The 72,089-nt window shown below is 34.9% G+C and overlaps 1 protein-coding gene across 1 annotated transcript; it reads right to left on the reverse strand.

Moving 5' to 3' along the window:
• Positions 1–29,207: 29,207 nt before the first annotated feature.
• Positions 29,208–45,757, reverse strand: LOC132553541 (iroquois-class homeodomain protein IRX-6-like). Its single transcript, XM_060217794.1, has 5 exons — positions 45,704–45,757; positions 43,886–44,137; positions 39,503–39,615; positions 38,971–39,338; positions 29,208–29,851 (listed from the first exon to the last, which is right to left on the reverse strand). The coding sequence occupies exons 1-5, from the start codon at positions 45,755–45,757 to the stop codon at positions 29,208–29,210; spliced, it is 1,431 nt and encodes a 476-aa protein (XP_060073777.1).
• Positions 45,758–72,089: the final 26,332 nt, after the last annotated feature.

Here is a 72,089-nt window from a genome sequence, read left to right on the forward strand (position 1 = left end):
GCTGTATTTGCGAATACTATCTCAATATCCAAATACTTAACGCCTAGCTAATGCTTGCGTTTCATGTCTTATTGTCTGCGTGCATCAAAGAGTATTCAGGAAATTCCCTGGCATTAATATCTAGGTTGGTGACAGTGAACCGGCAAAGACTGACGCAACACCGCGTTCAGTTACTTTTTTTTTACACTGACGTCAATATATCTACTCTACATTTTTTTTACATAATACTTCATAATATACATAATTCTGTTTAGTAAAGTAAAGAACCCATTCATGATATAATTAATAATGTACTCTTTAGATTTGTATTTTTATTTTGATAAAAACAATCACCCATTTGCATTTTTTTTTTATAATTAATTTACCCAAGTGTGTCAGACTATTATGGTAGTGAAAAGTGTCTTCGTAAGCTACAAATGTGATGAAGGATATATAAGTGCACATTTAAGAAAGGTATTATGTTCATAATTTTACGCGCTCCATTGCTTCAGGTACTTTTCTGTTTTATGACATATTACTGCTGTTGCATTTGTCAAAATCAGAAAACTTTTGTTTTTTTCATGAAAATGCGAAATTGAAGACTAATAGTTAGATTTTAGGTTTAAAACGCTTCTTGTGAACATTATCCTTCTAGGTTCGCCGAAACGTGTATGTCAGGTTTTTATTCATTTAAATCAAGTCACGGTGCTGAATATTCAAATGTCAAAATAAAATATTGAAAATTATTAATTTTCTGAGCTAATGACATCTCTTTCGATCAATGTTGGTGTTCCTTAGTTTCCTCATAGGTCTGACAATTTAGGCCTTTGGTATCACCAGTATGATGTGTTGTTTTATTACTTAAATTTACTGCAGCTCAGTCTTAATTTGTGTAGAAATATGATTTTTGTCTTTTGTACAATCTACATAATGTTGCTGATGTGAGTGAACTTAAACAACTCCAACTTTAATCATGTTAGTTATCGACATGCATTTCATTATGTTCGGATTAACTCCGTCCGACGACATCACAGACAATAAAACATAGAAAAGAATTTGAAAATATTCTGAATGGTTCGAAGATCCAGTACAGCATTTCACTATATAAAAGTTTGTTGTAATTCTCATTATATAAAAGTTTGATATAATTTTCATTATATAAAAGTTTAATATGATTCTTATTATACAAATGTTTAACATAATGTTCATTTTATAAATGTTTGATATAATTCTCATTATAGAAATGTTTGATATAATTCTATATTTCTAAAGATTTAAAACATATATCTCTCTCATCAACATTATCTGATCAATGATATGAATCCAGATCAGTAAACAAATTTTGTTTCTGACAAATCTTCGCTGCTGTACATCATAAAGATATGGTAGTAATATGAACGATTCTCCCTTAGCGATAAAACAAGTTTCTTCGACTAAAGCATTAGACAAGAATGGTTGTCCGTAACTTTCATTTTGCCAAGTTGCACGAAATTTAGGTATTAGTGACAATTTAAATCCGGAAAAGTCCTTTTCTTTACGTAGTGTTCATAGTTTTAAATATGACATCATATATAAGTCACTTTGGGCAATAATCATTAATCCGCTCTAATCTAGTTATGATTCTGTTATTTTATTTTTAATATCGTATGATTTTTAGACTCTTCAATTTTGTTCTTTTTCATTTACGTTGACGCTATAAAATACATATCATATTGCTGTACTTGAAATTTTCTTAAAAATATCACATTTTGAAAGTAGATTTGATAAACTCCCATGAATCACGTCTACGTAAAAGTCAACATAAGTCAACGTTCTGTATAGTGAAAGTTGAGTTCTCTTCCTGGCCGGCTCTACGCCAGGTACACATCCTATGACACATTCCGGGGTCAGTCGACAAACAGACATCCAAAGACAGGGGTCATCCTACCTGACCAGTGCATGATAAACGAACATGGCGGCTGCAGCCAGTCCTGGCGCCAGACCTGAGCCGTCTAACGTTGAAAGCTGGCGATACTGGAGATAGTGGTGACCAGATAGCGACATTCGGGACCACGAGGAAGATGCCGATCTTTATGCCTTGCTTTGAGACAAGGAACCACCAACAAAGGGGTTCGCCATTTATGTAATATAAGAAGGACTACACCAATTGAGTTTGATGTTAGTTGTAATGTCAGAGGCGAAGCATGAGGAATTCGTGTACTTTGTCTATAAACATCTCCGAGTATGTGTCGGCTCGGTTTGATGTCTCAACACAGCGCCAAATCACCCTCTCACTTCCGCACAGCCTCGGGGCTTCCCACTACCAAACATCCTGCGAGGTTGCACCTCCAAACGTTTGGGATTCATTCAAGAACACTAATGTAAAGACTTTGAGCAAAGTAGCGATTTCAATCTTTTTAAACCTATCAAGTGGCTATATCTGATAACACGTGTGAACAGTATTTAACTTGTTGAAAACTAACCCACTTGTTGCATTGAATTTTCTAAATTTAAGTTTAAGTATGTACCTGAAACGCTTGATGGTGACGGTGTTCTTATCATTTACTATTTATCCTCAATTTAATATATGAAATTTAAAACAAAACAAAAAAAACAAAAACAAAACAAAAAACAAAAAATACAAAATTTAAAAAAATGGCAGATAGATGTGACCAAAGATGGTTAGATATGTTTTCATGTTAAATATATGAATGTATAGAAATACGATGATAGAAGAAAATAATAATAATAATAATAATTCAACCACAATGACCTGAAGAATTCTTATATTGAATGGTCAGTAATGTTAAACATATATAAATGCTACTCACATGAAAAAGAAGACCAACCTCGTCGATCCCAGGGTGCATATATATTATTTGTTGGAGTAGTACTCAGGGGATATCTTCCAATGCGTATCTACACTGTGATGTTAAATATGGCAACTGCATAATTAAGAAATATGACTGAGTGTTTATTAGTTCACTTATGTTTAAAAAAATTTCAATTTTATCAAAGCTGATGACCAATGTCGGTTTCTACAGTAATAGATAGGTAATTTTTTACAATTGTATATTTTTAAATCACTTGGGATCTGTACTGACTATTATGGTGTCCGTAAAACTGTTTCGTCCTGATATATACTAGTTTACAATCTCGGACTATATTGACTATGAACAGTTTGAAGGCTGCCATTGTTAATCAATCGACAACAAATCAGATATTTCTACCAATGGTCAGTTTTATGCGTGAGAGTACAGCCGCACAGTCCAAATAGACATGATATTGGTCTTATTGTTAAATATAACAGGCGACATTTGCATTGCCTGCAAACTTTCACTTTTCATTTGAGAACGTGACATTGGATTGACAAAGATTTACGTGGTGGGTGCCATCGATGAAGCAGAAGACGCTTTTTCTTCCGCAACACCTGGTCTAATTTTATTTTTATTGTTTGTTCAGATTTTGCGATAGTTTTAATGAATTTGAGTTTTGATTGTGACTTTGTTGACATGTTCCTATTTTGTCGTTTCTCTAGATTAAGTTATATTAGTTATTATAAGCCAAGACTGATAGTTATTAGCAATAAAACTAGAAACATTTACATAGGATCTACCATAATGCAATCATATAACTTTAAAGATATAAAGTAAAACGTATAAATGAAAATTGCTAATTTGATAGTCGTACCCAAAATTGTTTTGTCCTATGTTTTTCCTTTCGATAGCTAGCAACGTCTTTGCGAATTTACATACAAAGTAAATTTATTTGATTCCTTTAAATTTAGAGATAGTAAGATATACATAAATTATGTAGTTGGCATTTTTTCTCCAACCTGGAATAAAATCCAAAATGAAAATTAGCGACATCTTCAAAAGTATAGATATAGAATTAAATGTTTAAGAAACGTATTTCATCACTTCGATAATAAATGCATGCAAAATGGATTCGTGTATTTTGATCAAGGATCTACACATTTACCAGCAGAACTTAACACCCATTCGCTTTAACAATTACACTGACAACAATGCTACGTAAACATCGACCCCAAGTAATAACTGATGTTATAGCATACTAATTGTCAGATAATGGAATTTTACAGTTTTTCACAGTATTACCAGTATTGCTGGTAGCCAAAAGTGTGAAACAGATTCGGATATATATTGAAACTATAGCTTTGACGTATGACAATTACCATTTACGTCACATACCGTGGCTAGAGTGCATCATTGGACATTTAATATGCAAACATGAACTATGCCTCTGAAATAAATTTCATACCACAACTCATATTTAAGGAGAGGAATTCCATACGATTCTACCTGTTGCATAACTCCAATTGAATAACGTTTGTTCCACAAAATGCTTGTGAACTTATATTCTGTGTTTAAGAACTTAAAATTTCAAAGTGGACCATGTTAGAGAATAATATAAAACCATGGACGACAACTGATTCCTGAAGGCCGATTACTACGATATGAGTGTCACCAGTCCATTGTGTGTTCGCGGATCAATTAACCCTTGTGACCTAATGGTTTCAGTTATTGTTATTACACGCTGACGAAGACCTCGATAACGCTCCGTATCTTGTTTATCGTATTTACCTATATTGTAATACAACCATTTACTTGTCTAAATTTGGCGTTAAACCGGCATGTCTCTCATTGTGGTATGCTGTACGAAGGCCATTTCACTGTGTATCGAGAGGCGAATTGATCAACATGCTGATTTATGGGGAAGGCGAGATGGGAAATTGTGTTGCGTTCTATATGGAAGTTTTGTTTTTTGAATCAATGACAAGCCCTGTTATCTGTGCCGCAAACAACCAAACTATAATTGCATGTAGGCCTGTCGCGGCGAGTGCTGTGTTACGACATCAGCGACAACCCATAATAGTCGGATGTTATCGTCCGCCTCTAATTGTTACGGTAATATGACGTTGGCACTTGGCGTTGGACAGCCATTACAGAACCGTTCGGACGGAGATAGTGACGCAGATTAAGGCAAGGACACATGTTAGGACGTGCTTCTGTCGAGTAAACATTAGGCGGGTCATACCGATCCCGTGTGCGCGGTCCTGCACAGCACAGTAAAACCAATGCAGCGTTCCTTACAGGATGATGTAACAATTCCAAGAACATTGAGTTACGGAAGAATATCTGCAGCAATATCCAGGAGTGTGGCCGTGCAAATATGGCTTTTCTGAAAAGGCCAATGTTTGTCAATAGTCAAGAATAACAGGAAAAGCTGCATTCTTTAAATTCTACTGCCAACAATAGTAAGGCGTTTTGTCTTTGTCCCCGCTCTCTTCAGATTGATGTTTGTTACACATTCGATTCAAATACAAGACAATGAATACATTAAGTGTATCTCTTGTTTATATCTAAATATTGTTGATAATACATGAAAAAATTTAACGTTTTCATTTAATAATAATAATACAAATTTGGAACAAGATACAGCGGGCCAAATTATGAAATGAAAACTAAAGTTGTTTCATCCTTCTAGGGCTCGTTGGTGATTATAAGGGCCTATTTTTTTAAACCAAAGAAGAGACTTGGAAACATCTAAGTTGATGGAACGAAATGGCAAAACCTAGATAGAGAGGAGCAAAAGACCCAAAATTAAATATCTATTGTGATTTTTTACATTTAAATAATTCCAATGGAATGTCAATTACATGTGTATGTTCTGATTGAGTACTTAAACTTAAACAGACCACACTCCAATATTATCTCTTTTTTCAGGAACTTTGAAATAGCAAATCGAGCTCTGTACATGTTCCAACATTTTGTTAATTTTTTAATTTAAAGAATGTAGTATTTCATATTAGTATTGCTTGATGGGTGTAAATACAAAGCAGCACTAGATACTGAAATCTAGGTTCGTTACACACTCGCAATTCATGCTGAAATAATTTTACACGTTATTAAAGTTTAATTATGCGGAAAGACAAACCGGGAGGAATAATGTCTTTCATATTTAAAACACACATGCCGTTTGTCAGTCAACTTGTCGGTAGATGGACATATGAAACTGCTGTCGGTTACAAAATCCAGAGGCGACTCGTGTGTGCACCAATCACTCGGAACCGGTCACCTGTTTGCCGAGGAAGGTGGGCTGTGAGTGGCAGAAACAACACAACATGCCATGATGTGTTGGGGTCCGCTTCCACTTGTGTTATTGCTGGTCCCACGTCTGTCAGGAAAGCAACATATAGTATTGCAGTTGAGGAGTAAGTACTTATTCAGCTGTGTAAACTCGGCAGATGTCTTCATTGGAAGTGCCTTAGACAGACGGAAACAAAACATCATTAAAATATAAGAACGTTTGCTTTTCTTTGTATTCGAAGTAAAACATAAACAAATATTTTGATGATTATAAATAACCACATTTGTCTTTCGTCAATTATCAAAAAACAATTTCTGAAAGATTCTGGTACAGTAATTTATGTACATCGGATGATCTTCTCCTTTTTAGATATAACTGGTGAAATACTGTTTTCTTCGTCCTGTCCACAGAACGAGTGGAAATTAAAATGTATTTATTAAGGTTTGATATTTCAGTTTGATAAGAAAATAACGACTAAAGCATCAAAAGAATATAAAGTTCTGTGAAACAAAGACAATGAATGCGAAAGACTTACGCAGAGAGCTCTTGAAAAGTACAAGGAGAAAAAAACCAGGTGTGCCGGAAGAGAAAGTGTATTCTATTCGCAAAGCATGATTACATTTAAATGAAAAATACAGTTGTGGGATCGCACAACGTTACACGAAATCCGATGTTCACACAATGTACACACGACATGTGCAAGATGTGTGCAAGATGTGTGCACGATGTGTGCACGATCGGTAAACTGGACGAAATTTGCAATCGCGTATGGCGTGTGATACCATCATGGTTCATATAAATTTAGAAATGACTGATGAATATGTGTTTGATATGTAAGAGTACAGTAAAGTATATTTCCTAATTAGGTCATAAATATATTAGGTACAGACTGAATAGTTATACACATAGACCACGTGCGTCCATTCTTAGAGAAAGAAACGAGGGCAAAATACGAACAGCGGAAATATTAATTCAGAGATCCTTTAAAACGTACATGGAGAATAAGACTATGTGCTCCAGAATCGTAAGGAATAGTCAATTTGTCGTTAACTCCCGTGTAAACTAGGTTAATTTAGTTCTAATTGATCATCGAAAATGTGTAAAACCAAATGTGCAATATTTCAGTCCTAATTCATACCGCTTTTACCTGCCAAATATGAAGACAATAGGAGTGAAGTGATGTTTGAAAACCAGATTTATTTATGATTAAATAGTGATTAATTGATATTTGATGTAAACATTTTCGGTATTTTTATGCCTCGTTTCTAATTCAGCCATGTTCTCCGAGCCACTTCATCGTCAAGCTTCCTTAAAAAAACATTGGATGAAGTTTATAAACAACAGATAGTAATCAATGAAGAAAATATGAAGAACAAACCAACAGTTTTGTTTCACAAATTTATCAATTACATTCTCTGAAAAGTAAATAATTCATGCAGTATTGTTTCTTTTCCTATTAATCGACATTCCCAATCTGCTTAGAGTTTCCTTAATTATTCGTATTGGATAAAATCTTGTATTGCAAGGTCTTGTATCAAAGGAACCTGTTCAACATATTACGTGTTGATGAGGATGATGTAATCATATTCTCCAGTCATTATTCATTTATATAGCATTATGACATATTTTGTATATATATAAAATATCCTTCACAATGAGCAAACAACAATAAAATACCTGTTTGTCATTCATTGTCAAATGCATTGTTATGACTATAACAGAACTACGCATGAAAAGGGAACAGAATCGCCAGGTATAAAAGCATAACCAATATATATCGATGTATAACACTGAACCATGGAATTCGTAACTACTGGTGAGGCCAGACAAACCATTGGGAAAATAGTCCACCGGTGGACTTGAAACACTGAATTCTTGTTATTTTGTTCCATTTGATATTATCATATTTATTGTGCTCATTATGGTACAGGTATCTGACTTAACAAATGTTTTGAAGTATTACACTACCGCAGTATATAAAATCATCCTGCATGATGTTAACATCAGTATCAATGTTTCTCATTCAGGCGAATATCTAACCAGTGATTATTTACCATGTCTTTAACATATATTCAGAATATGAAAATATAAACGCTGAATATATTTGCCATGGTATTACCCAGTATTATGTGGAGCACATACCATTTATTGTTCTCCGTCACATCTAACCTAGATAATAAGATTTGTCTCTTCTTCGCGTAGGTTATACTTCATTTTCATTTTTGTCCCTTTTCTGTGCTACATCAGCTGATTCAGAAGTTCATATTAACTTTGTAGAGCATATAGCCACTTGCACAGAAGTGACAAACATCACAGAAACCATTAAGTCACAATTAATAGCTCCTTTATCTTGGATTTTACTGAAACGGAACGTAATAGGGATATATTTGAAGCAATGACTATTGAAATTCAAACAATGTACATCCTGAAGACCTAATGATGACAGTCGTGTCATTGATTGGCGACCGACTTGAGAGAATCACTGCCAACTGATATTGTACACCCAGTATACTTCATGGAAATATCCTTTCTGTTGACCCGTAACCAGAAGTAAAGATGGCAACTGACTGATAATGTGCGCCTGCAGTACTCTAAAATTTTGCTCTACAAATTAACTAGTTTGATATTATCCAGTAGCTAAGGACACAATGGCTATTGACCGAAACATGTAGCAAGTTGTATTCAGTGGATTATCGCTATTATTGACTGTACTGTAACTGTACGCCGAAAACTTGCAAAACATCTTTACATTGGTAGCCATCTACTTAATGATACAGAAACAATTAACAAAAGATCGCCGAAAGGCCTTCAGTAAATCGTCGCTGTCAGTGACTAATATTTTAAGACGGAACGACCACTTCTGTCCAGTTCGGCAATATGCTTTTTATGACTTTAAATGACCAGTAGATAAAAAACATATGACCACAAATAAATTTTGTATACAACCAGCTCGCCAAATGTCTTTTCATCAATGTAATTTTAGTGACCAGTAGCTGGGCACCAAAAGTAATGTACTACTGACCATGCAATATCCATGCACGCTCCAGCAAACCCAAAATAGCCCTCGGCTGTAAATGTCATGCTTATTGTCTGGCGAGATGTAAAACGCAATGATTTTTCTAATCACTCTATTCACTTTAAGCTTTATCTAAATTGAATCTTAGTGATTATGTTTTAGAGTCTAGTTAACGAACTGTTTTATTTCACGACCGATCGATCGCCATGTTGTGATGTGTTATCTGTTTTATTGCTGGACTATTATGTCGCTATGCCCAGCACGGCCGCTAGATATATCTCAAGTAATTACCTTTAATTTTGCCTTTACAAACACTCGTTGATGGCGCGGCGGGCGACTCCCTCCAAAGATTACACAATCGCACGTGTTTTCTTGTCCATTTTAAGTTTTGTACCTGCAAGGTAAAAACAAAGTCATATCAGCCCATTTATCTTATTCTCTAAAAATTATCATCACAACGAGGAACGGTGCTCAGCGGTTTGAAACCAACAGTGTATTGATGGGACATGGTTGTGAAAGAAGTGATCCTCTCTTCACTCGGACACGAGTACATGTGTGACGTAATATGAGCGCCAGCCTCTAGCCATACTTTAGTTTCGCGCCAGATAAGCAAAATGAACAATTTCAGATTGGAATCGGTTTCATTTCCAGGAACATTTTAGTAGCTAATGCGTCAAATCTCGAATGAATATACGATAGAATTTCTTATCTTGGAAAAAACGCTTTATTTCCAATGGCTATCGTTGTATGCGATTCCCAAAGTGCCATCATAACTATAAGACTGGCGCGCACACCAATGCACGGCCGTCTGATTGTGTCCCTGCCGACACAATCTCATTGTTACAACAAGTATTTAAGTGATAGATACAAACGTGAATTATGCTGACTTATCTATCAATTTTCTACTTGCAAGTTAGTTTTAAAAAATCTGGAAATCTAAGTTATCTTTTATAGTACATCATGTTTTAGTACGTCGGTAATAATACAGCAGCCATCTTGGAAATAACGAATTCAAAACCGTTATAAAAGAACACATAAGATACGTTTACATGAAAAAATAATGGCCGATTTGATTTTGCTTTTTTAAAAGTGGTGGGGAGGGGGAGGGGGGTTTAGTTTTTTGGGTTTTTTATGATTTATTTTTTTATTTTTGTTTTTCGTTTTTTTAATCTGTTTGAAAGAATGATCATTAGTCATTTCTCATTCTTCAAGCAATAAGTGACTGATTAGTACGTAATATTTGTTAAAAACCGTAATGTGACAGTATCATTTCTATGCTCCTACGCTCAGACACAAAAGTAAAATGGTCCAATTGATGTGAAATATAGTTATATATGTAAAGTCGATTATGACCGAGTATGAATGAAATGATCTCGCGTCATACAACTATCGCAAAAGGGGACAGAACAGAGTTGTCAAATTACAAAAATGACAAGATATATAGATTTGTAGTGTACTACTTTCAAACAACTTACCTTTAATAAAAAAAAATAACTAACGTTTTAAAAACAGAGAAAAATATATCATATTGGGGGGATGTGTATCTCATTCCATCGTTAAATGGTAAAAAGATATTAGTGATAATTAATGTAAAGAGTGTGTTTGTTTTTGTACGAATTCTCTGCTGGAATAATTTCTTAATATGTACACATTGCCTTCAGCAATTGACACTATTGAGCGTATCAAAAGTAGAACATACCCCCCTTAAATCCGTTGTAACCTTTAAAAATTAACTTTTACACTTCACATCTATTCATTCATATCTTCAATATTTTACATATACTAAATTAGATCATTTTTTCAGCTACATAAAAGTAAATTAAGTATTGCAAATATCTAGTTTCGCTTTGTGTTAATGAGCTTTTTGTTAATTCTAATGACAACAGCTTGTGACGACTGGATCAGAGCTGTTACTCTGCATCAATCTGACAATAACTACAGTTTAAGCTTATTATGTTATTCACACAGTGACAGATATGTATCGATCTCTATCAAGATCTTTGTATTTGTTCTATGTATGTGATGTAATTCATGTAGCATTTCTGTCTCGATAAAGGGGCAGGTTGCATCGAAAATTTAATAAATCGCTTGTCCGTACAGTTGCTAATACTTCATTGATCATATAGTGGTGATAATGTGTATTTTAAATGTATCGCTCACAGTTAATACTTTTGCTCCTTTAAGACATTTTTTACGTCATAGAATTCGAATTTTGTTGTTTGAAATGTAAATGATCATTTACAAAAAAAATAAATAAATAAATAAATAAAAAAATAAATAAATAAATAAATAAATAAATAAAAAAATAAAAAATGAAGGATTTAGGATACTTTTATTTGCTAATAAAATCAATGATAGCTATTCAATAGCAATGCTATTGCGTTGTTGTACTTTTGTGATGCCTAATGAAGAAGAAATTAAAACACAAATGTAAAACATTAGAGTGTTTATATTAATGACCAATGTATGCCTAAGTTAAATATTAAATACGCGCCATTAATTTAAGCTAATGTATATTTAACATTTAAATACATTTTGTATACTTCATAGTTTTAAATGCATTTTTATCGTTATGCGTTACTCTTTGTAATGCGTTCACATATGCATAAATGTAAATTTTATATAAGTATTTTCTCGTAACAATATGTATAAATATGTTTCGAATATTAACAGAGGCTGTGATATTTTTAACCGATTATTTTATCAGTTGATGTAGATAATATTTGTATTTTATTTTAAGTTAAAGATCATTTCTGGAAAATTAACGAGAAAAAATATGTATAAATCAAATTATATGTAAGTTGTACCCTATAGCACAAGTACGATTTAATTTGAAAAGGGTGATAAAGATTAAAATTGAGATAATAGATCTATCAGTCTTTATCAATATAGAGTTTCCATGGCAAATGTTGCAAAACCAGTTCTACATCTCTATCACTGTAATGATGAAATAGAAAGCAAATGCAGATCTTCATGTCCACACATGCATTACAATAAAGGGTTATGCCTCTGGGTATCTTTGGGAGTTCAATGTGTAATTGTTTCCTGTTAAGTGAATGTATTGTTGACTAAACGTGTTATTGAATCCGCTCTATTTCTCTTCTTTTGCTGTTTGTTTGCCCTTTTGTTTTATCTACCGTCTATGTTATCATTATTATAATGTCACGTGTAAATGAAACGATGATTTACAAACAAGCAGGCTATTTGTAATGATTTATCAATGCGATAATTATGAAAGAAATAACAATCAATTCAAATTTTGTAATAAATTCTATTAGTCGAATTGAAGAAAAAATAGTTTGTATCTAATAATTTTCAGAAAGACATATCTCTCTTTAAGTAAGTAGATAACGATATTGAGTAATTGAAGACGCTAGTTATTATATACTAGTCAATACAAGGTATTATTCAGCGCGAACTGATCAGGAACGGATTCAGTGCGTTGTGCCAACTAGACCGAGGCGTAATGATAAGTATCGTTGTCATTTAGTCAGAGACGGGCTCTATGGTTTTCTGGGGCCCTCCGGCCAGTGCGGCGGGCCCCGGGACCTCAATGTCGATATTGAGCCCCCGGGCAGAGTCTGTTGACAGCAAGAAATATGGAAATACTCTAGACAAATAATTAGAGCAAATAGCCATGATGTTTTACAGAATACAATCAAGCCGAACTGAGCGTGGCTGACAGGAAACTAATGACCACCATGATACAGCCGCTATTAAGTGGGCAATTTGATGATTTCTACATGACGGTGTTTAACTGTCAGACATTAATGATAAGCGACACATCATTAATATTCACTCCCCCGCCTCGACTATTCCGACACTGTCCTTAGTCCATCCTGTCGCCCTCTGTCGCCAGTAGTAACCGCCCTGTCGTTTTCACTGACCAATCCACCAAAGCTGGTTACATTAAACACTATACAAGATCAATATGTAACATGATACCAGCTGTGGTTCCATATAAATGACATACTTACAAGTGTTTTGCATTATACAGCACATAGGAATACTTTATTCCTTTTAACAGGATTAATCCTGCTCTAAACACACCATAATTGGAATAACGCAATGCCTTCTTTTTTTTTACTATTGTTCTAATCAGATATTTTTCTTTGCTCATTTTGATCCAAAATCAATCTATAAATAACCCCGTTGGTGCTAGTATGCCTATTGAACTTAACTATAGTACATGTTTGTAACAATAATTTCCGATATCATTTATTAGGAGTTTTTAATTTGAAAATACCATTGTTACAGTTGACGTTAATTGTGAGACGTAAATTATACCTTAAGCGAGTATTATTGCTTTTGCATTGATTGATACTTGTCACTGATTTAATGTCTCAACGACCCTGAAATGACATTTAACCTCTCTCAACAGATGACTGTAGCTAGAGAAAAAAAGTATAGTAACAGACACAGGGACGATAGTATCAACAGTACTTACCTGAGACAGAGGAGAGACTTCAGTATAGTAAAATACAATAAGAATTAGGTCATATAAATTTGTCGTGTATCATTACACAACAACAATTTTTTATTTAAGAATATAGAAAACAGTTTTACCATTTATCATAGAAGGTGATTGAATATTACAAATTATGGCTACATTTAAAGTAATAAGATGGCGTTTTCTTATAAATCTACAATGTAAAACTTTAAGCATATACTATAGTACTGAATGTATTATAATCTACCTCCAGACGGTTTTCACGGAGGTTCCTGAAAAAGTACAAGGAGCATAATACCAGGTTTCCGAAAGTTTGAGTGTCTTCTACATTATCGACAACATCTGTTATGCAAACCATGATCAATAACAGATCTGGATACGAATTACAGTTTCAAGAGCACTCTGGCCGCGAATTTCTCAAATAAGACCATTCTTCTGTCACTGCTCCCTCACTTAGCCTTAAAGCGCATAGTAGCTGTTACCTTTCTGCATTGGTGAATATGCTATCCCCACATATTTGTTATCATACAAAGAAAGTGTTTCTCGGATTAAAAATGCTAAAACCTTAAATAATGTTAAGGAAAGTTTTAAATATTGGAATTTTCCAACCTCTATATCTGGTTAGATAGATTATTGTCACATAACCAGTCATAGATATGGGTATTGTGGTGTCCTTGGAATGTACAGCGTGAGAATGACAATAACATATATCTCAAATGTGAGAATGAGCTTGATATATATCTCATATTTGAGATTAAGTTTAAATTATACTTGTATCTCAAATGTGAGAAAGAGTTTAATATATATCTCATATGTGAGAATGAGTTTGCTTTATATTTCAATTTTGAGAATGAGTTTTATATTTCAAGTGTGAGAATGAGACTAATATATATCACAAATGTGAGAAAATTATTTCCTGTGTGTTTAGATGGCTTAAGAAATACGTAATTCGACTTTCTTACTGTACAACATTGATATTTTTTTAATATAAACCCTTATACACGCTCCAGTATGATTTATGTTATCAACTGTAATCAATTACTTTCTGGTTAGTAAAATGAGCTGTTTCATTCAGTACCCTTGGTGCTCACAACTCATTCATGATTCTACCAACAACAAAGCAAATCGAGCACTTTTGTCTTTGGCGACATATTTACCTCATATTACATTCATACTGTTATTATATGGTTGTTTACAATTTTGTTTTTTTAAGATAAAGATACATAATCAGTTTTAAGACAATATAATCCAACATGCTTTTTCATTTTGATAAATATGATAAAAGTGTTTTGCAATTCATAAACTCTGTATTTTCCCCGTGTCATATCACATTTTAGTATTATATACGTTTAATACAATTTCTAATTTTACACTTTTAACTTGTCTCGTTTTTATTGGTTTTATTGATTTCTTGTATTCCAGATATCGTTTTATTATGTTTTACCTACTTTGTTAAAAGTTGTCATTCGTGATGACATGTTATCTTGTTTTCCAACTCTCGTTAGTTAATTTACAAATATGGACACACTCAATCAACTTTGTCATTTACAAATTAGAGACATCAGGCGAGATCTGTAAGATAGCCAGAGTTTTTCCTATCCTGTTGCTGGTCTACCCAGTCCCACATCCGTGCTGAAGTGCCAATGTGAATACATAGCCAAAGGTATGATGCTTCTACACAGGCAATACAGGTGAATATATTAACGTGTACGTATTGATGTTCAGTAATTACCTGGCGCTTTTGTTGCATCTCACTTCACAATCTGATAAACTAATTAATCCTTTGCCATTTTGCTTGTTGGCATCCCTCGCAGAATCACTTTAGCACACCACTTGTATTAATGTAATATGGTTTAGAAATAACATTGATTTACATAAAATCTTTACTATTGTTATTACTGAGATTCCCTTTTCCATGCGGTGTATGAATCAGCGAGGGATAATAATGATAGAAATTTGTATGCATCGTCAAAGCCTGATCCGTAGAGGAAATGAAATTCCGCTCACAAAGGCCCGCCAAAGTGAAAGTGGTGTGACTGTCAGTCTGACATCTATTAAGTGTGATCTAACCGTATGTGGCCGTCTAATGAAACCTGCGGGTCTGTGCGCGTGAGGAAGGTACGTCTATTGTGTAGGACCATTACTAGACCGGGGTGGGTCCACCCGGATAGACCTGGCGGAGATGGACATTGATGTTTCTCTCTTTCTCTCTCTCCAGTCTATGTTTATTAGTTTGTTAATCAATTGTATGTAATCCACACCATTAGGTACATCAGTATTTATATCGATACATTGCGCAGCCAATAACATCTAAATTAGTTACTGAAACTTTGATATATGTATTTTATCTACTCAGTCCTGAATCGATAATGTTGACATATGACAGAAGCAACAACAATAAATAAATAAATAAATAAATAAATAAATAAATAAATAAATAAAGCTAAGAAATTACAGGACGTTGTACAATACTCCGGAATAACGCCTGATATGTTTCTTAAATTAAACAGCATCCAATAACAAATTTGAACTTTGTAAGGTATGGAAATTCATCAACTCTTTCTCTGTTACACTGTGTCTCTCTTGGCACAAAAATTACTTGAATCTGATGTGGTTTGTAGTAGTGTAATCTCCCGAGAGAGCATATTGTAAATTTATCTTCTCCTTGGAAATTTTTGCATCAGGGAATTAAAAACACTGTATTGAAAACAAAACAAAAAACTGCCTTCATGATTCCATCAAATCAGATTTTTAAATTAAACTTTATTCAATTTAATACTAAGTCATACGCAAAAAGTGTAACTCAGCCAATCAAGGTATGTCTAACAATGCAATAGATGAGGCGCCCTAGTAGTGAATTTTTAACATGCAGTTAATGTAAAAATGACGATATATTATTGATTAAGTTCGGTGAAGTAATCACCATCTACCAAAAGGAGACTCCACTTCAAAATAACCCTCGCTGAACACCGGACAATAAACCTAACAAACAAACAAACAAACACAAATCATAATGATGTAAACGATATCCATTGATGCCATTGTCGTGCAGATATGGCGTGAGAGAGGCATGATCTGTGCCGTTGCATGATTCTTAAGAGACGATTTACTTTAAGATTTCTGTGGGAAGGCTTAGGGTTTTGTTCCCTGGTCGATATAACCGGAGTCTTTCAGCATGATATGGTAGAGTAACCGCTGGTTCGCTTATTGTAACTTAACAATGGGACCAAGTGGGGTTTCCTAATGGATGGTATAGGCAGTAAGATTCAGTGTGCTTGCACTATAAACAAGCAACAGTTCCGCATTACCAACAAGAAGGTTTACATGACCAAATAGTAGCCTACATAAACACATGCATTCCTTCACGTAGCAATCACAGGGAGGCCATCTTTAATTACCTTAGATGTTGTTTGGCCGTTAAACAATATAAAGTCTAGGCCAAAAATAAACAGAAAATAACAACATGCCAACATTATCAAAATCAAAACTCAAATATAATCAAACTGAAAGCACAACATGAACAAAAATAATTTCCGCAGACACTCTTGAAAAAAGTACAATGAAAATAGGACCAGGTGTTACGAAAGAGTAAAGCATATTCTGCTTCACCCGCCATAACGGTAACACTTGTTTCCATATTCGAAAGCAGAATATATACCATTACGCTGATTCTCTGCGCATGGCCAATTAAAACACATAGTCACTAACGGTACATATCTAATGAAAATATGCTGATACGATTGTAAAATAAAAGCATTTGATTTTTTCCGGTTTACTAGATTGTCCGTTAAACATTTAAATTGACATAGGTGAAAGCTGTGTTATTATCGGTTCTTTTGAATAAATTCAACCAAATGACTTGTTGTATGGAGGTATTTATACAAATAATGTGTTTCACTTGAACATGTGTTCTCTGAAACAAGAACAGAACTCGTCATTATGTCTCAAGGATCCATTGATGTATGCAACAAATATAACAAGAAAATATTGAAAGATTCTAGTAAAAATAATTTCAGTTAAACTATAAAGAAATAAATACAACATTTAATTATGTAATTTATGTCTTTTGTAGTTAAGTAGAGTGCATGTTAATTATAAGGAATTTTATGTGTTCAAGTTTACCCTTTTCTCATATGAGAACTTGACATAATTTAGTTAAAGCCGCTTCCCATTCCGATACACCTGGTCTTATTCTCCTTGTACTGTTAACGATGTTTCCTTTTAAGTACGGATTGGACAGCTGTCTGGGATATTGTTATATATAGCCTGGGTATTCACATATTAACACTAAGTACTAAATAATTACTACGGCAATTAGCGGGGACATTTTCCTTATTTTAAAGACCCCGACGTTTCCATCTCGTCCGTTGTTAGGCCACAAATGTACATGATAACAAAGATACTGTTTATTAGTTTTGAAATACAAAGGCCACAACACATTAAAAAACAAGCCTATTGCAAGCTGAATGACCATTAAAATATTTTAATTATGGAATCATTTTTTTAATATTGATTATTAGATGTCAATGATATTCACCATACTACAGAAAAAGGTAGGGAATGTTTATTTTTGTATTCACTTGGCTACCAAACAGTCATACCACGGCACTAAATAGATAAAAACGAAGCTGCGAATTGCCTCCTACAAATTCTAAGGATGCAGTGCCGATGTTTTACGGCCGTTGTACAGAATGTTGACTCTAGCTCTGTCATACTTTGAAAAAAGATTTTGAAAACAAATGTCGTATCTTCCAGAACTTACATAATTAAACATACATATAGCAACGAAAAATATCTTTCCAATAGGTTTTCCATATGATAACAAAAGTAATATTTAGTTAACAATGCAGGCTTTGAATATAGGAATTGCTTCTAAAGGTTTGTGTTGTTTATTTATTTATCTATTTATTTATTTTTCTTTTGTCATTTGAATACTATAACATAAAGAAAATTATTAGATATTTTTAAATACGAAGAAGCAGATGAAAGTTTATACAAAGATTTACACGTAGAATCTTGAAAAAGTAAAAGAAAAATAAGACCAAGTGTTCGGGAAGAGTAAGCGTCTTCTGCTTCATAGATGACATCCGCCATGTAAACCTAGATCAACCCAAGTAAGTAATGTCGCGTTCTTACAAGAACAAGGTATGCGACAACGGAACCAAGAGGCAAATTAAAGAGCATCAAACACGTTTAGCTTAATATCACACAAAGAAATAGAATATTTCTCAATGAGATCACTATGACGACCATAAATCTTCACCTGAATGTTAATCAGTCTGCATCTTTTGAGCCCCTATGTTACGAGTGTGTCCGTCAGGTGACGACTTCTTGCACGAATATCGTGATAATGGGAATAGGCCTTTGAATATCGAACCAACTGCGCCATAGAAACACCATAGGTTAGGGATTCATAATTATTTAAAAGTTACATTTTTATATTTGAAATGTTTATTATTAGATATGTAAGATCAAATTTGAACAAATCACATTTAACAGTTTATATCGATATCTGGATATGTATGAACAGTTAAGAAAAGTTTTTTTTAATAGTTTTACAAAATAGATTCTAAACGTAATTATGATGTACCAAGAAAAAACCTAACGTGTTCTATTACATTTCTATTGTTTTTTTTCTGTTTTTTTTTTTTTTTTTTTTTTTTTTTTTTTTTTTTTTTTGTTTTAATTAATCATTAGAAAATATTCATTTCTATACACATTTTATCTATACATGAACCCTGTCTTAATTTTTCTCTGAATAAAAGTTCTCATTTTTCACTTAAATGTATTAGGAACGAAAACAGATCAAGAGCAAATAGACATTTAAAAACTCGTTCTGTAATATCACTTTCTATTCTTGGTACTCTGCCTTGGGGTGTTTGTCGGGATTAACAATCCCGACTTGTTAAAAGCACATTGCGTTGTATTTCACTGGTATTAGTCTGTGACTCGACCGCTGGCCCACGCGCATACGTCCAACTGAAGACAGACATCCAATCTCTTTCGCATAAACAATGTTGCATTTGTGATTGATCTATTAAGTCCAATACAGTAATCTACAGACGATATTAAATTTTAAGCAGGTGATACGCCATTTGTCCTCGAGGCATAGATATTAATACACTACAGTGAATATACACTTTATATATCAAAAATAAATATTTTACTTTTATCGAATCTTTTGGCTTAAAGACAATATTAAATTGTGGGACTCTGTTTCTGTCCCTTTAGACCAACTTGTGTTGTTGTTTCGTGGTAGGTAAACATGACCGGATTGTTATATTCAGTCCGTGCCCTAAGGACCTTCGTAATAAGCTTGTACAACATCGCCACTTACAACTTAAGAAACAGCCCTTTGGCCGGAGCACTTGTCCATATTATGGATACTTTACACATTAAATCCCCAGACCAGGGGTAACTTCAATCTTTTTACTATCCTTTGTTAAAAAGTACACACAATTTACAAGTTTGAAATAAAATCAAAACTCAAGTGATTACCCAGTATTCTATTTATGCCTTAAGACAACAAGAATTTAGTGAGCTTAGCTGGTCTACTAACGCCCTTTACATAGACTGACCACAACGACAACATTTGACCAGCGGATAATAACGATTTAGGGACCACTTAACACCTGTAACGTCGGGGGTCAGCACGTGTTATCTTAAAGGTCGTCTGCTACCTGGCTGCCATGAAAAAAGACAAATTTTATTTGAATGTGATTCTGAAAATAATTTAATAAAAAGCCCTGATTGATAAAACCTACCTTCAGCTCTAGGGCGCCTGTATCAATTTCTTCAAGTCCTTGTTTTTGTTTCTTGTGTTTTGATATTTTGTTGTTGTTATTATTGTTTTGTACAGCCTATATTAGACATACAATAAACAACAATAAAACACCAACATGTCAACATAATCATAATCCAAACTCAATTTTTTTTAAAAAACTAGGGCAAAATATGAACAAAAGAAAGACTTACACGGAGGTTGCTGAAACAGTTCAAGCAGATCAATACAAGACAATGTCTGTAATGTAATAATGATAATTATCACAATATATATATATGTATCTAATCGTGACAACATCTTTTATTAAAACATAGTCACCATGTATGTGTTTTGTTTTTTTTTAAACTGAAATTATACTACAGCTATTGTCTTGGCGGCAACTGGCGAAGGGCTGATTACTACCAGTGTCTATACTGAGTTTTTAGCAAATAGATAAAAATGTGCAGAAACCAATTTTAGCACAGAGCGGTGTGTCGATAGGTTTATGGTTGCTTAACGTAACAGGTGTTTGGCAATAAACATTCGCATACTTACATACAATGTATCACAAGTTTTTTGTTTGTTTGTTTGTTTGTCATTTTCACACTATCAGTATTACAACGATTGTTGTGAATACTAATACTACTATGGCGTTGAAAAGGACCGCTATAATTATCTGTTGTGATATCTACAATAAGGTAACGAGTATATTTATTATGTGTACTTAAAAGATTAAGTAGGCAATTTAAGCTTAGAGAGTACCTACACGTAAAGAGAGCCGGTGTTGTTACCCAGTGCTAGAAGTATATTAATTTCCCCGAGACGCTCTTGATTTCAATGTCCTGTTCAGTCATAAGTGTTGCTTTTTTTTTTTTTTTTTTACATAAATTCAGATATTTTTTATTAATTTTTTATAAGCGGTTGACTTGTACATTTGCATTTTTTATCTTCATTTATATCCATTGTGTAAGCAGATAATATCTGCATGTTTTCTACCAACATGTCATATTATAAAATATTATATTAGATACAATTTTATGGACCGTTTTTAAAGCAACAAATGTTTTTAAAAGATTTCATCAGAAACCAATACAACCGGGTCAAGAATTGAAAAAGGGCAAATGATTCCTGTAAACAAGTTACAGTCAAACTTAATGTTCTATTGAAAACATTCGACATCAGTTTTGGTCCACAAGGGAAAAAATAGAAAACTATGATTCAAGTGATTGTAAACTGTATATTTTTTTGGAATTTTTATTATCGTGTTAGATAGATAAGCTCGCGTGATTTACAATTGCAGGTCAAAAAAATAAATTCGGTGGAATTTAAGTTGAGTTCAGCTACTTAACCATATACAGCATATTGTCCTGTCGTGGTATTACCATATATCTTCGAGTTATCCGTTTGTTTCCTTTGTCTCGACGTTTTCCTAGTTTCTCTTAAAGCGTCGCTTGGTTTACTTGAATGCACTTCAAAAGCTTATTGACTTTTGTCGCATTTCGTGTCAGCTAATTGCATGTTGTATTTGAATTAAGCCATTTCGCATAGATATCAAGGAATCTGTGAACAGTGTTTCGTTGATCTCTTAAGATTTCTATGCATCAAAGATCAGCTAACACGTCCCTTGTAGACTGACGGATGAATAACTCCTTGGAAATACGTCTTCAAGAGCAGTGATCTGTTTCATTTCTATATACAGCGCCACTCATATCTCATTGGTTGTATATATAAACTGGCATTACATAGTATATATATATAAATTCTCAATAACAACATTATGACATAATCGTCATATCGAGATAATTTATCGATATTATAAGTCCAGGAACATTAGATACAGTCCTCAACGCTCTAAGAATATTAATATTTTTCTCTTTCTCCCTTTTCGTTGCTTGGTTCTTTCTTTCTTTCTTTCTTTCTTATTGAATTAATTTCTTCCTCATTTGTTGTGTTTTTCTTAATGCTAAAATAGTTTTAGTTTCCATTGTTTAAGTTTAACATTGCTCATTATTATACTGTAGTTAATGCCAAATTCTTCGTTTTTATTCTTGTAACTCAAAACTATACACTGATTAATAAGGAATACATTTCAACACTAGTGATGTCGATATGTAGAAAAAAAAATCTGTTTTGTTATTTTTTTATTCATTTTTTTATTTATTTGTTTTTTTGGAGGTGTTCATAATTGAATTATCAACGTATCAAGCGCGGAAGTGCTGAATTGTAGTCGGTGCAATGTTTTATGTTATACTGCACTTATCAGCCATATAAACTGAATGTCTTTAAATCTTTGCTAAATGGATCGCACAGAGCCAGCCGCTGGCAACCGTCACGTGGTCACATTAGGAGGCATTGCATGCATTAATAGCTGTGTGTTCTAGAGTCAGATCGACGAGTTCCTCGTTCACACATTTAAAATCAGCGATAAGACATATGCCTAATATGACTCCATATTGATTTATTAGAAATTGAAGATTTTGGATTCTTAATTCATGAAAAATACGCACAGCAACTATCGTGGATTCATCTCTGTTTGGAATCTAATTATCAAATACTTCGGAACCTTATATCTTATCATACAATAACTTCTAACAATATACGATATATCATTTGAAAAAAAAATCCCTCTGTATGTTTGCCTAGTGCTTTTTCATGACATGGTGAAGATATAGGCAAATAACAAAACAAATACCTATTGTGTGTATGGGTAGTAAGTTGCTATGGGGCAAGGCCCGTGTTTCCGGTTGACAGAAGACTCCTGGGCATCTGTGATAGACCGCGCCATTTTGTGGCAATTTTTGTCACCTTTCTAACGAACCATTTAATAGATGCTGGATTGTCTGTCCCATGTTATTCTCGAACAATGGTGGCAGACAATATGTTTGACAAGCTCAAGGAAAACTCAATTTCAAACTGGTCAGCTTCGTTATGTGTAATATCAATGAATAGGCTGTTTTAATTACAACCGTTGCTTGCTGTCGGTACCGAATTTCTTAACTCTGTTGAGTAGGGGATGGTCCTTATCATTCAGTACCCTGTTGAGGATAAGGCGATCGGGATTCGGTTGACGAAGGTCAATTAAGCTTACAACAAGTTTATAAGAATAGGGAAAAAACAACTTTTATTCATTTAAGAAATCATGTGACGATTTGATATTTTTCATTTAGTTCTTTGTCAGAAAATTATGAATAATTTTTCTGGGACCAACCGCATGACAAACTTGACATTTAAAACACTAGGATGACTGACGTGGAACACGCAGTTTTCAAAAAATATACTTTTGGTGTTGTATGAAATATATTAACTCAAGTTTTAAAAAACAAAACTTCTGCACGTTGTGTGCGATACCCACACGGTGTATATGTATGCTTACGTAATATTTACTACATAAATTCAACCTTTTAACACAAATAAGGATTAAGTTCAGTAGAGCTAAACTATAAATATGTAATTGATTTCAAAGTAGAATTTCCTTGATATTTCCATAAATGAAATAAATTTAACATAAAAGGGTTTATGATGAAACCGATTACTTCTGTAACAAAACTTGGAACGAATGCCATTGTTGTCAAAATAAATGACCACGCTGGTCAGCTCTCCCGAACATGAGATAAGAGTTGGAATCATGTTTCAGCTGCTGTACAGATCAGGGTAGATAAGATGACATCTGTGCCCTGCAATATCTGATGGACATAGCTTGTTTAATTAACAAAGGACTGACCGCCACTTAATACAACTTGACCGTTGATTTCGGCCATTCTGCTGACCATAAATCTGGTGACTGGACACGGAACTCCACTTTCGATATCATGATATTAAACAATAGGGACAAAGACTCGACAATGACGGCGATTGACGAGGACACTAAAGAGGCCAACATACACTTATTGTTTACGAATAAATGAGTGACTAGCCACATGTTAACATGACCAGTCCTTGTCATTTATGACAATTGTTATTTCTTAATTTTGACCAACTAGTATAAACACCAGTTCATAAACGGCCATCTTTGATTTTATACATATGTATATATTGTGCATTGATTTTAAATACATTTCTCGATTTTCTCGGTAACGCACGTGCCTTTCACGTAGCTGTCCGGAGTTCGATTCCCGGAATGGATGTGAAAAGGTATGGGGTCACCTGTCTGACCACGTGGGTTTCCCCCGGGTACTCCGGTTTCCTCTCAAACTTAGACCCCTTGCGCGGTTCCATCCGAGCCAACAAGAGTGATTAATATAAGTTGGAAAAACTTGATTCGCAATTGTTGTAAAATAAATAAAGTTGATCATTTAACATTTCTCAGTTTTACTTATATTTTTTCTATAATATATAAATAAAGTTGTAATATATTTATAAACATTAATGTGTATGTATTTTCTAGCAATGAACTAATAGCAACACGTGATATCCGCATGTGTTTCCAATAAAAAATGTGTGAAGTTACTTTCAATTTAGATATACAATACATGTTTATTAAAACCACTTAGATATAATTATGTGTAGTAACTAGAGGTAACTGTATACATTTCACCATTTTGATGTAATACAGTGAGATCTCCATACCGTTTAAATAAAACTGACTGTGAACATTACTTATCTATAAAAAAATAAAATATTATAAATTTTACAACGTTTTTCATGTAACCGACGAGAGAAAATTGGGTTATATTAAGATTTTCAGATTTCCTAAGCCCTTCCCCCTCCCCACTTCCCCTCAACACACACATCCCTCTATCTCCAAAGTACGATTAAAGTCTAATATTTTGTTACATAATAAAAATTAAATAATTTCATATCTGTCTTTCTATATTTGATAACTATATTTATGAAGAATAACCATCATGGTTTGTTAAATATTAAACCAGTTTAAGCGTCTGTTTTTCTGTACGCATGGTTCCTATTTAGCTGTACCGGTACAGCAGTGTGCGATGATTGGGACAGGCATTGATTTGTCTGCTACTTTCTTTACTGTGTATACAGGGACTCGCGATAGGAGCATTCTAATAGACAGGACGATTCCAGTCCGGATAATCTTCCCGATAGCTGCAGAGTGTGAGTGCGGACCTTAGATACGGCTATCGGATTAAGGGGCCTAGCTTTGTAACATAAAATGAAAACATTTTCATCATCGATAGATATATCTGCCTTTGTGTGAAGTATGGACTTGTAAAAATCCTGTATGTAGTGGTGTTGTCCCCGTCTGTTAGGCAAACTGCTCACTTCCCGAGATCCTCGATAAAATAATAGCTTTGAAATCGAGTCTCGCATGCAGAAAGCATGGCTCCAAAATGCGAAGTATGCTGGTACGTCGGAGGTGTGACTTCCCCCCTCCCGGGAGGGATAAGACACGAGGACTCTGTGACCCGGCACAGATTCCGTAGATACCCAACTGACACACGCCTAACTATCACAAATCAGTGCCCATTTGTTCACCTCGATTTTCTAACAGATATATAGATAATAATTAATTCTGTGCTCACATATCTACATTACATTACTTAACATCACTGTAATAACATATTCCAGGATAAACATCACAGAACGCGATGTCTGCACTTTCCTCTATAGCACAACCAATATCAAACATCTCCATCTTTTTATGAATTTGTACTGTTAAAACACATAAGAAAAAACGCACTCGTGGTTTTGAACTACGATGATAAAAGACCTTGTTTTACAAGTTCAGCTTATAATAGTTCAGTATCTCTGTAATTTTTAACAATCAAAATAGTTATATATAGACGGATAGAAGAGCCGAGCTGATTGCGCAGAACGTTATTGAAACGTGCTTTAAAGATATATCACATTTCGTATTTTTGTTTTATATGTAAACGCAATGATTTAATCACGGTTTTTTGTTCTGTACTTACTTGTTTCTTATCTGAAGTGAGTTTTTTACTCGACATTTTCAAAACGTAATTATATATTGTTTAATTTCATTATTTTTGTTTTTATTATTCGATTTTTTAAAATTATAACGATATTTGTGTTGAAAACACTAAAACACCAACGTGTAATATCACCGTGGTTGATATTAAGATACAAAATATTTCTTTTTTATGATTCATATTTCTATATATTATTTATATATATTTATATTTTTATAAATTGATCCAACATTGCTATAAGGAGCATTTAATAGAAATTCATTACACGCAATATATTCAAATTGTCATTTACGTGCACAAACGTATAGATAAATCATAGACTTTCCGGTTAATCTCCGCACTTTAAAATCAAGATATTTCCACCATCAACGACATGTACAAAAGTTCTGATAATAAATGTGTATGATTTATTGATATTTTAAATATCATTAGGCAATATATAAATTAACAAACATGCACATGGATTTTTTTATTATTGGTTTTGTTTTAAAAAAAATCCTTCACATCAATTTAAATTTGATATTTATGACGATATGTATCGTTTATTTACTACTGTTAAAATATAAAGAAACTGAAGCTTGTTTTTATTGATACATATTTGTGGACACATTGTCATTTCTGTCATTTTTTTCAACATATGATATGTTTTGACACGATGACACTGATTGCTTCCTGCTATTATTCAACATAAAAAAACACGATGAGATATTTGCCAAGCATTCCGTCCTGTGTGATCATTCTAACACACAAGTGCGGACTTACCACCGATCACTGTCTATCATACTCGCCCTGCACAAGGATATTGAATTTGAAATTTGTAATTGACAAAGTATGTTTATATCAAAATGTGAAATATATTCACTGAATGAAATAGATTGTTACGAACAGCAAGCATTGATTCATGTCACAAATTTCAATTTGAAACTTAATTAGATTGTACTTAATAGATTAAAAGACACTAGACTAGTTATCAAATTATACAGCGCATGTAGAAATGAATTATGTCAAAATATTTTTATGTTATTATTCAAAAATGCAATATTGTTGGAATGTTCAAAGCCACATATCCAACTCGAAAGAAATGTACACATGCTCATGTCATATATCAGACCATACACTGTAAATATACTGACCACCAAATACTTTAAAGAAAAATGATATTTTTTTTATTAAAAGAACGCGAAAGGCAGATTATGCTGTAAATACAATTGACTTATTTAGTTTATAATCATATATAGTTTTCCCCACTAAATATTCATTTTTTCTGTATGTTCATATGGTTTTATAGCAAAGCTTTGTATATAGAATTTATGTGTTCTATGGGAAATCAGCACAATTGCTTTGAATCAATGAACGATGTGTATATTTGTAGTTAGCTACAATGCGTACAAAGAAACTATTTCTCGTTGTCTGCTGTTTCCAAATAAAATATCAAGATTTGTTAAAAAATTAAGTTGACATATTGGTATTTTTCTGTGTTTTTTCTCCCGTTATAAATTCTGTTTCTATATATAACCTATATTTCTGCTTGTTAGTTACGTTTTGGAGAGAAAGTTTTATTACGGGAACAAATTATGACAAAACAAAAGAATGTATGTAACATTTTTATTCAAAAATAAAACGAACAGCTAGTGATAAATACATCGACACATAGGAGTTGTAGAGAGACGCTTGTAACACGGATACATGGAATGAGACTGACATCAATGAGTCTAAAAATAGACCCCATATTGGTCAGTATTTACATAACTGACCACTAACAACCGTCGACAGAGAAACACTATTTTAGATTAGCTTATTGCAAAAAAAAAAAAAAAAAAAACATTCAAATATATATTTTTTATAATAATATTGTTCTTTTGAAACGCATTAGGAAATCCATTTTGACATACATCGAATTCGTCAGCACATGAATTTTTTAAATCCTTTTTTAACAAAATTATTTAAAAACTGATTTGTTTTAGATAAAATAGAATCTTTATAATGAAATTTCTTCACATAATACAACAATTTGGTCTTGAATAATAATTCGATAAAATTTATTAATTTACTAATTGATAACAATTACTGTTTTACGTACTGGAAAAAGTCTACCACTCTCCCTTAATAAAACTTTCTAACTGCAAATAAAATTGACCATCACATCAGTAGCAAGACTTAAAGAAAATAATTCAATAAATTTGACTGCCATTTTCATTTTTCTAAAGTAAGTAATAACGTTTTATTTGTATTAAAAGTCAATGCATGAAGCCGCATGGGGAAACAATATCAGTTGCATTTCACCAATAATAATACGAGTGTCCATTTATTTATTACACAAAATGAACGCGTTATGTACTATTGTCAAACAATTGGTTTTGAACGAGACAGATAGGACATTATGAAGAAAGAATAAAATCTCCTCAAGTCGCTCTCGTGTTCAAGATCGGTGAAATTAAGTACTATGAAAGTGACAAGAAAGATGTCTCGTGAAGCGAGTCAACAACACTGTCAATATATAAATGGACACGTTACCCTGTAGGCTGCTGTCAATCACTGCTAATTTCGCTGTAAGAATCATTAAGTCTGGGTAAACACCTCTTCTCTCACAGCACTTAGCGAAATATTTAGCACTTAAGTTTAAACCGAGTCTTTAATAAGCTTCACGTAGCTATATTAACCTTTCAATCCCAGCCGAACAAGCTCAATATTGCGGGGCGAAGAGTCAAGCCTCCATGCCGCAAATCGTCCTGAGGTCACTATCACCTGGGCGCTTGGGCCCAAACGTCCTACATTTACCAAGTCCAAGCCCTAAAACGGGTCTAACATTGGTGTAATAGGAGTTTTTTACGACTCCCTAAAACCATATTAAAGTTTATAGACCTGGGGAGGACGCCCGGTGGCCTATTTTCACGAACAATTCTACTTTCGAAATGTCCTGCCACCTCAATATGATCACACCAGCCAGCTAATTCGCTAACTTGTAACATCGTCACCGAGAAACACTCGGAGTCTCTTGTGTTCCTTACTAGATATTATCTAGCCAAGGGGGTTTGAAATTCTGTCTGTTGGTCTCACGTCCCTTGTAGGGGAATATATTGAAGAAAGGGGCGGATATGGCCTCAGAAGCGATGAATTATTAACGGGAGTAGTAAGCCCATTAAAGTTAGGTGTGACAAGAGATTTGTCACTTTGAGGACTCACATTTGTGTAACCGTTCGTGTTGGGAGAGAACATGGAGCTGCTAAGAGGGAAAGCACTGTCCATCCAGGGTCGGACCGTTGAAGTGGTGGGGATGTACGGAGCGCTCACCCGCGAGAAGTTCAGAGGCAGGCTCTGATCAGGGGAAGTCGTGGATGAGGTAGTAGTCGTTGATGATGTTGCGACATGTGCAATAGACCATATCCGGGGTCTGAGAGGGTCGCTGTGCTCTATACTGGAGTTGTTGAGAGATAAAGAGCTGTTGACGTCACTGAGACCCGAGTCGCTACTATTCGAACAAGGAGATTCCAGTCTCTTAGAGTCCGGCAAGGGAGGCTTGAGTTCTGTGACGGTTTTCTGGAGGCTTGACGGCATCAGACCCGTGTCATCTGTGACTACGCCCATCGGTACCATTCCTAGCAAATCTGTCTTCAGAGGGAACGGTTCTCTTACAACTTGGTCAAGTTTCTCTTTCTTTAGGTCTAAAATATAGCAAAAAATGATATGGTTAAGATGGTGTTGGTAATCAAACACTATCATAAAATCTAAAAAATGATACATCTTTATTCCGGAAATATTCAACTGAACAAGAAGAAAGTCAAGAAACAAAAAAAACAAAAAATATGCTACACTGAAAATATGATTATATTTGTTGACATTTTAAAAGGTTGGACGTGGTATTTACACTTAATTGAGACCAAACCACCCCTTCGATAATTTACATCAGCTTTTTCATCGGGTTTATCGCCCACACACAGGGGACCACTCATATCTACATTTTGTATGCTTAAGCGATTTCGTTTTGAGTTGACAGAAAAGGGAAAAGAGATTGGGTTTGGGGGATCTCTTGTATGTCTGAGCGGTCCATTATCCATCAAACGAGAAGACGTATCAATTTGACGGAGGACATTTCTGCTGTACTAATCCCTTCCCCTGTCAGACTTGATCACGTGATCCTCCTGTCCCGTCAGGATTAAGTGTAGCACAATAGGTAAATCTCATAGCAATCGATATCTTGCAGCACCTGCATAAACCCCCCATCAAAGGCAATTTGGACCACCAACAGGGACACACGGTAACGGTAAAGGTCGGGAAAGAAGGCCTATCGCTTATTATGGGAAATCTCTCTTATTCTCACGAAAATGTATTCTAGAGCCTAATTACTTCTATTGAATAAATTCAAAATAACCTTATTGGAAGATTTGGTTATCATTGTATTGTAAAATGACCATGCCTAAAATGTTTGTTTTATTTCTACAACCTTGAACACCGAAGTACCAATGCTTTATTTTGTATCCTAATCATTAAAACTGTTATTTGTATTCCATACGAACTATTGAAATAACGATTTTTTTATGCTTGAGTAAAAAATTTTACAAAAAGAAAATTGCAAATACTGATAAAGCACTTAGGTCAGATTTATATCAAATTCTAAAATGGCATCGCCATCGTAATAGTATCCCTATCAACTGAAAGAATTCACGACTTTGTGTCACGTGATGTACGTCACTGAACCTACACCATTCAACTATGTAAAACAAACAAATTTATAAAATGTTATTTGTAAACAATGCTTAGGTGGGATACTTCGATATTTGGCAATTTCTAATTGGCCATTCCTGTTTTATCATAATCCATGTCTATTTTTGAAAATAGCATATCTCATAATAACGAGAATCCTAACAATTGCACCGGATTGATTCAACATCCACGCATAATATGGATTAGTATTGATAATTGTTGCAGGGGTCAATATTATCTGTTCTGATGTACAAACACAAAAAACACTATCTTTCGACGTTTTACTTATAGTTCGTGTTGTGAGTTTGTCATTTAATTTAAAACCTTGCCAGTTCATATATATTTTTCCTGTTTTTTTTTATTCCTATTTTATTTTCCTTATTAAGCACGAGTTCCGATTTCGGCCTTGTGTGTTATCACTGTGGTATGTTAATTCTACTTTGCTTTACAATGTTCTGTAAATTGTGTTGAGATAGCCATCGATACAATATTACATTAACACAGGTAATTAACTGTATCAGAGTTTTCGCGAAATTTTGTTCAAGTTATAATCTTGATATGTTAATGTGATTTTTTTTTCTAATTTCACTTTAACGTTATTAAGTTTTATTTTTACAGGACTCCTCGAAACCCCGGATACGGGAGGAGTCACGGAGACGAAAAATTTGCCAATCAATCAATCAATATTGATACAGGTCTTAAAAATGTTGTGAACAAATACAATGTGCCCGTAATATTTTGTATCAAATAATTAGGTAAACATAAATATAATGTAATTATATTTCATTATCTATAATTACATACTATTTACAAATATATGATAAAGAACCAAATGCAAAAAACATAACTCAAAACGAACTGATCCCGGATCTCTTAAATTGCTGAATGTACGTAAATCTGAGAACCGTTATCCAGGTAATATACCCTGTCAATCCGATTCATACATATCATAATCATTATGAAGACATGCCCCGTCTGTACGATTGTTGCCGAATGTTGAATTATATCAAAATATCTAGAGAAACTGTTTTAGACCCTGAATTTGTATTAGTAATTTCTGTTTATTCATGTATGCACTTTATGTATATCTAATTCAATATGTTTATGTAAAGAAAAATCTTTTCAACAAAATTCAGAATATCTCAATTCATTGAAGGAAATTGTTCGTCGTGAAGGAGCTGACAAAACGGCATATTTGTCACAATGATGCATGCAGGGGGTTTATTAACACAACAGAGAGGTTTTATTCATTGGGAGGTAACTGAGAATATTTGTGGTTTAAGGTCAGAGCTGGTCGCCCTCCACCTATCATTAACTCTGGTATCTGTTTATTTAGTGACGTAATATATCTGGTTTTCCCCTGTTTGAGTTTCATTATGAAAACTTCCATTAAGTATTCTAGGATGACAATTGTAAATTTTAATATTTTTTAGTACTAAACATTGTTTACTGGCAATCTACGACGCCATTATAGATAATGATATGAAATGATCACAGATAGTTATTTTTATATTTCGTGCAATAGGGTTCCTGTAGAAAATCAAAATGGTTTACAAGTATTTTTAATTAACGGCTGTTGATAATTCAAAACAGAGCTGCATTTTGTTAAGATTAGTCTCTGTTAGCTCTACGCTTTATGTAAAGTATACAAACAGTATATTGGCTTTGTTTTGTCGGGAACACAGCCAGATTGTGTTTCTATAATTACGATATAGTAAGTTGCAAACCCCGAATAGTACATAGTACACCGATCTACAGTCTAGAAACACTAATTACAGCCTAAGTGTTTATACCGTATAAAATCTCACATTAGAAAGAAAAAAAGGGAATTCTTGGAAAGTCTCAGAAAGAAAGTAATTTTGATTTAAAACTATCTGATTCCATTTTAAAGTCATACAAATACAATATTAACCTTAAAACGATATCATGGTACGGAACGATATAAATGAAATATGAAATAATTTCAAAATGAGGCAATTTTGCTGTATATTTCTTTCTCAATTCCCTTTTCTTTTCTTTTTCAGAAATTCAAATTGAAACAGATGATCCATTTAAGAGCTCGTTGATTACATCTTAAATCTTGAAATAAAACACAATTTTACCGTAATGCCAAAAAGCCGCTATATCATGACAGAGATATAACGTATAAGCATATACAGATAAATTTGATAAATGTGTTATATTTGGTAAAATAACTTCCTTGTCATTTTTAACAGATAATGAATATGGTATTTGCAAAGACAAGTAACCTGATTACCCGTAAGCTGTAACCCTATACTAAATTCCTGTGTAAACTTTTATTATTCAAAAAAAAATATATATATATATAAAAGATATAAATAACAACATTTATTTGTTTTTGTTGTTGTTGTCAATACGATCTTTTAATTTACGTAAAAAAATCTTGATTCTGTTAAGATTTAATCGCTGGTTGAAAAAATAAAATTTAGAGAATTGTCCGTGAAGTTTTGACAGGTAAATGTAACTGAATCCAGTCAGTGGTTTCAGAACACATGTTGAACTTCCATCAAAATCAACCTTTTTTGAGTACTTATATTTTCGATTGTTTTATTTCAATAATAACATATATTGTTTAAAGATTTTTTGAAACTTATCATTTTATTTAATACAATGAATTAGATACAACAAGGTATAGATAATGACACATTATGCACTTCCACATATACACCTTAGCACTCACAGGACATAGTAATATTTTTGCACGTCTGCAGTCTTATAACAACTTTCAAAAACATAAAATTCAACTACTGATGAATATGTAATATTTTACCACCAATATTATCTATAATTCTAAAAATAGATATTATAGATTTTTTTCCCTGTTGATTGATGTATATCCGGATGAATCATACGAATTCCATAAGGCTGCCAATAAAACAAGAGAAGTCCGCCGCCATCCTGGCGTTTGTATGGACGGCACACGGTAAAGATCGAGAGTCTCCGAACAACGTGATTAATGATTATGTCGGACCTAGCTGGGCGATCAATGTTGTCAAAACCATTAAGAAATAAAACATATTAGGAAAACAATTAATACCTGACGGAAGTAGGCTCTAGTAAAAATGACATAATTGGCGAAACAAAAATGGCAGATGATACGTGAACTAATAGATAATGCGTGTAAGCAGAGACGACCTAGCGGTCGTGCTGACGGACAAACGAAGTCTCCGTCTCTCTCGATACACGTCATACTGGACGCCGAACAACTAATGGACATAACACATGTTAATTGAAAGAAGACAAATGAAGATCGTGATCTCTGTGGTTTTTTGCCTTCTTTATTTCTTCATAATAGACGTTGGTGAAGAGAAGACTAATAAACATCAGTGTTTCGTCCCTTTAATATCCCAGCTCCCAATGTGGCATGGACGTTAATGTGCTTTGCCGCACTTTTTATGAAGGTTTCTGTCACCACAGACCACGGCGGTATCAGTTTGTCTTCATGACACAAAGGATGAGGATTTACCTACAGTCGGTCGTTACATCAGCAGCGCTTGATTGCGTTTGAACCCTAATGAACCGATTCGATATTCGAGGGTTGTCAAAGTAAAACGGATTTTGAGATAATTTGTTGTCTATGTAACACCAACCAGAATACTGCAAAATGATAATGTCCATGTATTCAGATTTTCTGATAACCTCGTTTTTATTTTATAATGTAAAATTTATTTACCCAGGTGATTGTAAAAAACCAACTAATATTCTTTTTTGTGACAAAATTAAACAAATTTTTTGATATTATTTAGAGACACGAATAACAAAGTTATGATTTTTAAGGTGCGGATATAGTTATGTACAAACGTATTTGGGGCTAATAAATCATACATGATCCCCCTCTTAAAGGATAACGTGTTTAAATTTGTCAAAAAGTGTCGAACCCACTTAAGTTATGATAACTAATGCGCTTTAAAAGAAAATGCCCACGAGGACCAGGGTGATCGGGGTAGCGAGAACGGGATGTCGGTACGGCGGGCACACCACCGACAGGGGCTACTATCTTGTACTGTTATCAAGAAACGCTCGTGTGAAACATGGGACGACTTAAAAAGAAAATATCTAAAAATCTACGATTACCCACTATTACCTTATAAATGTCCAAGCCAGTTTCCTCTATCGATTTAAAAGACAAAGGGCAGCCCTGCACGACCGGTAGTCGAGTTGGCGCGGAATGTCACGTGAATCTAACTACATAGCTATCGCTTGTCTATACAATATCTTTTCTTCCATATCGAAAATCTCATTCTAACTGAAAACCTAACACAGGCGTAAAATATCCTCTAATCTTTTACGGACACGATTAATTGTGTCACGTGTGCACGTGGGGTATGTTTTGACTGAGCGCGTGCCGAAGAAAATTAATATAAAAAAATAGATTCAAAGTCAAAGTTGTTTTTTCAGAAATGAACAGTGAGAAGTCAGTGCTTGATCTGAATACGTGCCAAACATGATGAAAATCACAGGCTACTATTTCATTTGTTTGCAACTAAGCTATCGAGGGGGAGGCTCGGCCATTGTTCACTTGAATGGAGTACAATCGGACAATGATGACATAGCAATCAGCTATTCATGGAAAGCAATCTGCTGAAAAATATCGGCTGTAATGTAGCTGTGGCCCAGAAACTGGATAATTATCGGTGATGACAACGACAGTCTGTGTGAGAAATCACGACGGGCGACTCGGTATTTCCGCGCTTACGAATGACAGCGCGTGCCTTCCAAATATTAAACAGATGTAGGCCTAAGATTGCTGTGGAATCGCTGTTATTACTACCCACAAAACCAAGAATATCTTCCCGATGAAAATTTCCCAGTGAAATGAAATAAAAAACTCAAGATTACTGAATATATTGTCGGAAGTAGGGTAATGCCCGTTTAGTGTGATATTTACGTCAGTACTGATTCATCTGATAGGACACTGAGTTTATCATCCGCATTAGACAACTTAAAAAAATGGTCAGGATATAGCCCTTATCGTTGAGATCAGTGGTTTGTGTTTAAAGTTCGGATATCAAAACAAACTAAAGTGCATGAAAAAGTAAAGCTAGCGTGGTCTGTACAACGCGCTGGACGTAGGCACTTGGTACCGTCCATCCATACTTTCCCACGATAAAGAAACCTTGACTGTATCAGACAAAAATCTAGGTCGTTACACTGACCATACTTGTCAGAATATTTCATTGCTATAGATCTGATGGCAATAATATAATAGAACAATATCTATGCAATTGACATTTAATAGAAGTCAGGTGCTGTCAGTCATAATTCTCTTTAAAATACCCGAAATCGTTTTTATTACCAGTAAACTGGTACAAACCCAAAGTCGATACAAACGTTAATTTGAAGCGTTATTTTTATAAGTGAAATTATACATATAAAGTAAGAAAACTGTAGACTCATATTGAAAGTGAATTGGAGAAAAGCTGATTTCATTAACCTTGACAACATTACAAAAGTTCAAGATATCCTTATTTATCTAAAAAAGTCAAGACTTGTTTTGTCTTTTCCTCCAATTGGGTAAGATATACTGGGGACATAAAATTATATCTGTAACATGTATCAACGTTCTTTACTCATACTGTGTCTGACGACTGGGCAAGGCGAGTATAGACTTCGGTGTATCTCGTCTAATGACGTTTAGTCATTTGGAAGTCCGTTTTGTTACTGAGTCATCGTCTCGACGGTTTTTAAAATAATAATATATTCAATACATCAATATTGTAATACTTTTATGTTACGTTATATTTATTCATATTGTAATACTTTATCTAACATTACATTTATTCATATTGTAATACTTTTTCCATGTTACTTTGTGATTTCATAAATTGTAATAATTTGATCTTGTTTTCTTAAGTTCGTCCCTGAGTAGTTCAATGCAACATAACTTATCTTATCCTGGTCATCAACAGATATACCGTTGTGATTTTATCAAGACTTTATCTGCTTGGCACAATAAAATCTACATGTCTGTCGTCTAGTCACATCAAGTGATTTAGATTTTGTCGTCGATTTTGAAGTCTGTCTGTTTCATACCATTATTTGATAGTTAAAACTATCGACAATGACACAACAACGAAAAGCATAGTAGTTATCTACTTTAAGCACCAGCATCAGATACTCTCGACAATTACAAAGTCTTCTACCCATACTAGTGTAATCTGTCTACTCAATTGTAGAACGTCTGTGTCCATCTTGAATTTCTAACGTAATATTATCTTAATCAGCAACGATGTGATAGATCCCAATTTAGCACAAGTATATTTCTATTGATTGATTTTTTAAAAAAGATGGACATTGTTAAGCCATAGTTAAGTGATTATATACATTTTGCACTTCGTTAACAATTATCAATTTTAAACGGGTTTTATCGATGTGGTGAAGAAATCATTTAGCAATATTAGATAGACTTCGCAGTACGTAATACAATGTCGCCAAGCCGAAACTTATAGCTACCAAAGGACCATTCCTTTTGATTTCTACAGTTATAAATGGTTCGTTACTACAATTTGAACAAGATGTTTTACAAAAAAAAAACAACAACATAATATGTTATTTTAAGAATTATAATGTGAAAAGAAATATAATGAATTTGGGGTTATCATCTGCGAAACACACTGTGAGCGTTATCATTGCTCTTGTATGAAAACAATATTTGTAAGCCGTGTAACATATTGTATGCCATGTTTACTTATTTATTTACCACTACCGTATGTTGAAAAAAAAACGAAGAGAGGTTGGTTTGTTTTTAAGAATTTGTACAACCGAAAGTGTTTTGAAGGCGGAATTTTCTTTATCTAGAAATTTCAACTCTTATGCGTAGAGATTTCAACAGGAAGTGTTCTTCTGGGTGCAATCTCATTAGTGTGTTGGTAACTGGTGCAAAACAATTACCATCAATAATTATTGTAGTCCTTGCAGTCAACAATAAAAATACACAAAAACACGAATTTAGGTTGTGTATGTGTATACGGTTTTGGACAGTTTAAGCAAAAACGTAAAAGCGCATCTGTATTTTTGGGCTTGTTTCTTTTATACAGCTAAGGGATAATAAATGCCTGGACAAGTGTGCCGTTTATATTTGTCCACCTACACACATAATATTTTGAGTGTTTTATTTTACAATTATACATGGAGTTTAAATAATATAGCAATGATATGTTGTAAATCATGTCAAACAGCAGAATGGTTTTAATTAAGTTCGAGTTTCCGTTTTCCGTCACAAATCAGATATTCTTCAAAAAAAAAACATTCTGGCTTACATTTCAAGTAATCATAAAGCGGGTTTAGAAAATTCAGACAAAATCTTTGATAATGCTAGGTCTTTTTACCAGCTAACTTGGAGAAATATATAAAAATTTTCATTACAAGAAAAGAAATATTTTGAAGTATGATGTATTACACTTATACCCGTGATGACTATCCAATACTGATACCATGGAAAGGGTGAACTTCACCAACGTTACAACAGTACCTTTCTAAGGTATCTAGAATATTGAAATTCTCTTTATTTGTGCTAATTAAAGATTACGCACACATGCACGTAATTGTTTTGTACTGAGCATAAACTTGTTCTATATATATTTAAGCTAGCATTCAGCTGCATGTCGGATAATTCTTTCAAATTTACTCCAAGTCTCTAAAATATCTTGCTCAAACTGAGTTATTTTCCTCTTTGTAATATCACCATGGTCATTGCATGTAATAATGATTAAATGATTTGTTTTCGGTCTATTAGATAAATCTATATTGAGAAGATGTCATGTTTCGAAATTTGAAATGACCAAATTGACATCCCGTGCTACAAACGTTGCTTGATCCAGTAACATGCGTTCGTGTATGTTGACGTCATGTTCTTGTGTGTGTTGACGTCATGTTCTTGCGTTTCGACGTCATATTCTGAGGTGTTGATGCCATGTTATTTTTTAAGTTCTGTTTTTGGAAGTGAGATTAATGTAACCACGATTTAAACACTAATTAATAGTACCATGGGCTTAGATAACATATCGCATATGCTATATATTGATACCTGGCGAAAACACTTAATCAAAATAGAACTCACCATCATCCATACCGTCTGCAACTAAATCCTTTACGCTGATGTTGTCGTCTAATTTATCCTTTTCCTTTTCACAATCCTCATCGTCATCATCTAATTTTTCGTTGTCGTCATCATCGTCGCCATCACCGCATCTGTTACGTGGCGACCATGTCATTTTATTTTCCTTTTTCAGCCTCCTTCTGGCGTTAGCAAACCACGTGCTGACCTGTGTTAAGGTCATCTTGGTGATGATGGCCAGCATGATTTTCTCGCCCTTGGTAGGGTAAGGGTTCTTCCTATGTTCATACAACCAAGCTTTGAGGGTGTTTGTCGTTTCCCGTGTTGCATTTTTCCTCCTCGCGGCACCGTTTAGGTCCATACCGCCGTATCTAAATTAACAAGAAAATAATAAATTCCGGTTCATGCATTCGACAATCATGAACATGTTTTTAAAAAAGATCATGACTCTTTTGATTTTTTTAAAATTTTCCTATTTGGCCACAATTGAAACAGATCAAAGGACTCTGGCATCTTCATAATTTGTGAAACTTACGTGTTGCCGTAAGGATACGAGGCCATAGCTGGGTCGTACGGGTAACATGCCCCTGGTTGTGTGATGCTCCGCCAGGCGGCATCAGCGTTGTCCTTCAGATCATAATGGGCATTCTAAAAAAAAAGACGACAGAACACATTACTAATCAAACTACGTTGAAAAATCCTGTGAGCTAGTTACTTATTGAACTATGCATTTTTAACATGTAACTGGTCAATTGGCGGTTAGGTACATTATCAAAAACGTCAACGCGAAAGACAAATTATTTTTGATAAAAAACTGTCGACAAAAGACACAACACATGAACACGTCCATTGACAATGCTGTAGTCGGTTTCTACCAGCACGGAATCGATGATACTCTGAAATAATGACATAATTGAACAACGACTGTGTATGTCACTCAGTAAAATTAACACAAAACAATACTAGAAACAGTGGAAGATAATTCTCTAATCAATAATTAGCTCTCGATGACAGTGTAATACTATTGTGAGGCTCTGTGTTAAGTGTTATCTTTATAACTATCCCCATCCATCAAAGGCTTAACAATATTTAAACAAACTCAGCTTCCTTTTTTTACAGTGATACTGCCTTTTTCCCAGTTCGTATGTCTCTCCGTTACAGATATAATTACGCTGTTTACATTGCGTAGTGAAGTGTTTTGTATAGGGAATGCCGGGGTGGGTTGTAATTACACACAGTGAAGTGACATGCGGAAGTCCGTCTCGGGAGGGGCAGACCGAAGATATTTGAAGGGGCTATCTAGTTAGGGAATAGTCCCTTCCGCAGCGAGGCTAATAAGACTCCGATCTCCCGGGGAGTTTTGAAGATTCGGAAAATTTGTGAACAAGTTTGAAGGTAATTGGGCTGAGGAGTGTAGGGATTGTCGGCAGTATGGCGGACAGGAGTTGATCGCTATCGGCTCCCTACTGTAAAAACGCCATTTTATCGCGTCACCCTTAGAGGTCTATTTGCTTCAAATTTAATTCAAGTGTAACGGAAGAGCAAGCAGTGCATCTCCGCCAGAGCCTGTTTAAGTCGAGAAGAATTTTAGCATCCCTCCACAACAGCGGTCAAATCTTAATGAATCTTCTTACGACAGTGGTCAATCTTCGTGAATTTCTCTCAAATAGAGGTCTTTTTTTTGGCGAATCTCTCTCTTTGGTTCACATTGAATGTTCACGGCCGTTGTGATTGTATACCTGAACTTACACGTGATATTATCACTTAAATACATTAGACAATTTGCTCAATCTGCATCCGGAAACCATCCTCATATTGTTCAATGTTAGCCGCGATCCAACAATAGTTGTGGTTGAGGGTATTGTATTTTTTTAACAGATTCATATTCCAGATGAAACGAAAAAAAATGAATTATAAGTGACGAAGGATTCGTTTTATCAAAGTTCTGTCAGATTTAAGAGCACTGATAGAAGTCGGATGAAGGGGCTCAGAAGAAACAGATCAAAAGTCCTTTGAAGAATTGTTAGTTATGAACTTGCAGTTTCGTATCTACTGTTATATTTTGTAGGAACGAGTTAAAATTTCTTAATCTTCTTCAGTTTTGATGAAAAAAAAACTATTTGGACAATGTTGATAAAATTTTGATATGTTAACTTTTATGCGGTATCAAACTTCAGGGCCCCAGAGTAAGACCATCATTTTATTACGTCAACGCAAAAATTTCCAGAACTCTTTATTTTATCTGTATACATTTCATCTACCGATATATATTTCACTTACTGTAATCATAGACGAATTGTAGATAAGTACAATATATATGTAGGTAATTTTAGAAGAACAGCAGTTAATTTTTTTTTTTTTTTTTTGCGTTCGTAAAAACTACACGATCTTAAATTTTTGTCTGTCATACTTTTCAGAACACCGTTACCAAATTAATTTCATATATATATAATGGTCAGTTTAAGTGATTATAGTGACCTAAACATTGACCCTTCTGATACGGTCAGTAATGATATAAAACGTGTAATGTTGACAGGTAAGCATAGATACTGTATATCATGTGAGACATTACCTAATCACCTCCGATTTAATCAATTCATCATGTAATTAACAGTTTGTCTTGACATCGACGATCCAGGCCTTTATCGAATATTATATAATAAAAAAATGATCTCCACTGACCAGTTAGTGAGCGCATGCGCCTACAACATTTATCAGCAGCTGACAGTCCCGACGTTAAGTGATAACGACCCTGTCACCGTGGTAGTCTATGGTTAACGAGAGTTGTCAGCCCGTCCCCACCTGCGGCCACGTGATGTAGCGATGACGTAAATCACGGACCCCGCCCCCGGGCCTATCTAGGCAGAGTAAGCACCTCGGCTCGCGCCTGGCCCGGGGAGACCGGCCATATATTATAGCTGTAGCACCTGTACTCTGTCCTGGCTCGCATCGATCTTACAGATTAGGCACTTAACTCCCAGCAGAGGAGACAGTTCATTTCCTAAAGCATTGATTATGACGACGACAAGACAAATATCGGGGTTTAAAGTTATGTTGAAATAACAAAGTGTATTGTCTGAGTCAACAGTGGTTATCACAATATTGACAAAGGACATTCGAGGAAGTCGATGGCCTTTTATATGGCGGCAATGTTAACAGTGTTTTACGAATCAAACGATGTACAGGCACGTGTGGTAATGGACAGGTGGGCAGGTTATGTAGAACTCTAGTTGGTCGGGGTGGGGCAAGGTGGGCAAAGTACATACTTGTATCTAGGACAGAGAGATGGTCAGGGTGGGGCAAGGTGGTAGGGTACACAGGGTACATACCTATACCTGGGACGGAGATATTATCGGGGATAAAGGCAAAGTTGGGAAAATACATACATGTATATAGGACGGAGTTGTTGGTCAGGGTGGGGCAAGGTGGTAGGGCACACAGGATACATACCTGTACCTAGGAAGGAGAGATTGTCGAGGGTTAGGCAAAGTACATACTTGTACCTTGGACGGAGAGATGGCCGGGGTAGGTGACGATGGGATGAAGGGTGGAAATTCTTGGTCCAGAGAGCACACCACAGAGGAAGGATTTGAGTTATAAGGCATCTGTATCTGGGTCCGAGATATAGCCGGAGGTGAGGGAATGGGACAGGCAGGGTTTGCGTTAGAGAACATACCTGTATCTTGAACAGGTACAACAAAATTCTGACCAATACCAATGGCAAGGGGGTGACGATGGGGGGATTGATGGCAAGAGATTGACAGACCGAACCATCGTTCGGCTTTCGAAAGATAACAGTTCAAATAATCTTTTCGATATCATAAAACAGTTCTATTGACAAATATCATACCTGTGCAATATTTGATCTCAAATTATAGGTAGGTACGTCTAGAGCGAGTTTATAGTGTGAGTAAACGGCTAAGGAAGGGTTGGCAAAGAAGGGAGTGACATATTAATTATGAAACAAAAGTTCTTGTTTTTTAAATTCTTGTACAATTTCCAATGAAATATTATCAATCTAATCTAAATCGGGTTTCTCCTTTCAGTTCGAGCTACATCCATCGTTACTTGAAGTAGAAGTGAAATGAGAGATATGATTTTACATGTAATTAAAGACTTGAAGATAAAGAGAAAAAAGGGGAGATTGAGGTACCAGAAGGCATTGACACTGGAGAAACAAGGAACATTTCTTATCGCTATAAATGATACATGTCAACAGGTATTTGTTTTAAGTAGGTTGAATTGTATCGTATTTTCATAACATCATTATGACACAGCATTTGTAATCTATTTTTAAAATTGGATCCTAAAATTACAGAATGATAAAAAAAAACGGAGAAAATCTATTATTTATCAAAATCTTAAAATTAATCCGTACGATATATTATTGCACGGTAATTAAGGGATAACACAAACGACATTGTAACAATATATTGTACTCAGTACAGTGTTATTGAATTACATAACACTTCTAAAGCGGTGGTCTCGGTAACTGTTCCATAACCCTGTTTTATCAAGTATTAAATAAAGAATGCCTATTTATTTATTTATTAAGATTCTTTGAGGAATATAGAATAATGATAAATAAATTGTTTTATTTCTGTTTATTCTTGGTCTGTAAGATTCTAATACCTACTTTCTTAAGTCTGCATTATTCATTGTTAAGTGCATGTTTGTCAGTAAAATGAGTCCAATATTATTTCATTTGATCAATCAATGTAAGATACATATATATTTATTTCATATAGGACGTAATTTCCAGGTTATTGCACTTTCAACTGTATTGTGCTATGCTATGCTATTAAGTATTCCACAATTTATTTTTCCCGTGAGTGATATCCTGTGCGAAGTTTGTTGTAGTTGGCAATTATGGTGCTAATCGTCACCATGGTTGGTGACGGACTCGCTGTAAACTTACCAATGGGGAGTAGAAGGCTGACGGATCTGTCCCCAGGGCGGACACGTACCCCTGGGCGGTGTAGGGGGCGGTACTGTACACGGAGTCTGTGAGCCCCGGGACCCGGGGATAGGCGGACAGGAGGCCCGACCCGTACTGACAGGAACACACCGTCTGTCCAGTGTGTGGGTCCGTCATTATAGGCCGTCCATTCTCACAGCATGATGTAGATACGGGTGGCAGGGCGGAGGGCGTGGCGGTCGACATCAGGACCTGCGGACGAACATACAGACAAAATGTTCATACTTTATCTACAGTACCGATGAAAAAAACCACAATAACACAAAAAACACTAACATAGCTAGAGTAATTTAGCTTTTAAAATACCGTGTAATAACAAAGTTAAAAAAATAGTTGTAAGTTGAACATGAAATCTTTATCTGAAAACAATATTTGATTTTATCAAAAGCGCAAATATGTCGTGAACTGACAGTAAACTCACCACATCATTAAATTTTATTATCCTTATGAGAATGAACAGTTGTATATCATTATCTGATATCTTTTAACATTTAAAACACTTTGATGACCTTGTTAAACAATTTGCATGGGTATGCATTGAAAGCTAACACTTTATACGCTGATGACTATAGACTAAGATTTAACATATTTTTTCAATATTTTTTCCGCGATGTAAAATGAAAGATTTTACTATACTGTATACTATAAATATTCTATGTTTTTTGTATTTGAACAATACATATTAGTACTTTCACTTCGGGTTATATAAACATAGGATCTCCTGCAGAATACCTTCAAGTCGGTTCTGGATATATAAAATTAACGTACAATCTTTACCAATTTAACTGTCATTTTACATACAAGTAAAGTTTACAACGTGTTATCCATCTTTAGAGAAGTATTATGCCATATTTATTTAATTTTCTTTATAGTAGAACATTTAAAGTTGACATTCCTCGCTAAGAGAAATAAGAAGGGAGGATATATACAGGGATTTGACAAGATGTATTTTAACCCCTGTTCAAGATTGTTGTCTATATTTAAACTTATTTTAGAGGGACGGTCTATCTGTAGTGTATTTTTGTTGTAAACAAGGGGATCTCGGCGATTAGGACGTCAGGAACACTTGACAGTAAGCACTCTTCTATATTACTCAATCACAATATTAATCCGAGTTTATTTTTTTACTTATCATTCATAAAAGTAACGGTCTGTGACAATATTTATCCGGAAATCACTACACCAACATTCTAAATATCCTCTGTGTCTCCTGACAATATTAGTTTTTACAACACATTCACGATAAACAAAACGTCATTTTTTTAATAATTATGATTAAAATCGCAATCAGTTAGCAATAAAATTACATTTTAAATTTATTAGGCGACAAAGTATTGAGGGAAACAATTGAATCCATAAAACTAATTGGTAATTGATTAAAAGAGCGCGGTAATGATTTTTTGTTACATGACAGTAAAATGTAACGACGGGCTATTACGAGAACGGAGAGAACAAAAATTCACACGTTGTTCATATCTGTCATGTCACACGCGTATCTATTGGATATCAGCTAAACTTCCTTTTTAATTTTATATTTCAAACCCTCTAAAAGTCATATAACGAAAACGCACAATCACATGTAGTAAATTAAATTAAAATCGAATCTTATTTTTCTGAAACAATCAGTATTTGAATTGGTACAAGACAATATATGTTTGGATGCATAGGTAAAAAACAGGTAGATTGACATATTGAGTATATACAAGTGTATTAAGTCTCGTGATTACAATAGATATAGTTAGGTGAGAGGGTACTTACCTGTGATGTTTGAGAAGACGGGGGGTAGGAATATCCGAGGGGGGCTAGGGACATAACACAAGCCCTCGATAGCAGGAATAGTTCCCAAAACGTTTAAATATAGAAGACTTTCATCCGCAGAGAAGAAAATGTTAGATCGAATACGACCAGCTTGTATACTCTCAAACACAAGTTAGTATAAATATTGACATAAAACTTAGGGTCCGGTCAGAAAGGCTGGTCTGGACATAGGGGCAGCTCAGTACACATTACACTTTGCCTCCATATACCAGCGAATTAGATGTCGCTTGTTTCCACAGATGTTAATATTGACTTGACAAGGGACATGACAGCTCCGTGTAAGGGCTACCCTCCTCTCTGCCCAGAGAATAAAGTAGCCTGATTGGCAGTCCGTGCTCTTCCTATTCCTGTTTATTGGCTAGCGTAATTGCGCGTGAGAAATGACTTTACGATTCGACGCCCCGCCCACAGACACGCCCACTGATGCTTTGGCCATGTTTACACGGGCTGCAGAATGGTGATAATTGCATAAGGCTATAATAAAATTTGACATGGAACATGTCGGTAGTAGATGAGCGATAACTATGATGTAGTCCCGACCGTATTACACTACTCTATACCAGATCACGTACACGCTTTTGTTTATCCGAGACGAGGGGTTGTATATCTATATATTTAATACAATGATAACATTATGTCTAGGTAAAGTCGTCTTGATTTATGAACGGCATTTACAGACTATGAACTGTCAACAAGCACACAGTGTAAATGGCCCGTCGCGTGGGAGGGGGTGCAATAGTTTTATATGAAGAGCATGACGGAAGGTGTTTCATGGACAATTAAAACGGCTTCCAACTCTACATTATCTCTGCCTCACTTTATTTTTTTTACTGTCGGAAATTAATATAGAATATTTGTATATAAATATACATTAAAAAAAAACTGAATAGGGTCACAGTATGCAAAACATATGACCATATAATTTATTAGCAAGAATGAAATTGTTCAGAAATGACGACCTAATTATATATTAGTGTTCATGTGTTTCATTAACACGTACTAGTAAAGTACGTATGTTGACAATAGGGAGGTGACCTTACCAAGCAAGGGAGGGTGAAATATCTTTATTTGTACTAACATGGCACCTGGGGAATATTTGACCACAGGAGGTCGAGAGAAGTTATGTTTATCATAAGAGAATGTTAATATTTATGTAAACATATGTACCAAAGGCGGGTGTTAATATATGTATATGTGTATCATGGGAAGGTGTTTGTACAATGTATCTGATAATGTATTGATATGTGTATCACGGGAGATGAAAGTATACATGTGTACCGCGGGAGAGTAGAAGTATATATGTGTACCATAGTAGAAGTATATATGTGTACCATAGGACAGTAGAAGTATATATGTGTACCATAGGAGAGTAGAAGTATACATGTGTACCACGGGAGAGTAGAAGTATACCACAGTAGAAGTATATATGTGTATTACGGGAGATTAGAAGTATATATGTGTGCCATAGGAGAGTAGAAGTATATATGTGTACCTAAGAGAGTAGAAGTATATATGTGTATCATAGGAGAGTTGAAGTGTATATGTGTACCATAGGAGTGTAGAAGTATATATGTGTACCACAGGAGAGTAGAAGTATATATGTGTATCATAGTAGAAGTATATATGTGTATTACGGGAGAGTAGAAGTATATATGTGTACCATAGGAGTGTAGAAGTGTATATGTGTACCATAGGAGAGTAGAAGTATATATGTGTACCATAGGAGAGTAGAAGTATATATGTGTACCATAGGAGAGTAGAAGTATATATGTGTACCACAGGAGAGTAGAAGTATATATGTGTATTACGGGAGAGTAGAAGTATATATGTGTACCATAGGAGAGTAGAAGTATATATGTGTACCATAGGAGAGTAGTAGTATACATGTGTTCCACGTGAAAGTAGAAGTATATATGTGTACCATAGGAGTGTAGAAGTGTATATGTGTACCATAGGAGAGTAGAAGTATATATGTGTGCCATTGGAGTGTAGAAGTATATATGTGTACCATAGGAGAGTAGAAGTATATATGTGTACCACAGGAGAGTAGAAGTATATATGTGTATTACGGGAGATTAGAAGTATATATGTGTACCACAGGAGAGTAGAAGTATATATGTGTATTACGGGAGAGTAGAAGTATATGTGTACCATAGTAGAAGTATGTATGTGTACCATAGGAGAGTAGAAGTATATATGAGTACCATAGGAGAGTAGAAGTATATATGTGTACCACGGGAGAGTAGAAGTATATATGTGTGCCATAGGAGATTAGAAGTATATATGTGTGCCATAGGAGAGTAGAAGTATATATGTGTGCCATAGGAGTGTCGAAGTATATATGTGTACCATAGGGGAGTAGAAGTATATATGTGTGCCATAGGAGAGTAGAAGTATATATGTGTACCGTAGGAGAGTAGAAGTATATATGTGTAACATAGGAGTGTAGCAGTGTATATATGTACCACGGGAGAGTAGAAGTATATATGTGTGCCATAGGAGATTAGAAGTATATATGTGTACTACGGGAGATTAGAAGTATATGTGTACCATAGGAGTGTAGAAGTGTATATGTGTACCATAGGAGAGTAGAAGTATATATGTGTACCATAGGAGAGTAGAAGTATATATGTGTACCATAGGAGAGTAGAAGTATATATGTGTACCATAGGAGAGTAGAAGTATATATGTGTACCATAGGAGAGTAGAAGTGTATATGTGTATCATAGGAGAGTAGAAGTATATAGGTGTACCATAGGAAAGTAGAAGTATATATGGGTACCATAGAAGTATATATGTGTACCATAGGAGAGTAGAAGTATATAGGTGTACCATAGGAGAGTAGAAGTATATATGTGTACCTAAGAGAGTAGAAGTATATATGTGTATCATAGGAGAGTAGAAGTATATATGTGTACCACAGGAGAGTAGAAGTATATATGTGTATTACGGGAGATTAGAAGTATATATGTGTATCATAGGAGAGTAGAAGTGTATATGTGTACCATAGGAGTGTAGAAGTATATATGTGTACCACAGGAGAGTAGAAGTATATATGTGTATCATAGTAGAAGTATATATGTGTATTACGGGAGATTAGAAGTATATATGTGTACCATAGGAGTGTAGAAGTGTATATGTGTACTAAAGAGAGTGGAAGTATATATGTGTACCTAAGAGAGTAGAAGTATATATGTGTATCATAGGAGAGTAGAAGTATATATGTGTACCATAGGAGAGTAGAAGTATATATGTATATATGTGTACCATAGTAGAAGTATATATGTGTACCATAGGAGTGTAGAAGTATATATGTGTACCATAGGAGTGTAGAAGTATATATGTGTACCATAGGAGAGTAGAAGTATACATGTGTTCCATAGGAGAGTAGAATTATATATGTGTACCATAGGGCAGTAGAAGTATATATGTGTACCATAGGAGAGTAGAAGTATATATGTGTGCCATAGGAGATTAGAAGTATATATGTGTGCCATAGGAGTGTCGAAGTATATATGTGTACCATAGGGGAGTAGAAGTATACATGTGTATCATAGGAGAGTAGAAGTGTATATGTGTATCATAGTAGAAGTATATATGTCTACCATAGGAGAGTAGAAGTATATATGTGTATCATAGTAGAAGTATATATGTGTATTACGGGAGATTAGAAGTATATATGTGTACCATAGGAGAGTAGAAGTTTATATGTGTTTCATAGGAGTGTAGAAGTATATATGTGTACCACAGGAGAGTAGAAGTATATATGTGTACCATTGGAGTGTGGAAGTATATATGTGTGCCATTGGAGTGTAGAAATATATATGTGTACTATAGGAGAATAGAAGTATATATATTTACCACAGTAGAGAGGAAGTATACAAATCTATATATGTGTTTTGTCTGTTTTATCTGCATGCTAGTATTGACTATTATTAAAAGAACGTTTAAAATATGATTAGACTTTTTCCGAAATCTGAGTTCATGGGGAAAAAGGTAATGAACAGAAAAAGCTTCACTGAAGAGTCCTAGAAGGACGAGACAGCTATATGATGCAATTCAACTCTTTGATTTGCTGTAATGTATCTGAACGAAATTGATATTAAAAGATTCTATTCGCTTGTCTTTTATAAATCTTCCGTCATATTGTAACATTATCATACTGATATAGGTTTTTCAATTGCGATTTTTTTCTTTCCTATATAGTAACCATTTGCTGTCATAGCTGTTTGAATATTTGCAATGTAAGAGCGATTTTTTACTTTCATGATTATCGTCGTCGTTGTTGTTTTTCCGTCTTCGTCGTCGCCGTCGTCGTCGTCGTTGTGATCGGCGTTGTTGTCGTCGTCGTCGTTGTTGCTGTTGTTATTGTTGTTGTTCTCGTTGTCGTTGTTGTTGTTCTCGTCGTCGTTGTTGTTGTTCTCGTTGTTGTTGTTGTTGCTGTTGTTCTCGTTGTTGTTGTTCTCGTTGTTGTTGCAGTTGGTGTGTTGTTATTGTTGTTGTTGTTGTCGTCGTCGTTGTTGTTTTTCCGTCTTCGTCGTTGTCGTTGTCGTCGTCGTTGTCGTTGTTGTTGTTGTTATTGTTGTTGTTGTTATTGTTGTTGTTCTCGTTGTTGTTGGTGTGTTGCTGTTGTTGGTGTGTTGGTGTTGTTCTCGTTTTTGTTGTTGTTGTTGTTATTGTTGTCGTCGTCGTTGTTGTTGTTTTCGTCGTCGTCGTTGTTGTTTTTCCGTCTTCGTCGTCGCCGTCGTCGTCGTCGTTGTGATCGGCGTTGTTGTCGTCGTCGTCGTTGTTGCTGTTGTTATTGTTGTTGTTCTCGTTGTCGTTGTTGTTGTTGTTGTTCTCGTCGTCGTTGTTGTTGTTCTCGTTGTTGTTGTTGTTGCTGTTGTTCTCGTTGTTGTTGTTCTCGTTGTTGTTGCAGTTGGTGTGTTGTTATTGTTGTTGTTGTTGTCGTCGTCGTTGTTGTTTTTCCGTCTTCGTCGTTGTTGTCGTCGTCGTTGTCGTTGTTGTTGTTGTTATTGTTGTTGTTGTTATTGTTGTTGTTCTCGTTGTTGTTGTTGGTGTGTTGCTGTTGTTGGTGTGTTGGTGTTGTTCTCGTTTTTGTTGTTTTTGTTGTTATTGTTGTCGTCGTCGTTGTTGTTGTTTTCGTCGTCGTCGTTGTTGTTTTTCCGTCTTCGTCGTCGCCGTCGTCGTCGTCGTTGTGATCGGCGTTGTTGTCGTCGTCGTCGTTGTTGCTGTTGTTATTGTTGTTGTTCTCGTTGTCGTTGTTGTTGTTATTTGTTGTTGTTGTCGTCGTCGTCGTCGTTGTTGTTGTTATTGTTGTTGTTCTCGTTGTTGTTGTTATTGTTGTTGTTCTCGTTGTTGTTGTTGTTGTCGTCTTTGTTGTTGTTGTTGTTGTTGTTGTTGTTGGTGGTGTGTTGTTGTTGTTGTTGTTGTTGTTGTTGTTGTTGTTGTTGTTGTTGTTGTTGTTGTTGTTGTTGTTGTTGTTGTTGTTGTTGTTGTTGTTGTTGTTGTTAATAACTTTAAATAACTGATAAAGCATAACATATTTTAATTATGTTAATATTTCAGCAAGAATTGTTCCAAACGGTTTCATGCAGTTTAATGGCAAATTTCCTGACATAAAAAGGCAACATTGCTCATTGACTTGTTCTCAATTATCACGAATTATCTTACATCTACAACAGTTTGATACAATCAAAATACGGTTCTCTGGAGTTTAAGGTTGGTGAACACCACTATTAGAAATCTCTATAATAAAATCGGTTTGATTGTTCGATGAGAGGATGTTCACGAATCGATTCAAGACACTCATTTGTCCTATTAGTAACATGCTTCCATTTCGAGAACGTGACATAGCTTGTAATAACCCAAGAATAAACATATGACGGTTGTATATCGGCGAAGCAGAAAACGTTGATCAGTTCAGATCAACAGGTCTTTCATTGTGAAATATTTTTTAAAATCTAGCATAAACCTGTCATGTGTTGATATTTTGTCCTTATTTCATCGATTTGAGTTAGATCTGCGTTAAATTTGCAGCATCTATTTTCTCAAATTTTCTCAAAGAAATTGATTTGTGTGAGAAAAAAAACTAGATTAATAAAAAAATGTGCAATATTAAAAAATAACACTGCTAAGATAAAAAAAATCTTTTTATTCAACGACTGTATAAATGTATGTGCATTACCACAAATGATCGGCATACAGCAACATTGATGAGACTGCTCAAATTATTATACTCGTCGTTAAACACTTGTAAACATTTATGAACACCATGAATGTCCACATTTCCTCAAACAAAACTCGTTTCTGTGTATCGTGAAAGACGTTTAGATAAAAATCGTAATCTATTTTACCCACATTGTGTAGATTTTGTAACAAATACAAAAATGATTTCTTGTTTTGAAAATGATTTGAAACCATAAAATTTTAGTTGCTTTCGTCAACGATTGATCATTATGCGCGATGGCCTGTTCATGTCCAATTTGTTTTAAGACAAATTCGTGAAAATGTAAATCTGTATGCAATAACATTGTACTTCGTGCGCCAGACGTCGCAGAACGGTTTTTTAATATTGTGGTTCAAGATAGCATACCTCTGGAATATTAAGACAGCCATTCTTCTATGTTCTTGTAACTGATGTTGCTGAAGCGAATTTGTGTCCAAAGAGTGGAGCTTAAGTGTGATTCGAAATCTAAGAGGGAGTTTGTCTGTAGGAGGGAATTATTCCAGAGGGTTGAAAACTATCGAATGTCGTCTGACCCCACACTAAACCAGGGCAATCAGGTGTCTGTACAAATTACAGGTCGATGAAAGAAACACAAGTGGCAATGAAAATATCAAGGGAAAAAGACGGATCCTTCCGAAATTCTCACTGCCCCCACATCTGGTGGTCAATCCAATTAAACCCAGCTGTTGAACGGTCACTTTTCCTTGATAAGGAAAAATTGGTTCAGGTGCACGTGTGATTGTAATCTTGAAAGACTCGACTGCCCAAGACCGTGGTCAGTTTGTAGTAATTACATGAGAGACTGCTTATAAGATACGTATCCACGAGCTAGGCCAGTCTTCGTGTTACGATTAACTGTCAGGTCTGTAAGTAACAGAATCATGGATCTTACATTATGGTGGCAGTTTGTATAATAGAAATGAACATAGAGGTATTGCTTATATGTATATATACTATATCAGCGTTTTGTTTCCTTTTAACTTCCGAATCAGGCCTTAGAGTCTTCCCAAATGATTGTCATTTAGAGAAAGACTGGCAAGTGAAAATCATCTTCTTGTAAGGAATTATTCAGCTGCATGACCCCTCCCTCAGAAAAAATCGAGATATCGAAATTTTAAGTGGTGGACCGTTTCGACAAGTGTGAAATAATCACGGATAATTTGTATATAAATATTTATCTATTTTATTTATCTCGTGGGTTTTACGGTCACTATTACGGCCTTTCGGCCTTTCAGCGGCTACTTCTGTCCATTTTCATACTAGGCAACATATGCACGTGCTACAGTTCGCAAAATACACAAAATGAGCAAAAAAGAAACTGTATAAAACTTGGCGCAATCAAAGAAAAGAGCATTAAATTTTTTGGCGCACTAGCGCAGTGATAGATTAGCGCATTCACAATGACTGACGTAATCAACAACATACAGAAAATACGACCAGTTGAATATCTAAGAGCAATTATGATTTCAGTCCGAATGGCGTTAAAATGATATCACCGCTCAAAACCATTTTATTTGCAGTATTTGTTATGAAACTAGACATTGAATCCCTTCATCGGGAATATAAAAATGCGGATGATGTAATTGAGTCGGATTGTTAATCCTGAAGAGAGATGTACCTCCTGGGCAGTGCCAGGAATGCGTCTTTATCACTATTCGGGATGCAGCGATGGTCAGTTTGATAGTGCTGCCACACATCAAATAAGATTACCAATCATTTCCCGGCATGTGCAGGGGGAGTGGGACAGGGGCATAAGGATAGGATCACATATATATGTAAAGACTCGAGATGGAAAGTATTTACGAACAGTTGATATAAATTTCATGAAGTTAAATTTGAATTCAATGTTGATGCTAAGAAGACGAAAATTTGATTTTGCATAAATCAAAAAATGGTGCATAAGACAAAAACATGATATTCTCAAGAGAAACAAGCAATTTCATGGAATTTATATCCCCCGCTTTCCAAACATATTTTAAGTAAATATTTTAGAGGTTAGGAGTAAACTCAGTTTTATGTGCCCTGATATGCATCTGCTGACCAAGTTTCATCTAAATCGGATTATATTTAGGGAAGTTAGAGCACGGAAATGAACCGACCAATGAAATCAAAGGATACCTCATTAGTATGCATAATTATTAACAGATGACACTGATAGTGTCTTAATGACCCCAAGATGCATCTGCCGACCAAGTTTCACCCAAATTGGATGATATTTGGGGAAGTTAGAACACGGAAACGAAAGTGTGACAGACAGACGGACGGCGAGACGGACGGCAGGAAGAAACCAAATTAAAATTCCCAGTTTCGGTGAAAGCGGGGGATAATAAATAAAATGAATGTCATTTGCACAAGAATCATTTCCATATTGTTAATTTTATAGATAAAATCGTGGAAAAAATATTTGAATATCGAACACTTTGCTGATATACCACAAACTTCGCCTAAATTAAGGTGTGATAGATATACCTGTGAACAATACATTATTTTTTTATCCAGTTTCAAGCATAAGTCACTCTGTATGTATTGACGGGTAGGGGACTTAGCGAACAAAAGAATGTATGTTTAGGCCTAACAAAGAAATGTATGAGAACTTAAATCTAGGATAGAGATATACACAAATACTAATGTATATATTCACACACAGCCATGATTTGTTTTAAAAGTTCATCGTAAGAACTAACTTCAATATGTAATAAGTTAAAAGGTTTGTAATGGTATTGCGCTGATATCAGTACTAATCTAAAAAGAGTGCAGACTGACCGGGATGTCTTTTTTAATATAATGTAAATTTCTGTACGTTGTGTGATATGAAGCTGGATGTATTTGATGCTCGTTAGTTTGCCTGTTGGCTCTGTTATTGTGTACCTTGCTTTCATTTGAGAACGTGATATTACTTACTTGGATTGACCAAGGTTTACATGGCGGTTGTCATCGATGAAGCAGAAGACGCTTACTCTTCCGGAACACCTGGTCTTATTCTCCCTGTACTTTTTTGAGGAGACTTCATGTAAATCTTTCCTTTTTCATATTTAGTCCTAGATTTATTGAATTTGAATTTGAATTATGATTATTTAGACATGTTGATATTTATTGTTGATTTTGACGGCAAAATCTATTCACTGTCTATATCAATGCTACGTTTTATAGAGATTTTATAGAGAGTAGAATTTAAGTACATATGGTCAAACTTTCACGAGACAGTCTATTTGTGTATATATCAGCGTTACTATTAATAGAGTGCGCGCGGAAAATTTATCAATTTTTATGCTACTTTTTCAAAGATGAAGACTTCTGCACACTTTAATCATTGTCTGTACCAGTGCTTATTTTAATAAGTTATAGATTTCTATAATTTTTACTTTTAGTGACGAGTGATTTCAGAATATTGTTCATGATAGTGGTACTTTTGATAAAAGTAACATTCTAATTTGGACGGTGGAGTTTATCATTTGTCTACCAGCGCTATTTTTAACAGAGTGTAGACAACTATACATTAATGTGGTCTAACTTTGACAGTAATGTCGATCATTTGTACATATCGGGGATGCTTTCAATAAGATGTAGGTTTCTGTAAATAGCCTGCACTCTTTGAAGTTGTGTCCATGCTACTGTTGTTTGAGTATAAAACATAGCGGCTAGGAGAGTCTGGTACTGTTTTTCGAGTATAAAACATAACGGCTAGGAGAGTCTGGTACTCTTTTTCGAGTATAAAATCTGACGGCTAGGAGAGTCTGGTACTGTTTTTCGAGTATAAAATCTGACGGTTAGGAGTGTCTGTCTACTGTTTTTCGAATATAAAATCTGACGGCTAGGAGAGTCTGTCTACTGTTTTTCGAATATAAAATCTGACGGCTAGGAGAGTCTGTCTACTGTTTTTCGAATATAAAATCTGACGGCTAGGAGTGTCTGTCTACTGTTTTTCGAATATAAAATCTGACGGCTAGGAGAGTCTGTCTACTGTTTTTCGAATATAAAATCTGACGGCTAGGAGAGTCTGTCTATTGTTTTTCGAGTATAAAATCTGACGGCTAGGAGAGTCTGTCTACTGTTTTTCGAGTATAAAATCTGACGGCTAGGAGTGTCTGTCTACTGTTTTTCGAGTATAAAATCTGACGGCTAGGAGAGTCTGTCTACTGTTTTTCGAGTATAAAATCTGATGGCTAGGAGTGTCTGTCTACTGTTTTTCGAGTGTAAAATCTGACGGCTAGGAGTGTCTGGTACTGTTTTTCGAGTATAAAATCTAGCGGCTAGGAGAGTCTGTCTACTGTTTTCGAGTATAATATCTGACGGCTAGGAGTGTCTGTCTACTGTTTTTCGAGTATAAAATCTGACGGCTAGGAGTGTCTGTCTACTGTTTTTCGAGTGTAAAATCTGACGGCTAGGAGTGTCTGGTACTGTTTTTCGAGTATAAAATCTGACGGCTAGGAGAGTCTGTCTACTGTTTTTCGAGTATAAAATCTGACGGCTAGGAGTGTCTGTCTACTGTTTTTCGAGTATAAAGTCTGACGGCTAGGAGAGTCTGTCTACTGGTTTTTCGAGTATATAACATGAGGGCTAGGAGAGTCTTTCTACTGTTTTTTGAGTATAAAACATGACAGCGTGGAGAGGCTATCTGTAGTGTTTGAGTATTAGATCTGAGTGGCTGAGTGATTGTCTACCTTCTAGTGATCGGTTTCATGTCAAACCTTGCCAGAGTAATTGTCAATATATTATATATTTTAGAGTTATTGGTATTGGAGTATAAGTCATCTGAACATCACTGCGGGTTTAACGTTGCCGGAAGAATCTATTTATTGGTATGTAATTTGAACAAAGTTAATTTTACAGTAATTAGCAGGTAAATGTTTAGGATACTGTCAAGAGTAGATATATACAAAGTCACGTGATACGGATGATTATGACCGATAGGTTAAATATTGGCCACATAACCGACATCTTCAGATGACTGACCACTGCGATATCTACAAATACGAGACCGCCCGGATGTAGCTAAATACCGAAGGAGGGAATCGCCTTGTCCCCGGGGGAGGGGGCTAACTGCTGTATTGGCTGTAATATGGCACCCGTGACACGGATTCCAACATAGATACACATACTGTATATATGTATTTGATATGTTATCGGTTATACATGAATCCGGAATACTGGTCCGTCATCTCAACACCTTTCTTGTTTACATTGGACGTTTGTAAACAAACACAAACATTGGATATACCACACCTCCACCGATACCTAATCACTTTGTTTTCCTCTTACATAGCACTCCCTGCCCGATAAAGAAATATCTACAGATTAACATGGAATCCTGCTCCATTTATACCACAATATGTCCAACACGAATCGTTACTGCTGCAATCATTTTAAATAAGATTAAAAACATAAGCAATGTCAAATAATAAAAAAAAAAAACAAACATAAATATTCACTTGTCGCCAACACCGTCTCCTGAGAGGATACGGATTCGGGAGCTTTATCTCTGGAGGAAAGTGTGAATATCTGGTTCGGTTTGTTTAAGTTTCGGACGTTATCTCGAGATTGTATTTCAAATACACCACCATATCCCCCCTTCCCCTCTCACCCCCTCCGCCCTTTTCCCCCCAAAAAATAATATATCTGACGTGTTTAGACAGCACTCTTCCCGATTCCCCACCATCCCCCACCCCATCCAACTGAAAAAAGTAATATATCTGACGTGTTTGGACAGCACTCTTCCCGATTCCCCACCATCCCCCACCCCATCCAATTGAAAAAAAGGTAATATATCTGACGTGTTTGGACAGCACTCTTCCCGATTCCCCACCATCCCCCACCCCATCCAATTGAAAAAAAGGTAATATATCTGACGTGTTTGGATAGCACTCTTCCCGATTCCCCACCATCCCCCACCCCATCCAACTGAAAAAAGTAATATATCTGACGTGTTTGGACAGCACTCTTCCCGATTCCCCACCATCCCCCACCCCATCCAACTGAAAAAAGTAATATATCTGACGTGTTTGGATAGCACTCTTCCCGATTCCCCACCATCCCCCACCCCATCCAATTGAAAAAAAGGTAATATATCTGACGTGTTTGGATAGCACTCTTCCTGATTCCCCACCATCCCCCACCCCATCCAACTGAAAAAGAAATATATCTGACGTGTTAGGACAGCACTCTTCCCGATTCCCCACCATCCCCCACCCCATCCAACTGAAAAAGTAATATATCTGACGTGTTAGGACAGCACTCTTCCCGATTTCCCACCATCCCCATCCCCATCCAACTGAAAAAGTAATATCTCTGACGTGTTAGGACAGCACTCTTCCCGATTCCCCCACCATCCCCCACGAGAAGAAACACACAAGTAACAAAAAAATCGTAACTGCGAAAAAAAAATTTAAGCCAACATCAGCTGCCTTGGAACGGTTGCACGTACTTAATTGTCAGATCGCATTTTCGACAGAAATTCTCTTTAGCATAGACGGAACCTTTTTTAAGAAAATCCGTGATGAAATTAGTAGCATGTGGGTCGCTGTCAGTTGAAAAATATGTTTTTGAAACTTTTTAGTGACAGCCATCTTCAAAATAAATCTACTGCATTTCAAATGAGCAAACATTTAAGGCATTTTTTGTGACAATGATTATCGGTGAGGTAACGATTATTGGTCTGGTTTGGGTGAATGTCACTCACATGAAAACCATTCTGAAGTCCATGAGCTTATTAAATCAAAGAAGCTCGCAATATTTGACATTAGTTTCGACGTTCCATGCTTACGTGTTAAAGATGTGAAGTATCAGGAGGGGTATTCCCCAATTCCATTGGCGTCTTGAGAGGAAAACATACTTCTGCAATAGAGCTACAACGTACGATATCGGGGATATCGGTAGTACGTTAGACACTAAAACCCTGTTGAATATCATTAGTTCGTCGGTTCTGGTATCTTCTGGTATTCTTTCAATATTTATCCAAAATTTGAAAAATTACGAAATTTATTGAATTATTGGCCTAGTGCACCTCCCCATCTATCTTTTGATATTCGTTTCGATCAATTAACATGGTTTCCTCATTTACCTCATAGGATTCAAAATGTAGGCACTAAGCATCACTGCCGGGTCCTAGAAGGACAAAACAGCTGTATTATGTAGCATTACTGACGAGTCCTAGAAAGACGAAACAGCTGTATGATGTAGCATCACTTACGACTCCTCGAAGGACGAAACAGCTGTATGATGTAACATCACTGACGACTCCTAGAAGGACGAAACAGCTGTATGCTGTAGCATCACTGACGACTCCTAGAAGGACGAAACAGCTGTATGATATAGCATCACTGACGAGTCCTAGAAGGACAAAACAGATGTATGATATGGCATCACTGACGAGTCCTAGAAGGACAAAACAGCTGTATGATGTAGCATCAATGACGAGTCCTAGAAGGACAAAACAGATGTATGATGTAGCATCACTGACGGGTCCTAGTAGGACGAAACAGTTGTATGATGTAGCATCACTTACGACTCCTCGAAGGACGAAACAGCTGTATGATGTAACATCACTGACGACTCCTAGAAGGACGAAACAGCTGTATGCTGTAGCATCACTGACGACTCCTAGAAGGACGAAACAGCTGTATGATGTAGCATCAATGACGAGTCCTAGAAGGACAAAACAGCTGTATGATGTAGCATCAATGACGAGTCCTAGAAGGACAAAACAGATGTATGATGTAGCATCACTGACGGGTCCTAGTAGGACGAAACAGTTGTATGATGTAGCATTACTGACGAGTCCTTGAATCACTGACGAGTCCTAGAAGGACGAAACAGCTGTAAATTGAAAGGTGTTCACTTGTGTCTCTTGTGTAAAATCTGTTCAACTTAACATCAATTACTTATATTTAACGGCAATACGGGCGAAAACCAAATGCCACTGTTTTGCATGCAAAATACAATCAACTTTTCTTCTTAACATCAAGTATGTGTATTCTTATTAGAATATTCACAATATTTATACCAAACGGAATATTTGAACCGCATTTTTTTTTTATTTTACATTTTTTTTTTTAAATTTTTTTTTTTTTTGGTTTTTTCTTTGTTTGTTTGTTTTTTTTTTGTTATGGAATATACACAAACATTTCTACATAGCAACATTATAAATATTTGTTATAAATTTAGTCATTTTTTAAATGTACTATTCTCATGAGTGCAATTTGTGTAAAATCTTGAAATATCTGGCTGGTAAACTATGTTTGTAATCTGTTAGTTCTCGAACTGTGCTGTAGTCGTGCACTTTGTGTTTAACTCTTTCACAAAGTAGCGAGTGTTCGGAAAAACAGACAGGTACGATGAAAGATTTTATCTTTGTTAATGTATGTCAATATGGAGGCGAAAATAATCGCGCTCTCATAGTCAAGAGATTAAAAAAAAATACATGGACGTGTAATGGCTAGACAAGCGGGACAAAAACGGACAAGGAATGGACGAAAAGATTAACAGAATAACTAAGTGAAAAAGAAAACGCATTCCAAAACTTGAACTGGAAAAGAACCGGATTTCAGTTGTCAGTGCTTATAATTGAAAAGACGGGAAATTGTCGAGAGTTTTGGGAAATCATTTGAGAATTAAACAATCAAAATAGCTTCAATTATAACAATGCATTGATCTGGATTTTTTTTATTTATTTAGATATGTCGTCATTTCCTGTTTTGTATACTTTCATTCCGGACTTAAACAATTGGTGTATTTCACTTACATTTCTAATTATGCAAAAATATACTTGCAATGTACATTTAATACTGTAAAAAAACAACTTCATATGATTTGTGTGAATGTTAGGCATTTTGTTTTTGTATTTTGAATTATAAATTATTACTTGTATATGACAAGACGAACTTGAAGAATAAAAAATAGTAATTATAATATTTCAGTATTAGATGAGAAACATAGAACAAATTAAATATATACAAAGTACATTAATATGGACTGTAGGTATTCTGTTTATAATTCAATATGACCGGTCTATCCGATCAAATCGATGATCAACTTTTCGTATCTGTTTACTGAGAACCTGCTGTTAGAGTACATGTTACGTAACGGTAACATTATCTCTGTGACGTTTTGTAGTTTCCCAGCACTATCAGGGATCCCCTGTGGTCCGTACATGTGTATACCAAAACAACATGTGTAATTTCGTATTCGACATATGTATCTCTCCGTGTCGAACACGTGTAGCGTTCTGTTTTACATGTGCGCAATGGCACACCGTAGACAAGTAGTTTATGTTTAAGAAAACAGGCGTGCATGAATGAATCTTAATGATGCACTTTATATATATATATTTTAAAGTTAATTTTAAGTCATTTAAATCGTGAATGCGACGAAAGAGCAAAATTACGTTTTACAAAATAAAATAGGTTGTATGATTGTGACGTGTAGATTTAATTTAGTGTGCAAATGAAATAAGATTTCATATTTACTGTAGAAAAACGAAATGAGTTATCGAAAGATTATTGTTGTCGGAAATAGTCAGAGCATATCTTACGAACAACACTTCTACAAGATTAATTTTTTTTTCTTTCTTCAATTTTAGCAGATTTATCACCATAGTAACCTTTTATAACCAAAATCGATACCCTCAGTTCTACAGAAAAAGGGAAATCATTTACTAGGCTGTATAAATTGAGTATACAAGGATATAGTCTAGTTTCAAAAGCACGCGGAAGAAAGTTATACCAGGATCATGTATGTGATATTGACAATGACCCTCAAAGACAGCATATAACTGCATCGATTTACCGAGTAAATATTTACACAAAACAGGTAATACATTTGTGTGTTCGTGTGTAGGATTTCGTTTAACAATCCTACTGCGTGCCTAGTACAGTGAAGAAAATACTGACGAGTAAACACAATCAAAAGTCAATTATCGGAATCGATAAAAATGGGAAATATAGAAACGTCAAGAAAATGAGGCTCCACATTTGATAAAGCTCTTTATTAATTAAAAATTACGTAAATGTACCCAACTCTCGTGAAGTTTACTGAAACGGTTGAAAACTATTTGGTCTACATCTTTAATAATGACATGTTTATGATATATTGTAACTACTTTCTTAAAGGAAGGTGAATATAAAATCAAATGTTCTGGAAGGTAGGTGGATATGAAATAAAGTGTTCTGGAAGGTAGGTGGATATAAAATAAAATGTTCTGGAAGGTAGGTGAATATAAAATAAAGTGTTATAGAGGGTAGGTGGATATAAAATAAAATGTTCTGGAAGGTAGGTGAATATAAAATAAAGTGTTCTGGAAGGTAGGAGGATATGAAATAAAGTGTTCTGGAAGGTAGGTGAATATAAAATAAAGTGTTCTGAAGGGTAGGTGGATATAAAATAAAATGTTCTGGAAGGTAGGTGGATATAAAATCAAGTATTCTGGAAGGTAGGAGGATATGAAATAAAGTGTTCTGGAAGGTAGGTGAATATAAAATAAAGTGTTATGGAGGGTAGGTGGATATAAAATAAAATGTTCTGGAAGGTAGGTGGATATAAAATCAAGTATTCTGGAATGTAGGTGGATATGAAATAAAGTATTCTGGAAGGTAGGTAGATATAAAATAAAGTATTCTGGAAGGTAGGTAGATATAAAATAAAGTGTTCTGGAAGGTAGGTGGATATAAAATAAAGTGTTCTGGAAGGTAGGTGCAGTTCTGGAAGGTAGGTGGATATAAAATCAAGTATTCTGTAAGGTAGGAGGATATCAAATAAAGTGTTCTGGAGGGTAGGAGGATATAAAATCAAGTATTCTGTAAGGTAGTTGGATCCAAAACAAGATGGTTTGGATGAAGGCGGATACAAAATCAATGTTCTTAAAGGTAGGTGGGTACAAAACAAGATGGTGTGAATAGTAGGTGGTTACAAAAGCAATATGTTCTGGTAGATAGTTGGATACAAAATCAAGTCTGCTGGAAGATAGGTGGATACAAGAAAGAGAGGTGGTATAAATTGATACGTAGTTTTTAAGGTGTTTGAACGCCTTATCGATTCAGTGATCTGTACGTACCAGCATTAAGCTGCAGCTTCTATCTTATTTAACCACTGTTCCGGCCGGTCGCTCTTGTCGGCTAAAACAATCGCTTTTGTATTCATCATTTCTTGTAGACAAGTTTACTCTTTCAGAAATTTCTTTGGTTTCGTTTCTTGCGTTGAATGTTTTCCATGGAACATATCTAATGTCACTGAAAACAAGATCAAATAATTACATGTTTATTCTGGTATCTGTATAATATGTTGTAATTGTCATGAAATATATTGTAGGAATAACTTTTATGGACAAGTCAGGGAAAAACATTTTGTATAAGGAAGACATATATGGTCTTCTGAGTCAGTTGTCAAACTACAGGTTTTCACTAAATACCAAGGACAGTACAATAACTATCAAGATGCTTCTATCATATACTAACCACTTAATTTTCTGTATTTTGTTCTGTATAAATACAACATTTCATAATGCAATGGTAAAAAAGCGGAAGCGGAAGTAGAGGCCATCCCAGTTTACACGATCATTTTCTAAATGTGTAACAAATTTAAATGACTCTTTTACCAAAATTATTAAACGATTCTACTTATGTGTAAAGTTTGTGTGATTATTTTATTGTATGATAGTCGGTCTCCCGTGATGAATTTCTCCGTGGTCGTATCTTTATTCGTAACGATATATATTATGAATTTTGTTTCAAACTCAGGTCTATGGAAACTCTTCGTTGATTATGCAAGAGCCAAATTCTATCCTGTACTACTTGATGCATAGAGTCATTAATGGGGATATCTTATGTACTACTAAGGAACGCTGTTGATTGCAACATTCGGTGTTTACATAAATTTCAACATACATACGTAATTATTCCCTAATAAAAGACAGGATAGCAAAATTACCTCCACTTTTTACTCGCCATATTATCTAGTCTGATGAAAGCGCCATTAAAATTCGCCAAATTCAAAGCTCTCCAGGTTAATATTTCGTGGATAGTGCTAGCCGAGCCGAGCACCAGACAAGTGTTCTAGCATTGAAAATAACATTTAGCAACACTGGTCTGTTTCATTACGTAATTTACACGGCCCACATAATATTGGTTAGTGGAGACAGCACCATCCAGTTTAGTTTTCCTACTTAAAAACTCGATAGGTCTATAATGCTAGTTGAATGCTTGTATTCTTTGAAGTCCAAGTGTCGTTACATAAACGTACCGCGCGCCCGACAGTCGCTCCTTCTGACGATATGGTACTTGCCATGTACACTTCAACTTAATTTGAGAATTAGAAATTGAAACTTTTAATAGTTTTCGACATTCGTTAACGGCTATTTGCATGACTTTGCAACAAAATATTTGAGTTTATTATATATATAGATATTTCTTGTAATCACCGGAAGTTACACCGGAAGTCCTTCATCAATGATACTACAACAAACGACGTGACCTTGTGTCACAAAGCACATGGGAACTTGCCTTCTGTAACCTCTAATTATCAGGGGATGTTTTCTTTATGTGGTATGTACTGACATATTTCCTGTCACTACGAGGTTCGTTTAAATTGGAAATATTTTCTTTTAAAGCATGGCGGAAGAGGAACAAGATTTTAACCACCATTCCAATATATCTACTCCAAGTATAAGCATTGGTACGTTTGGTATACCTCTCTTGTGTCTTTTGATCATGAATATTTTACGTTCATGATCCTTTTCCCAAAATTAACCAAATTGTTTAAAAAAACTGGAACCTGGTTTACAAATAAATTGACATTATAGGTGTATCGATTTTTACCGCAACACCACCCCCCCCCCCCAAAAAAAAAAAAAAAAAAAAAGAAAATGAATACAAATTTAAAAATAAATAAATAAAGACTAAAAAAATAAACGAAAAGCAATTAATAAGATACTTGTAGAATGCTTGCTTATTGAATACAGAAACATGTTTTGTCCGGACACAGCATAGCGCCTTCTTCATTAAGTCGAACATACACTGGTTTGTTGATTGGGATTAAGCATACTACTTCGTTTAAAACAGGAACCTTTAAACCGCTCCACACGTGTAAAATGCATTATTTGTTAATAGGGGCTAGCATTCGCGGCGTCCATGTATTACATAAGACCAGGTCTGACGACGTAAAGGCGCGGACTTTCGTTCTATATCGAGCCTTAGCCTTCTCATTATCCAAACCGAGATTGAAGATAGCAGTGACATTATCGTTAATTAACGTCAATTTTGGTCACATTTAAAACCTAATTTCATCCTCCCCTGCAGCACTCTATCTGGGTATGTAAGTCGACTCTATCGGTCCCCCAGTCACCAGCCCCCGCCTTATCACTGACACAGCGATAAGGTCTGCCCACCGCGATAGGAACCCCTCCAGACCCCACTTAGGAGGGACGGGTGCCGATACAGTTGCCTCTTCCTTATTCTACACATTCCTGTTAATTACCGACATCTATTAGTGCTTAAACGATTAGGTTGACAGTAGCGAGTGTTACACACGCGTAAGATATAGAAGTTTATCTACATAGTGGTCAATCTCTCGTCATTAAACCATGTCACTGGGATATATCTGGTCAGTACTGGCCTGCCACATAGCACTTAAAAGTAAATCTAATACTTAACTAGGTTATTTAAATATGAGTGATTGGTCATCAATAACCTTAAGTCGAATCATCGTCCTAGTGATAACGAACAAGATACACTCAGATATGGCGTAATGTACTTTCAGCCTTAGGCGAGAAGCACAATAGATATATGTCTGGTCAAAAACTGTAATTTAAATACTTTTTGCGAGGGATTATTTTATCGACTTTTGTCACAATTCGTGTGTTGTAAATTAAGAGCGATGTGTCTAAAACCGACCCGATACATCCTAACAAGATTTGCAATTTTGAACTCGAAGGAAAATTATGAACAAAGGCTTCCTCGAATTGCCATTCAAAATACAACAAATGTAAGAGCATGTTTCTCTGAAATTATCAGAAATATGAAAATTGGGAAATATATTGAATTATAGGATTAGAATTCTTTACTTTGGAGGTCTTTTGACATTTTTTTCCCAATGAATTTTAATGTTCTATAAACACCTCCTAGATTTCAAACTCTAAAACATCAGCATCACTGATGAATTCTGGAAGGTGAAACAGCTGTATGATGTAGTATAATTTACTGGTTTACTGGTTTACTACCTGCTTCTGGTTTTCAATTAAACGGTGCTATGGCCTTGCGTGTCCTTTCCTACAATCTTCAGAACCGTTAGTGGTCATTTGCATTCTCAGCAACATCGGTAATGTAAATCTACACACAAACCAATTGTTCCTTCACCTCTTGTGAACCAAAAAAGCAAAAACATCATCCAGTATTTCACATGACGAATTCGGGATCAAAATGGTTTCTAAAAAAAAACTTCGTTAACAATGAAATATGAGATGAGTTCATCTACTGTTGAAAACAATTAGAAGTTTCCTTGCAAACAAATGAAAATGATTTTCATTTTTCGCCTCTATCAACAATTTTTTTTCTAAACCAAGCAGTATTTCCAGATGCTGTTATGTTTTAGAAGTAATTTACATGAGATCTTGTAAACGATTTAAAGAACAAAGTCACAATTAAACTTGCGACGTGTGAATTAATCAAACACATTAATAAGATACGCTGAATTCTCTAAACAGGAGAAATAATGGCCATTAAAAAATGTTATTGTGGCTGACAACGGCAGAAAGCCGAAAAAAAAGTAGAATTAAAAAAAAAGATTCTCAGTCCTTAAGGGATCTTATTTATTAAAAACGATGTCACACGTGGTCTGTAAGAAAAGATACAGCAACTTCGGACATGTCAGATATCATAATCAATTCGAAGTAGCTCGTTATCACTCCCGCTCAGCTAAACACAAGATCGCATGTTCTTACATTACGATGTAGTCTCTTACGGATTAGCAGAGACATCACAAACACAAGTTTCATCAAAGCATCAAAGACATGTACCTGGCATGTCCCTACATTAGCTTTACACGGAGGCACTGTTCGCGGAAACACATTAAATTTAGCTCGGTGGTAATCAAGCTTGACCTGGCACACACGCATCACATACGATGGTGATTGGCTTTGACAAAGACTTTGAAACTCTTTATGCTGTGTTTCATCGTCCATAAACACGATACGTATAATTAATCATTTTGTTTTGTTTTTTTCAACAAATATGAATTAAACTTTGAACAAATATATCGGATAATTAACATTAAAAATATTCCTTTCACATTTTTATTTTCATTTTTCCAGTTTTTTTTTTCCTTTTTCTCTTTTTCTTTCATATGGTCTTTGTCCTCTGGAAATGTACGTTGCTTTGAAAATCTTAATTTTTCTTATCTTAATTGACAAATGTCAGATTCGTTATGATTGATTTTTTATATGATTGGTTATGTGATATCACTATCATATTGATTATTTGTTTCCGGTAACTGAATAGCTCAGTTTTTGTAGACTACGCAAGATAAAAAAAAAATTGTTGAGAAGATCAATTATTGTGGTACAACGTGGTACCTTATATTTTATATCAAATTCGACTAAAAACTACATTTTTATCGTAATATTATCGGAACCGGTGTTGTCAGAATTAAATAACGAAAATGCCACGCGAATTTAAAAGAACTCTAGATTCTAAAGTAAGTGAAAAGTACAGGTATTTTAGTTAACTTGCGCACGTGCGTACCGCCGCCAAGTCTGGTCGATTTGGTCGACCCGGAAATGTCGTGATTGGTGTACAGTTAGTCACTCCAGTGTCAAACGAAATCTGTAATTAACAAACGATGTACACTGATTGTTAATGTAAATAAAGAAGACGTGAAACGAGAACTGAGGATTAACAAACAGTATTAATATCTTTTTACAGGAAAACCAAGAAACAAAAGTACTCTATCAGACACGATATCGCGTTTTTGTTCACACATGGTGCACGCTAAGCTACAAAGCTAAATTTCTCGCTTATGAGTGATGTTCTTCCAGTTAACGAAACGAGATCATGACTTTTTTCTTTCTTTTTTTTTTGTATGTATATATATATATATATATATTTTTAAGAGATGAGAAACAATTTCCATTTTTTCCATTCAGATAATACAATATATATTGACATCAGAGAAATTTTCATTATACCTGGTGTTTTTTCTTAAGTATGAGCTAACCATCAAAGCGCTGTTTTTATAGCAATTGTCTGGATGGTATCATTTTGTTGTTTTTACTTTCAAACCTCAATATAAAGTGTTCATATTTATGCATTAGCTAGTGTGCCAATTAGGAAATTGGCTGTCTTCAACTATCGGTATATTTTATTTGTATCTCCGTGTTAATCTTTATTTTAAATATTGCTCTTGTTTTGTCAGATTTGAATTTGATTTAAGATTGTATTAAATTGTTGATAATTTCTTGGTGGTTATTGATAAATATCTTCTTAGAGCCATGTCAGGTATCTCATTAGGGAACTCTCAGCTGTCCCTAAAACAACAAAAAAATACCAACATGTCAACATGGTCATAATTAAACTTAAATTCAATCAAATTAGGGCAAAGTACGATCAAAAGATTTACACGGAGACTCCTGAAAATTTACAGGTAGAATAATAATTAGAAAATGTCTTCGTAGATACCACAAATTGTACCAGCGAGAAAATTGTTAAGCTTTATTGCTAAATGTCCTTTAAACATCAATAACCATTTCGGGAGAGTCCTGAAACAGTACAGGGAGAATAGGACCAGGATAAGAACAAGACAATGGAACTCAACATGGAAACTAACGAGCATCAAACACGTCCAGATTCATATAGCACAAAAATAGAATATTTTTGAATGAGAACGGAACGGTAAATTTTCCTCTGCGGCTCTCAGTCGTCACTAGGTCCGTGGTTCCGTATGAAAAGGTCAAAGTCAAGGATTAGGTCTTATATACGCTATGAGTATAATTGTGTAGTATATTTTATATAGTCGCCAATTTCTTTCTGTATCTCATTGAAAAACCATATGCAATAAAAGTAACGTAACAATATATTTCTACTTGCTTGTTGTATTACAATTTTGATTGATAAAATGAACAATCCAACATCAATTTAATTCTAAACATTTCTTCTGTAAGGACATTCAATTTTTCCACTTTTTATAACTCCACACTTAGAACTGACACAGAAAAAATCCTTCGATCTCTTGTAAAGATAACGTTTAGGGAAACATGATCGGATGTACAAGCGTATTTCGTGAAAAGTACATCATGATTAAAAAAAGAGAAAATAAATAAAAATAAATAAATAAATAAATAAATAAATAAACGGATGACCAAATCATAAATATACTCGAGTTCTTGTTTGACAATTTCTTCGTGGTGGCAAGATCTTTTAGCACGCCATAGTCTACCTTCATAAGAGATTGCATTTAAATAACAACTTTTCAAAACAGGTTAAAATGATCTTGCAAAGTCTTTCAATCTTGCTCTCAGATATACATGTATATCAATGACGTGCTGTCTTTAGATAATAGCTTTTTTGACATGTCTATGATATATAACATCCAGAACTGGACATCAAGGACACGGCATATACTTCTAGATCCATTGCTTATCTTGATCTTATCCTACAACAAAACCAGCATAGACAGATTAAAATCAAGTTGCATAATAAGCGTGATTGTGAACTTTCCATTTCTTGAGAACATTTTCCTGCAACTTAATATTTCGCAGTTGCATTGTAATTCGTTATTCAAGAGCCTGTTCCCGATATCACGATTTTCTTGCAAGGTAAACAACTGAAAACAAACTCACAATGTAATGCGTTGAGAGCTGCAGATTGATAAAAAAAAACCTATGGGGAGTTGTACAGTCGTCATATTGTTGATCTTTTTGAGAAATATTTTTCATTCATTGGTTTCCGTTGTTGTAAACCTTATTCTCATTTTAGAACCTGATATTACTTACTTGGATTGACCAAAATGGTCATGGCGGCAGTCGTCGAAGAAGCAGAAGACGCTTACTCTTCCGGAACACCTGGTCTTTAATCTTCAATTATTTACATTCTCCGTGTCAATCTTTCTCTTCTCCAAATTTCACATAGTTTTATTGAATTTTGAAATTGACTATCATTCCGTTGACTTGTTGGAATTATTTTTGTTATTTATTTTTTCTGAACTAAAAGTTCCAGGAATTCCCCCTTTTCGAACATTTCTTTCGATTACGTTGAATTTTCTCAGTTACCTCTTCAGCTTGGTCCTTATCATCATTGCCGAGTCCAAGAAGGATGGAACAGTTGTATAATGCAGTTTTATTCATTAATTGCCTTTACTCTATCTCTAAATTTGTATTGAAAGGTGATATTTACATGTGTGTGTTTTTTGTACACCGACATTATACAAAAGCATTGTTATTCGATATGCTAGTATCCTTTTCCCTTAAAAATCCTATTTTTTTCTGATTCACGCGCTCTTTAAATCCACTCGACCAATTTGATGTAATTCGCTCTGTTTTACAAATATTTACTGTGTTGCGTATGTTATGAGCAATATTCAAGACGTATCAGTTGCTCGATTTACCTTTATGCCCTAATGCGGAATATTGCCAAATCCATATAATGAAATTACCTTTGCCTTCATTGTCCTTGGTAATCAGTTAGCCGTCAGTCGGTCAGAAGACATGATGCATTAACATTGATTACAACAATTTATTCAGTTTGTGCTGCATTCTATTACCACAGTTCCAGATGATGTGCAGGTGCACACCATGTCTCGATCACCGACTCCGATCGACTAAATAGAGAACTACATACCAGAAGTCATGAAATTTCAAACGTCCAGACTATGTAACAATACTTATCATTATGAAAAGTGATTGATTTTAAAATCGATATGCAATTATTATTAAGTGGTAACATAATAACGAACGTCCTGAAATCATGCATTGAATATATAAACCAATGTGCTAAGTCTTTTCTTAATGCTTTGATCAGTTAATATTATTTAGATCAGGTAAGAGAAGACACAGCAACACCATGCTTAATATGCTTAATCAATATCAGTGTTAATATACACCGAATCTATCAAAATGTTTATAACCTATTTAAATATTCTTTATTTCCTGGCTCCATGTCCTGGTATGGTTCCGTACTGGGAAATCAGATCCCGACTTAGTTAACTACATTCCCATGAGTGTTACCTGACGTCTTGTGGTAGCAACGGAACCTCCCAGTGAGATTCTCGGCTTTATTGTTCGTTCGTTTCCGGCGTTTCTTTATTAGGTGGCCTCTTTACTAGGAGAGACGTTTTTAAAGAGAATTGTTCACTGTCATGTAACTTGAAGGTTTTTATCCAGCTAATGTTACTTTCTAAATACGAAGATGATAAGAAGATTTAAGGGTTAAAATCTTTAACCCGAATGACTAGTGTCGCCCTGTCTTTCCGGGAATAGACGATCCCGAAGATAGTATCTGCAGTATTTTTATCGCAATCCAATAACTTAAACTTGGCTGATTTTTTAGATTAAACTACACCACATAAATGATTGAAGTATCAAATGACATGATGTTAATGCTTGCAATGATTCTATCACTTAGCGACCGACTCTTTGCTTCATAATGTCATTTTGTCTTATAAGCTAAGTCATTTGATGAAAATCTGAAGCATTCAGCATTAAACTGTTCACCTTGTTACTACGGATTCACCCTTATTGTCATCTAAACAGGTATTTTGCAATTGTTACATCAGCACTTTATCAAACAGTACTTTTTAAATTTAATAACACCTATTAAGAACTTTGAAATAATTGCATCGGTGCAACATTAAAAATAATTCCGATACTTTTAATCGTGCCTGTGCTACTGGCATGGATACAGGGACCAGGAAAATCAAACATCATATCAGAACATCAGAACATTGTTACAAAACATAAAGCTTACCAGATTTTGACCAGGGATACTTTGATACAACCTGACATTCTAATTACCCCATCCCTATCTTCAAAAGAAGAAAACTACAAGAAAACCAGGATATGGGGAAAATAGAAAAAATAGTAATCAAATATAAAAAGAAGAAAACATTAAAGAAACATATTCATTC

This window comes from Ylistrum balloti, unplaced genomic scaffold (genome assembly GCF_031769215.1).
Source record: "Ylistrum balloti isolate Yb309-2 unplaced genomic scaffold, AGI_CSIRO_Ybal_v1 Utg369636, whole genome shotgun sequence".
NCBI classification, from domain to species: Eukaryota; Metazoa; Mollusca; class Bivalvia; order Pectinida; family Pectinidae; genus Ylistrum; species Ylistrum balloti.

What these genes read in the sequence shown, in the direction of transcription:
- LOC132553541 (XM_060217794.1), bottom strand. Translation starts at nt 45,757, where the DNA reads ATGTCCCTAGCCCCCCTCGGATATTCCTACCCCCCGTCTTCTCAAACA. An exon ending in TCGTATCCTTACGGCAACAC is followed by an intron (nt 39,339 to 39,502) that starts GTAAGTTTCACA and finishes TTGTTAATTTAG; the next exon opens with ATACGGCGGTATGGACCTAA. An exon ending in TGCAGACGGTATGGATGATG is followed by an intron (nt 29,852 to 38,970) that starts GTGAGTTCTATT and finishes GCTATATTTTAG; the next exon opens with ACCTAAAGAAAGAGAAACTT.